The sequence below is a fragment of the Varroa destructor genome, unplaced genomic scaffold (genome assembly GCF_002443255.2).
Source record: "Varroa destructor unplaced genomic scaffold, Vdes_3.0 BEIS01000003.1, whole genome shotgun sequence".
In the NCBI taxonomy this organism is placed as follows: domain Eukaryota; kingdom Metazoa; phylum Arthropoda; class Arachnida; order Mesostigmata; family Varroidae; genus Varroa; species Varroa destructor.
In genome coordinates, this window is record NW_019211456.1 from 39950160 (window position 1) to 40022248 (window position 72089).

The 72089-nt window shown below is 44.6% G+C and overlaps 1 long non-coding RNA gene across 2 annotated transcripts; it reads right to left on the reverse strand.

Annotated features, from left to right (window-relative positions):
- Positions 1 to 15783: 15783 nt before the first annotated feature.
- Positions 15784 to 49623, reverse strand: LOC147756944 (uncharacterized). 2 transcript variants are annotated; one of them, XR_015323835.1, is made up of 3 exons: positions 49051 to 49623; positions 36770 to 40201; positions 15784 to 15901 (listed from the first exon to the last, which is right to left on the reverse strand). It is a non-coding gene; the product is annotated as an uncharacterized LOC147756944 (long non-coding RNA). The 2 variants fall into 2 exon arrangements; XR_015323836.1 differs by lacking the exon at positions 15784 to 15901 and adding an exon at positions 19271 to 21401.
- Between the last annotated feature and the right edge of the window lie 22466 nt (positions 49624 to 72089).

Genomic DNA, 72089 nt, shown 5'->3' on the forward strand with positions numbered 1-72089 from the left:
CATATATATATATGTAAGCGTACTCTTTCTTTATTTAAGCCCATATATAAACCTGGAAATAAAGCCTGTAGCTCGGCCCTGGATTTTTAAAATATGAATAATTAAGCGCCATCTTGGTATTTTGTCATTTTCTCCTGTTTAGATTTAAATGGTTTATGTTAAAGGTAAAATACGGTGATGGCTCCCGTCTGCGCTCTATGTAGAGCATATCAACGAGTTGAAATATGCATTCGACAGTGTTCTAGAGATGTCATTTCTAATAGCCTGAAGTGACTTCGGCATCGCCCTTGGCTGTGAGGCTCGAAGGTGTCTGAGATTGAGCGAAGCGTGCGCGCTTCGATGTTGCCATATTTATTTCGCTTAGCCCATGCCCATCCCGAACTTTTCCTCTTCACTTCGATCCATACGGAACCAATACCTCACCAACTTGCTGCAGCGATATCGTACGATCAAGTCCGAGATACATTTTCCGAGACTTTCTTGGCTTTTAGAGCAGTTTTTCTTATTTTTTTTGCTTCCGCTGGAGGCCAACACCTTGAAACAACGCGCGCCGAAGCGAACCGAGAATGTTTCGCTACGAGCAACGAGAAAAAAGAGCGAGCAAGAGTGAAAAGCCTTTCAAGCGCCTCGGCATTTGAGAAAACGGAGCGCATAGTTAAAGCTCTATTCTCGCTATTTTTTCCCATATTTGTAAGGCTCGTTTTGATATACAGTATCACATCGCCGTGTTCCTCTAGAAAGCGAAAAAAGCGAAGTGGTCCTTCGGTGGTTTTATAGATATGTCGAAGCTAACGACAGCTTAGCAGAGTTGTTAACACTTACCATGAATATTTCATTGAAGTACCATACTAATTAGGGAATGCGGTGTACAGCTCGGACGACCAATTAACTGGTCCGAAGGCAATTAAGCAAGGCCATATTTTGCCTTATCACAGACGAGGTCGAAAACCTTGCATGTCAGAGCCATTCAGCTTTTTGTTCAGCTCTAGCACAGAATCCAAATTGAAAAACAAAAATACTATTGTACAACAATCGTACCGTACATGACACTTATGAGATCGACGTGTTGTCAGCCTTTTCGCATCATTTTTGTCCGCGCTAGAATATCCCGTGAAGACAAACTGTGACTATAGTTTACACGACAGCAACGAACTAAGGTAAGTTCGAGTCTAGTATTGGTAGTCTCTGCTCCAACCAGATGCCTTTTGAATGAAACGGGACTTCACAATAGCTGACCCATTACGCGACAAGCTGATACAAAAGCTATTCGTTGAATAGAATGCAGTCCCCGTGTGCGTCATGTATGAAATAAAGCCATCGTTACCTAGGCCTGACATGAAATTTAGAGGCGATCGGTTTAGGAAATGTCATCACCGTCAGGCCCTCACCCGTTTGCCCGTGATGAATCCTGAACAGAGAAGGAGACTGACATCGATTGCAACGCGAACATATTCAGCCCTTCTGTAGTAGTTAGCGTGACCGAAGCAGACGTTTGAACTCTGCGTGAACGAACCGTATTGGCAAATACGTGTTTCGCTATGGCAACGACAATTAAAGATCAAGTTGTCGTGGCATGTATTAGCTCCTAGGCTAAATGTCCACGAATTAATGTTCTGTTTAATTCTGTGTTTATATTCGCCAGGCCATATCAGATTTAGTGAACAGCTTATTTCGAGTAACGTAAGAATTCAACATGTCAATGTCTTTCGGTTACTTAAAAGTTGAAAACAAAAAACAAACATGGCGGCGATAGACTAACTCTGTGTGCGGTCTTGTATGAAACGACAAATAATACCAATCGAAAGTACAGTATGAAACCAGCGAGCATATTGGAAGCTGAAACTTATCTTTGCGTGATGCTTACACGCAACCTTATACGAATTCATCGTACATTAAATCTTAGTGAGGCAATGGCGTTCTGTAATGTTGGCATTGAACACCATTCTTCACATCGAACTTTGGCCAATTAATGAGTTGTAGTTGCAGCCCTCGTCGTCTCCTTTGCTTTCGATGTTTCCCGTGTGAAGTAAAACCTGTCTGCATAACTGGCCAGAGATGCGCGCATCAGCCACCTCAGTTCCTTACTGTAGGCGATTTCCGATTGAAGCCGGGCGCCACAGCATCCCCGAGGTGCTTTCGATTAAATGCCATTATCGACGTACTTTCACTGGCATCGTTGAACATATCGTATAGTCTTCGAGTACGCTAAGGAGTGTGCAGTGATGAACTCAGACTAACTGATGATCCCATATTCGACTAGAATCGAGGTAAAATGGATTTAGGTTGTGCAGGAGAACTCATAATTTAAATTGTCAAACATTTCATATCCTTCCTAATAATAATAGATCATTGATACAGTGTAAATGGTCAAGACAGGCATATTGCGAGGTTACCACAAGTCTACTGTTAGAGAACAGATCCTGTAGCTGAGTCACTGCTGCACCTCTCGAGAACTTCACCCCACATTTCTCTTTTCTTTGCAGACTTATGTCTAACCAAAATGTAAGCCAATCTATATATCGGGATGGTATAGGAGGAAGCACCTTAAAACCTTCGGACTCACAGGTCCAACGAGGCAAGGTACATGCGAACTGTTGTTATTGATACTATTATAATCTAATAGAAATCCGTCTTATGGACATAATTACAGCGATCGCTACTCGTCTCCGGATCTTCTAGTCGCACAGGTGCAGCCTTTACCTTCGCAGGTTCTCTAAACGATACGGCACGCCGATCCTGAGCCGACCGTATTGCAAAAAAGAGATCGACATGAGAACTTCTTCGGTTCACAAGAGAACTAAAGTGAAAATTCAAATGCAATACAAACACTCGACTATATCTGTGTTTCTTAGTCAATCGCATCACTCTGAATCCCTCTTTCTCTTCCATGGCCGGGCCAGTGAATGGGTTAATCCGGAAACCTCGAAACAGGAAATGCATGATACTCTCTCTGTCAACAAAATTGTCAATGCTGTCAAGAAAAGCCATTGAGATCGTACGAACGAAGGCCACGAAGCGGTTTTCACATGAAGGGCTCCCTCTCCGGATCAGTGTACCTTTTACTACACGTGAATGAACAAAGTTCTTATAGTATTAGCAATAGCACTATTTCATTGTGCAACCAGAGGCAACAACAACAGTGATTAGTCCTTTCGTAACCGAACAGGTACGGTGTTAAAATGATAGTTGGTGCGCCGAGAATCGACTCAGCGTGCTGTCGACAATACCACTCTTCCTTCTTGAATAAGAACAGAAATAGTTCGAGCCTAGACAGAACGGCCTAGCCAGAGAGGAAGCGGCATTTAGCAGCAGATAACACAATGAGGGGTGAGGATAAATAGTTGATGGAGGCTAAGACTGACGCGACGCAGGATGAAGAGACAAAACGGGTTTCGGCCTTCGAGGTGGTTACTAACAGTTACGGTAGCGTTGTTCATTGTTTTGTCGGCCTGCCGCCGCAACCGCTGTTGATCCGACCCCTCCCTCCATCTTCGAATCCTTCCGTTAGGTGTAGATAGCTTTCACTAGCTAATTAAGTAGGCGCAAAATTCCCATAGAAGTGAATTAGGGCCAAGAGTAAGCTTGTGCGCGAACTGGAGGTGATAGCAGGTTCCACAATACATGAGTGTCTCAACAATATTTGTTGATAGGCGGGAAATGTTTGAGCGGACTGTCGCAGCGAATAAACCCAAGCAGGTGCATTTCAGAACAGAGAGAGAGAGAGAGAGAGAGAGAGAGAGAGAGAAAGCTAAATCAGATATCTTGTATTAAGTGTCTGTCGATAAGCAGTGTAACTGTAAAAGTCTTTATGCTTTCAAATGGTTGGCTCCCAGTGCGAAATGAAGTCTGTCTGTCTGTACATAGATTACAGATAGCCTAGACCACAACGTGTCTCTAACATTAGCAGACAAATACGTGACGCACTAGGCTGTCTATGAATACTTACAGGATTCTAACGAGGGTATAAGAAGGAGAGTAAAAAAAAAAATGAATAATAGTAACTATTTATATGTTTTTAAAAACTTGGCAGTAGTTGGCTACGTTAGAAGTGGTTATACCGCTTAATCGTGCCTGGTACACCTCTGTTCAGACATCAATTTATCTGTGTTGTTGAAGCAATCTTACCATCTACGCAATGTTAGTCCTGTGTTACAAGAAGTGGGTCGTAAATGTATCCGATTTCGGACTGATCTTATTGTATTATATTCGGGCCATCGAAATGCGGATACGGCATTGTTTGCACCTGAAATTTCTATTCGGGTGTCTCTTTAGCCAGGGGGTGTTTTGTTGTCTACCAGGGGGTCGTAAAATACATGTTACGCTCGTTGGCCTCGAAAACAAGGACTCGACCCCCACTCGATGTCTGCTATCAAATAGTGGACTCCAAAAACTACGGGCCATCTGATACACCGTGCTTGCTGTCGACCCGCTGATTTCTACCCGAACCGTTTGTCAAATCGTGCAGGCAAAATAAAATGCAAAAAAAGTAGAGTAAAGGGAAACAGAGCAACTTTTTTTTATATGTTTAAGTCAAGCATAGGCAATTATAGCTTCTATGGCAGATAGAGAGTATTTGATAGGTCGGAATATGCCATCGGGCATAGCTTTTGTTAAGAAATATTGTTGATGGCTAGTATAATTATTTACACATCGTTTTGGCATGGCCACTATCCGTAGGTGTTGGCTCTAGATCTGCAATACAGTCGGGTTTTCGATTGAATTGCCAGTAGAATATTTCTTCTATTTCAGTCTTGGCCAAGGATGCATGGTAAGGCAACTGAGCAAACAAACGGCTAGACAAATAAACAGACAGACCGACTCTTTCTGCAATAAAATAAACAGGGGCATCGCCCACGCAACCCGAAGTGACGTAAAATAGACCCGGTCGATATTCACACAGTCCCGGCAACATATACCTCGGCTGTTACCCCACAGTCGGGGGGGCGTGAACGCGGAGAGGGGTGAGGGTAAATGTGTACCCATGCTCATAGCAACCAAATAATAGATCAAACAAACACGGTCTTTAGACAACGTCCTCTCTTATGAAGCGTGTCTCATCAAACAGAAATCAAATAGCCGTTGGATCAAATCTACTTCTATTAAATTGCGATGATGTACACCATCCAGTCGCCTCACCAAGCTAATCGTGAATGAAAATGCCACCTGCTATTGAACGAAGCGAGAGCGCTCATGCTGACAATATATGAGCAACCAAGATGTAGCTCGGGACCATTCTGTCACTGTTACAACACTGCGCTATATGTGTGTAAAACGATGCTATTGGCGTTCACTTGTCGTAATTAATTCATTAGTTAATGACCGGCATGAAACGTATCATATGAGTTTCTCATGTTTGTCGAACCACGCTGGTGTGTATACCAGCAATTTCTATTTACATTACAGATAAGCCTTCATGTTTCGGGTTTTGCGGTCGGTTTCGTTATTAGATAGACGGCTGGCTTCTGCCAGCACGAAACGAAGTGTGTTTGCGCCCGGGTTTGAACCTAGACCACAACATGTCACTAAGATTAGGGGGGCAAACATGTTACCCACTAAGCTATTACGGGGTATGCGGTAGATTAGCCTACAGTGGCAAACCCTACCCCGCCACAACGCTTCGTCGAATCTTCCAAATTCTGACACATTGTGGATGCAAATAAAGAAGCAAGAAGGTTCGAATCGGCTACCTCCTACAAAGTAGCTTGGTGATTATAGTATTGTCTGTCGAATTAGCGAAATGTGTTCGAACGACTACCAATTAAACGTTTTGTTTTTCTACCATCATAATAGTATCCTGCACCATCCTTGTCGCAGTAACAAATCCTTTTATTCCTCGACACTGTAGTTATTTCTATTGCAGTTATCGTGCTAACCCTTGCTGTTGATGTTACTGCTGTTGCCTAATGGTTAAAGTCCAGATATCTGCTCCACGTTCTCTCTAAATTCCTGTTTTTCTTCCGCTCATTTTATCACTCGACGTGTCTCCCGCTATACTGAACTCGTTATGGTTGCATACTTTGTTTAGCATTGACGGGAAGCGACTTCGCTAGGAAATCTTGGGATCAACGACAACCAAGAAAATGACATAACGAGACAAATAAAGCTTTAACTAAAATAACGCTACTTTCACATAGCATCGGCCCTTCGTTGGTGCGTTTGTTCTTGTTCCGACTCGAGCCGTTCCCTTTCTTTACCGCCCGTCACTTTCCCGTGTAGACTTCCAGGTCCCATCTCCTTCCTATCCATGCTGTGTCAACCATCGTCGCATTGCTTTACGTCCCGCTTCTTTTACTTATACCGCTGTGGCACCAAGGAGATGAGTACTATTCCGCATGGTAACGACAGCATCAGCAGTATTAGTAATAGCGATACTGCAACAGTCAGCAGCGGAAAGCAGTGTTTCTTCGTCATCAGGGGAACTGCTTGCTCCTTTGGCGGCTCCCAAGGTCCTGAACGCTTGCCTGTGGTCTGCTGCACCACCTCTATCCTGTCGCCTTCCGGCAGCAGCGCTAGCGACGCAGAGAATGGCATCGCTTCCTCTCGATGGAGGCGAAACACCGTTGCCAGCGAACGAGGAACGGCAAACAGCTGAGCGGCAGGCGTGGCGGGCTTTTCAAATGGCCCATTGAGTTTTTACAGCCCTTGGAGGGGCGGCATATGCTCCCGCTGCTACTACTAGCCCCATGAGCCAGTTTGGCTTCGCTCGGTCGGTTGCTAGCAAGGACTTGCCTGCTTATGTCGAGAGGCTGAGCCGCCTTTACCAGCACTGCCTTCGTTTTCGACGGCTTTTCGTTCGCCATCGGCCGGTTGCGGTGTCGAAGTGGCCTTCTACTGACTGGCAGACAGGCTCGGTTTGGAGGACAACTGGGAGAAACCGACGGCAGCGGCGCTGGCAGCAGCAGGAAGAAACCGACGGTATGGGCGTCGTTTGAGTGAAAAAATAAGCCTTTTAGTTGAAAAACGCGCGAGCGATGGATGGGGTTTAACAAAAAAAGAGAGTACCGACGAATGAAAAAACGAAATGGAGGAAGTTAGCCATTGAGGAGTTGGCCCGGAAGGGCGCGGGAGGGGGTGACGGGGCTTCGGGGGCTTTATAAGGGCGAACGTTTGGGACGCAGCAGCGAATAAACGGAACGCATAAGGAAACGACACAGCGGGAATGGAGCGGGAATTCCTGGGTAGCCGAAGACGACGAGCACTGCTGTTACTGCTAGACCAAACTACCCCTCAGCTATAGTACTTTTTCCAAGTAGCTAAAGTAGGGCTTCGAACATTAAGGGGAATTTTTCTCTAGGTTCTTGTTCCGGATACCCTTCTACTAAGGCTGATAGAGGAAAGGCATTATCCGTTATTCCTTATGGCGTTCTTCGCATCGCGCTACCTTTTTGTCCATCTGTGAGGTCTTCGTTGCTGTTTGTATAGGTGTGCGGTAAAGAGTGAGTTGAGGCCAAGGTTAGATGTTGTTCCCTCCACCTTCAATAGCGCACTCGCTGAAGTGTGTGTAGAGACGCCAGGAACCTACTAAAACGTACACGAATGGGTAAAAAAAGCACGAGAAATAGAAGGTACTGATATGATATTGCATATATTCGAATGAATAGGCACGCACACGTATTACTTCGCCTCGAGAGTACTACATTTTTATGCACAGTCCATTGTCATACGTCCGCCTACTATGCAGATTTTGCTTGTTTGCAATAAATTATACGCCTGGCAGCCGTATCTGGACGTGCATGCATTATATCACCATTACACTATATAATTGCTATGTTTTTTCTCACGTGCCAAATAGAATAGTAGTGGTCAGCGTAACTGTAGACACATTATATAAACTTCATATAGCATTAGTTCACAGTCGACTTCAAGAGCTTTTTAATATAAAGTCGATAATAAGATGAAGTTGGCGCGGTGTTTACTTCAAGGCAGACGCATATACTTAGTACATAGGTCTAATTGCATGTTAAAGATAGACTTCCGACATTTCAGTCCGATACCGCTTCAACACAGTACCTATCACATATGTATTATATGATTGAAGAATAACAATAGAACCACAGAGAGCGATGTTAGCAACGTTTCCAACAATTACAATACTTTAAAGTGTACTTACTAAAATTGTATGTATCTGCAAAATATGAAATATATATTTATAAGCACGGGGCCAAACTGGTCTGTCTTTGGTAATTATAGCTCTACCCTGTTATATCGAAAATACCTACTCCTGTAATGTATACGAGAGTCTGCGATTGGGGTAACAAATAAAACTGTAAAGATCCTTATATCATTTCATTATTCGCAAATAAAAACGCCTGTCGATAAGGCGTCTAACTCGTGTCCGTCTTGTTTAGATGAATCAATGAATACGCTTTCCGTTGTACGGCTTGCCAAGCATATATATGTGTATATATATATATATATGATTATGTCAACATATGTGTTTTCGTCTGTAAGCGGTGATTGAGCGTGTTCGTGTGTACTGTCGGTCGGTCGGTCGGTCGGTCGCCGACCCTGTTTGCCTACCCTATTCTTGTAGTTCTTTTAGCTCGCCTCCGTCTCTCTACTAAACAGAATGACGACGTGCTCCCGATCTAACCCGCCATTGCCGGCCCGTCGCCGGTAATTTGGGTCCTCCAGCAAAGCATTACGTCGTTCGTGCCAGTGGCCTTTCTCGTCTGTTGGTTGCCGTGGGTCCTGTTCCCGGTTCGAGATGGCTGTTTGGATGCTTAGTTCTCCTGTAGCAGGGCAACAGCAGCAGTAACGGTGGTGGCTGGATGCAACGGTATTCGGGAACCCGCTTGGTGCCTGCCGATGCTCGAAGTAGTCGTGGCTGTGCTGTATGCACGTTTCTTTCGGTAGTATCCCTCTGCAGTCTGTGGGCTACCACTACCTTGTGACGGCAACACCGCCTACCTCGGTGACAATGATGGCAATAGCGCTTACTGTAACAGTGGCGATAGCGGGTTTCCTCAGGCCTTAGTCCTCCTCTCGCCCAGACGGCTAGTTCTCCCCTCTCTCCTGGTCGGCCGTCGCCGCCGTCGTTGTCCCCGTTCTCTTACCGCCAGAGGCTTCCATCTTCGTACTGCAACAGCATTGACGGCGGCATTGGCTGCAAGACAAGCTGACTGCAAGTGCTATTGCTGCTGCTGTCCGGTGTTACTAGCTGCTGCCTTTGCTTATGCTTGCGGCACTACTCCTGCTGCCCGGTCTCCATGTGCCAATCCTCGCCGTATTATCGGTCCCTTGCGCCTGCATCGGGTGGATGACCCCCGCAACTGTCCCCACTCGCTGCCAAAGCCACCCCAATCGCGGCAACTACTGCTGCTACTGCCTCTGTCGAACAGTGGAAACGCGACGAACGGGGTGAGTTCGGCATAAATCCCCTTCCTCCTCCGAGCTTCGTTCTCTACTGTTTCTGCTGGTCGTCGCTCGTCTTTGTCGTCGTTACTTCCCTATCTTTCCCCATGACCCCCACCATGGCGTTCCCAGCTTTTTCCCGTGCCTTCCCGTTCGATTCTTCCCTTCACCCCGTACCCTTCAGTCAACCCAGCTGCCTACCCCCTTACATACCCAACTAGCCCGACCTGACTCAGAACCCCTCTGAAAGGGTTGGCCTCGCTAGGCTTCTGCCTGTACGCGTCGCATGGGGGGCTTCCGCTCGTTCGTTCGTTCGTTGGTTCGTTCGTCGGTGGTCCGAGGAAGAGGAGAAGGAGGCTAAGAGGACTGAAGACCGGGGGCCAACGGAGCGACCGGCAAGCGGCAGACCACCGATCGCCGCAGATGTCTCCGTGTTGTTGCTGATGATGCTTACGAAACTGCCGCTACTGTTCACTGCTGGCTGGGGTGCGCGCGTAGTAGGATGTAGGCGGCGGTGCGTAGGAGACGCGGTGGCCGCGGATGGGGGAGTAGAGGGGGTAGTATTGGGCGAAAAGGTTTAGGAAAGCGGACGAAGGCTTTTGGGAAGGGGAATAGTATCGGGAGCAGGAAAACCAGGAGGAGCAGAGGAAGCAGCGGCAGCAGTAAGCGTCTGCTGCCATCGCAGCAGCAGCACCAGCAGGAGCCGGGGAAGGCAAGCGACCGGAGTGAGTGCAATGGTCTTCACCAGAAGCCGGACGAGACGAGGCGCTTGCTTCGTGCTCGCCTGCGAGGGAGATTGTTCCCAAAAAGAGTTGCCGCGTTGTCATGGCAACCCGTTGGTCCCCAGTGTCCTTTGGCTCGAATCAGCAGCAACGATAACAACAACGAGAAAAGCAGCAGTAGTAGAACAGAGGAAGCGAAGCCACAGCAGTATTGCGTGGCCCGCAACCAACGCGCTATGCATTGGCTGCCTGCCACGCTGTAATTCTACTGGTAACGTTGGCAAGAGCTAGTGAATGCACATAAAGAGTCGAACGACAAAGCATCATGCCCGCGCGTCCAAGCAACAAGAACGATGTAGAGCTGAAATTACATACGGACGCATAACAACGCGGAAATTGACGAGCATAAATGTACTGCATGGGACGGATGTATAATAATACGTGTAAAACGATTATTATTGAATTTGTAATTACGGTTGAAATACAGGGAAACGTTAGTCACAATAGTAACGATAATAATCAGTCTGATTGATGACGTCAATCAATGATTGAAGTGGACGGATGTTTGGCAAATTTCGATTGAGTGTCCAAAGTAAAAAAATGTTCTTATTTAATTGGGTTATTAACGTTCTACGCCTACTGTTATGTGGATGAATTTGCAAGGCCCACTTGGAAAAATGTAGATTGATTATGTGAAATCTGTGAGCCTTGCCCCGTGCCTAATTGGCCCAACAAATTTTAGTTTTATTCTCTTAACCCAGCCTGTTATCCCGTTACAGTTATTCAGTCTTATCACCTTTTTGTAGTTATTTAATTAATCTGTTGAAATATTTCCACGACGTAATTACGAAGTTCTTTTAGTGTTAGCAATTGACTTGCTTTCCGGGACGCCCACGAATAGGACTGGTCCTTGAGCAACCCTTAGGGGACTGACGTGAGTTATGTTCCGGTCGACAGGGATTATCCTATGGATTCTGTTTCTGGAACGCTATTGAGGTTTTAGAATTTTTCAAAATCTTTATTATCTTTTTATGAGAAACATTTACTCAAACCGTAGACTGGCTCTGTTTCCAGAACATCAGCAAAGTTAAAAAATTGCACATATAAAACTATATAAAGATATGACAACCAATTCGTGATAAATTAATCTGATGTACTGATGAAGGCTTAAAGATTTAAAAATTTTTTTTTGCTAACTAGAAGTTATATTGAATGAAGACATAGGTATTGGATATGGCTCGACTGGCCTATTGATTCTGTTTCTGGAATACCGCCGAAACATACATTTTTTGTTGCGTTGTTTTTACATTTCAGCATTTTTAAAAATTAACTAAGAAAAAAGTGAAATTACGTGTACGAACATGTATCGCGTTTCGATTCAGCTCATCACCACTGGTATTAAGAAATTCCCTAGGTAGACTTCTATGTAAAAAAGATCCCGTTTGAGTGTCACCCAAGCGAAGAACGTACCACATTTGGTTTTTGGGTTTTACAACTTCAGCTATAGAAAAATGCATTGTATCTTTATTTTATCTAGATTATTTTTAAGAATAGCCCTTTTGGAAAACAAATGTTAACTACGGATATTCATCTTATCAGCCGCTACAACCTGCCGTCAATACCAAAGCTTTCGATTGACTCCAGGAACGAGTCACAAGTTTCCAAGCAACATTTTGCCGGTGGCAAAAGAAATTCTATGAAAGAAAAAATATAGCCTATCTCAATTCCTACAACTCTTTCATAAATATATATCCAATATTCTTAAAACGTTAAAAAAGCCCCGAAAAAAAAAAAGCAAACGTTACAGCAAGCAACCAATTTGCCCAAAATTAATATTGCGTATGGAATGAAAAACAGGCTGCCCCTAGAAAAGCTATTCGTCTAATTGACTCCATCGTACGCGTAGCTTTTTCCCAGGATAAAACTATAGCGATGTGCCAAAGATCAGCCCAATCCCCTTTAAGAGGCCCATATATATGTATATGGGTCGGACAGATTGGTAAACAAGCGGACACATAGTTCCTCCAGTATATGGATCTAATTTGGACGGTCTGATTTTTAATTTATCTGCAATTTTCATTTACTCTTTATTTCGTCCCTGCACCGTTACTAGCCGCCACACATTACTGAATTTCAAGTGTTTCTTGAATACGTATGAGTGAGTCTTGTGCGCTTGCTATACCGACGAATGCCTTTCGAAGAGATCTAATATTTACCTAGGGAAGCTCCCTGCTATGAAGATAGTAGATCTTAGCCAACATGTAGAACATCAGGGATGATCAATGCAACATTTAAATACGCATTGCGTTCCGATTATGTGTGGGCTTCAATTTATCAAAGTCGATTACTCTGTCTTCTTTGCATACGTGTTACATATGTACGCGTGTAGTCGGGCTTGAATAATTAAGATTTAAGCAAGCTTAATCAGTGAACGTGCAACGAACGTAGAGTCGTGGCAGGGCAAGCCGTTACCATTGTGGGACTAGTCTGCAAGTCGAGCTAGTTTAGGATGACGGTTGGCTGTATGTCTGCCCACAGAACGGACAAGACCAGGGTGACGAAGCCCCGAGACGAAAGCTTACAGCACATAGATGTTAAAGAAGTCGTTTACCTCGTGCTAAATTCACATTCACGTTGACCTACCTTCCGCTGCAGCCATCTCCATATATCATATATATGATGTTGAAACACGTAAGGCACAGCCTGCTATACAGTGAGCTACAACTGACGTACTCCCATGCAATAGGAACATTTTCGTGTCGCGACACAGGCAAACGCAGAGCGATAATCGCACTTCGACAGCTCGTCGATTTTGGATAGTTACAATCCAACACAAATATTCGCTTGGACGCGTTCGTCGTATTGGACCGCCCCGTAGAGTGACCACCCCATGCGGTGGGGTAGTTGTTTAGCGGAGGCGGGACTTCAGGATCCCAGTGCGTCTGGTCGATGAGGCGATAATGGCTGAGCGATATGAATAAATGTACACATTGCACACCGAAGAACATAATACTGAAGCGCTAGATCTACGCTGTGCCCCAATCGGAACAAAGAACACATATAATAACAAATTCTGTTGTCTAGCGCCCGGATAACCATAGACATTCAACCCGCGTAACAGTGTGTCGTTCACAAAATAGTCTACTTTTAGCTGTTTTAAACGCCCCAGCGTAAACACTCGCATATCATTTTATCGCTCACCCCTCATACTTGGTGCTACTTAGTAGTAGACTGATGTTAGATTTAACAAAAAAGCCAAGATTACGAGAGAAACGATGAAATGTTTTTTATTCATTGGATCTCGACCGACAGTTGATTTATTTAACATCTCGCAATGGTCATATCTCGCATCACGTCAACCCGATCGATTGTAATAATTACATAATGACTCGGCACGGTTACGCTTTCTTCAGTTGTCGTAGACAAATCCACCGATTCGACCTAGATAATAAATGGGTACAACAAGCTCAAGACAATTAGTCGTCATACTGATGTACAGCTGTACCTTCCTGTCTATATGTATCGAGTACGTTCACCATGGCCATGGAACACAACACCGCCAGGCATAAAAATGTCTTAATTATTATTCTTTACATGTATTGAATACCAATCGCATCGCCTCTACTTGGGTAGGTATTGTACCGCCTTTGAAATTCTGCCTCTTACTCTGTATCGTGCATGAATTCTCGTGCATAGGCGTATCTACGGACCGGAACATCGGCGGGGCGAAAATGAATGAGGCGGCACACCGATACCGTGTCGATGGTGATTCCTTTATCCAGGCAGGTGCAGCTTCAGACGACAGCAACGTACGATACAGCGGTAGGTCGTAAGGCGCCAGCAGCAACGGCGATGGCTGCGGCTGGAGTCGCCGGTCGGTAGCGACAACTCCAGCTGTGCATGAGCTCAGACGAGTCGCCAGTCGGAGCTGGATCCCGCGCAACAGTTTCCTGATCCCGCTTAGCGCTCGCGCGGTATCGCTGCGGCTGGCTACCACGCTCTGTCTTCCACAGGTTGAGTGGCTGGCTCTCTTTTTGTTGCGTTATTCATTCGATCCCGCATGCAAGCAAGCGCAAAGACGAATGAAGAAAGAGGTCGAAGTACTCGACGGATTTGAAGAAGATGGAAAATTTGCAAAATCCCGTGAGATAGACTGCTGCCACAAAGACAGCATCGCTTGGAGAGGTGGATAGTGCGAGGAGCAAGTGCGAAAAGAAGTCGAAAAATTCGCAAATTTTCTCAAGATTCGAGAGTCGGACCATGTATCCACCAACCGTACGGCCTCGCCCGCATCTGCAATCTCAGCCTGCTCTGGGTTGCGATGGAAGAAGTTGTTCCGAACTCGTAGGCCCTTTCTTTTTTCTCGCATCCCAGTGTGAGCGATCCGATCGTCTGGAGGAAAGAGGACGGGACAAAACTCGGCTGCGACCGTTATAGTGGGTATGAGCGCACCAAAGATGTCGCTTTTGCGCGAATCGAACGAACTAAAGATGAATTCTTCGCTCTAAATCATCTTACAGGGAGTGTTATCTTCTCTGGTGTTCCTGATGGAGGCGATGGCGACCCCGTTCTTCGTAGTGGACATCGAATAAGATATTTAAGTAAAAGAGTTTCCGGGGAGTAACCGGTTTGTAGAAGGCCAGCGAGTCACCACCTCATTTGGATTTAAATATTCTATATTTCGAGTTTTACGAAACATAGAGGGTTTTGGCCTAAATGAAACGAAGCTTCAACTTCCGGTCAGAACAACTGAAGTGACGGAGCTGGCAAGCGGCGTTACGGGCACCCCGTGGAATTCTTTGTTCGTTGACAGCCTAACAGAATGCAAATTACCTGTAAAGGCTGCTAAACCTAATTCATATGTGAAACTTGTAGCAAGCAAGTTAAATTGGCTGAAAACCATAGTAGCATCCTAAGTACAACTTACGGGAGTCGCTCGTGCAAATCTCATATTTTAAAATTTCAATACTTCCTAGTACTTAGACACGTAACGGCTCAGCATTGCACAAATAAATATAAACGTTAATTTTATCACATTGGGTGCGAGGCGTCGAGCGCCAAACTTCTTAAAGTTACTGGGTCCATTGGCGGCTGGGAACTTGCTGGCAACTTCTAATGCACAGTTGGCAAAGTTCGCTACTTGTGCAGTCCGCATTGCAGAACGCGTGTTTTGTATTCATATTGCGGCCACGGATTTATTCGCAAACAAGTTGATCACAGTCGCCGAGTTTGTCGATAGCCGGTGAGTACTACCCCTGGGGACATAAAGATGACGAAACGACTCTACGCATAAGAGGGTTGTAAGGAACAAAGTATAACAGAGGACCGCAATACGAGTAAGGACTCTTGGGGAGTCTACACGGCCTGGTGGAACGGGGTGTAGTAGTCGGTAGACACGGAGAAAAATGGAAAATGCAGAAGAAAGCGTAGCTAGCTCAAATAAAAATGATTCGGTAGCGACGAGGGTCGGAAGCAAAGGGAAACGAGGTGATATGGACCGAACTATTGGACGTTGTAGCCACAAAGGCAATCGCACGCCATTCACTGCTGTGTAGACAATAAACCTGTATGGAATTTGATTTTCCTTTCGCGCGTCCGCCAGATCAATCAAACTACCTCAAAAAGACAACGATTGTGACATTACGAACTGGTCAAATAGAACGGTTTCTTTCTTAAAGTCAAATAATAAGCCAGATATTTGAAGAATTTGTAAATATATTTATTGAGCTTGCTGTGAAGATTTAAATAGTGATTCGGATGTCCATAATGTCACGTGTCAAAAACAAGGGACACACGAAGACAAGTGGCGTTGAAAACTGGTTGCTCTAAAAGAAAATAGAAGAGAAGCATTATTTATTAAAGATTATACCAACTGAACGGATAAAAGTGCTCACCAAATGCAAGGTAACATTAAAAAAAGCGAGGAAACTGCGGTAAATAGCGAAAATACTATATTAAATTTAGTCATCATTAATACTAGTCAGAGCTGGCGTTTGCTTTAAAAAAATCTTCGGACAAAGCGCATGTGCATAGGATAAACAGTTTTATTTAACTCTATAATCTATTTATTTATATTTTTTTTATTTTTTACTACTTACTATACGAGGCTGACATTTACAACAAAACAACCTTGCCTGCTAGCAAACGTTTATCAACCACTTCTGCAGTTTTTAATAAAATTGCAAAATATAACAACAGTATAAGATAACCTGAAATATTTACTAGGTCATGATTTATCTATAGCGAGAACTTCCTGGTTACAAACTTGTGATGTTAATTCAGACAAACCTCTTAAAGGCTGCTTTAAATGTTTTTGAAATAGGATGTTTGAAAGTAACTACTTGCTTATCCTTGTTGTTATTGTTGTTGATATCATCGCTACCTCCGGTTGCTGTTGGTATGTAGTGTACATCGTCGATCGTTTTCTCTAAGACTCACCTCAAATCCGGCCATTCAATCTTTTCAAAATTTCTAAACTACCCCCTGTGTATATATATATATATGTATATATATAGTATATAGTGCGATGCAAGACGGGTTGCAACATGCACCACCCATTAACTTCTCATTGTCCCGCCTGTAGTGTTCGCCTACCCAAAGCGCACGAGTGGTGAAGACAATCCCCGTCGCCCGTTTCTGTCTTGGGTTCAACAAGACCCAGGGAAGAGAGGTGTAGCTATAGGTAAGCTTTGCCAGTTTAGCGTCAATCCTCGCACAGCCTCTCATTGTATACTCGCTTCTTGTCGTCCACATAGGAACGCTGAGCCCGGACAAGGCCTTCGCAACACTTAAGATTTGGGCCTGCGATTTTTCTCGGTAAAGAGGCTACAGAAGTGTCTAGAAGAGTTGTATGGATGTGTCAATGCTGCCTGAGCCCCGATCGCTTGCTGAAGTACAACTTAACGGATTGGCCGGTATGCGTGGCTCAATAAGCGTCTGAATAGATGTGAGGGAGCGACGAATTTCGTTATCTATCTACATTATACCTCTCTAAAATGTGCGAACGTACGTAGAAGTTGGCGCAGTGGTAGTAACACTTTTTTTACCGCAAAACTTGAAAGTACAATTTTAAATTTTACTTGATCCATCAACGATATACTCCATGCATCAGACACCTTTATCGCTAAGTAAAAACTATTTAGACAAGTTATTTTAATGGAACCTATTCAAAACTTATTGTTGACAGCCAGTTAAAATCCAACAAACGGATGCCCCATCCAGTGGGAACACACAACATAGTATACATATTTATTCTTTACGGTTATTCGTACTTAACTGCAAAATAATTTCATGCGAATATAAGCACTTATGTGACAGCATACGGTTATATGGAAAAACAAAAGATACATGAAAGATCATCTCTCGCAGAGGTGAACCAGGTTAGGCACAGAAATGAGACCAGCATCGATGGTGATTTTAAAATCTTGAAAACTACGCGACTACTCCGTCGTACACCGTATCACACTCGAACATCTTTAAGGATCGCCCGTCCGCGATGCCTTGCTGTTGAAGGGGAATATGGGGCACACAGACAAAGAGTGGCATGTTCTCCCGTGCGCACCCGATGAACTGGCAGCCGCAAACTGGATGGTCCACTGACTGTCTGGGGAGTTGCAGCAAAAACGAGGGTTCGTTGCGACACTGTCGCTTACAAAACCGTCGTCCAAAGGAAAATACAATCTTCCCTTTCCTTCTCTCTGTTAGTGCACGCGTCATCGCCTTTCATCAATCATCGTCTGCCGTATACTTCGTCCGTCGGGTCCGTCGGGCACAACAGCGTCATCGCGCCGGCGACGACATCGTCGCTTGACTCTATCGAAACAGTCCCTTTCGTCTTAACCGCAGTAGCTGCAACCTTCAGCACTACCAATATTGAGTCGGCACACAATTCGACCTACAGTGAGCACACTGACGACAGCAGTAGGCTGACAAGATCGCGTCCAGTCAGGTCTGCGACGGCCGTAACGTTGGCGTGGCCAGGGCAGCGGCGACTGAAACCTACCAAGGCTGCATATTGCAAGGAAGTGTCTCCCCTGTACTCTTGCAACTCGTTCTCTACAAACGGCGACTTTTACGATACTTCTCTGCTGCAAGATGGTTGTAAGACAGCGATCTTGCTGATATCAGTATCAACCTCAGCACCATTATCACCACTACAAGAGTGATCGGCAGCATCACGCTAGAGATTATGCTGGCAGCGTGACGAGCGAGAGGACGTCCGCTCGCCCCGTATAACTCGCCCACGCCAATTCGCGCCATTTTTTAGCCCACCGATCGTTATAGTCGCTATCGCTATTGTGGCTGTTGTGAAGTGGACGGCCGCCGGCTCCACTCTGGGCCCGCCCGTTCTACACTTTGGCCACTATCGACAGCATTGCCGCAGCCATCTACATGATGAGATTGCCCGAAGCCACTACAACGGCAGCAATCACAGCATGCCGCTGCTGCGAGCATCGATGATTCGTTATCATCAATGAGACACCCAATGTGTCGTCCTCTTTGTGTGCATGCGTGTCCTACCCTGTCTGGCAGTGAAGAGTCTTCCCAGGTCCCACGAAGAACAACTAAGGGGGAGACCGGAACAGAAAGGGCTAGGATGTCATTCGGTCGCTGTTGTTGTACTAGCAGTCGCCAATGTTGCTAACACAGCCGTTACGATCGCACGCGTCCAGGACATCGCACTGTCCTTCATCTTTTGGGCGGAAGTTGATCATTAAGGGAAAAACGAGTTCATAAGACTCGACATGGACAAGTAGAAGAGGCAGCGGCCGTAGTAAGCTGATGGTCCATCCACAGCCATTATATAGAACATGGTCGAACGCAGATATGAAAGGCATGCACACAAAGATTGGTCCATACGTATAACCTCTATGCACCATGATCAATAAATACTATATAGGAATTATAAAGCTAGTTGAATTGTAAAGGAATGACGCTGCAAAAAAAGAGGACCGGCCTTGTAGGAGGCTGTTGTCCTATTGAGAACGTTGTTGGAAGTGTAACATTGGAAGCATGTGCGATTCAATATAAAACCTAAAAAACCTTGGTAAAGCATAACTTACGCGATCATGCATGACTTTCATTGGCTGTGAGCTCAACTCTTCCTTAAAGGTCCTTAGGGGGTACGTAGGAGAAATAAGAACTTTTAAATTTAGTCAATTCCTTAATATAAGCTCACAAAAAACAATTAACCGTAACATTTCTTATAACAAATACTTTATTTACTTATTTAAGGACAATCCTCGCTCAATGATCTAAGATTTTTGGCAATGTGTGGGTCAGGATCGTAGCTTATGAAGCTCAAGTACATATTTAAAAAAGAATTAGCCTGATATTACCCTGAAACTTATAATTTTGTGATACAACACTTTATGATATGGTAAGTGGATATTGCGATTTTATGCTTTCATTACGAAATAACATTTTGAACCGTTATTGGGTATTTAGCAATATATTCGGATCTTCGTCACCTTCGACAAGAGAACCGTTCTTCTTAGGTGTAGTTGGGCTGCAATATTTTGTATGAGACTTATACGAATGAAAGTGGAGGTTAGAAAAAACTCTTCAAGGTGCATTCTATGGCAGAGGTTTTCGTATCAAAATACAATTCTGAGCCGTAAAACACAGAAGGAAACGAGCACTGAATGGCTAAATAATTCACGTCTGAATCCTATCTATATTTCACACATTACTGGTAATATTACCAGTAATGTGTGAAATAGAGATCATATGGATCTGATCGAACTGAGGTTGTGCTTGAGACGTGTCGATCACCATTTCTGATTAATGAATACTGGACACCGTCGTTCGATCGTCATGAATCAGCGTCATGGTCCGGTTGAAGAATAACGAGAACACCAATACGTGTAGTAAGTATAAGCCATACAATAAGAGAACTGACTGTTCGTGTCATACGCTGCTAATGCACGAGGTCAATAAACGAAAATAACACTGCTTCCCGAACGTAATCTTGAAGAGATAACGAACGGTAAAGATTAGCAGAGCCGTAACCGCTTTAATTTTATCCGAAATTCTAGTGGGCGCAGGTAGAACTGTTGTATATATATATTCATGTTCATAAACATGAGGAACATTCAAAATATCTGCGCTAGCAAAAACGAATACGGAAATAGAGTTTATCCATTTGCTGACATAAGCAGTCATTTGGCAGATTGCATCGGTCGTTTAGGTTAACCAAGAAGGGACGAAAACGGTGCAGTTTATTGCTTCGTCTCTAATGGACAGATCTCATTTAAAGAGGTGTATAGGTGTGTATAGACTGATAGAACAATGGCACATCAATGCCCGTTATGAAGGGCCTGCGGTAGTGATCAGGCCTTGTTGGCTTCAATCGACGACTGCATTATTTTGCATCGTCACTGATGAATACAGGATAATTTTCGCACAAGGTCAAGTCAAAGTGCTTGACCTTTGCTTTAGCACACTTTCTGTTTGTGGCAAGCGGCATTTAATACCAGGTTGGAGTCTTTTCTGTGCCTATGTCCTCAACCCCCCCCCCCCCCTTAAGCATATCGCTCAAGGCAGAAATACACATTTCGCGTACCTTTGTGAGTTAAGAGATTGAAGGTCGTAGGTAAAAGAGGTTCAGGCCTTGGACTGAACTACTGTGTGTCGAGGTAAAAAATTGTTGCATGGACATGGACGAATCCTAGAAAAGTTCCTAATCAAAAGATGACTTTTGGCTTATATCATTATGATTACAAGCTTGCCGCAGGATAATTCTGTAAAGTTCGTTGATGGGAAGCGTGTCGATATATGGAAAATATATGGACTAAGTGAGGTATCGCGAATCAGCTTTGACAGGGCCTACATAGACCGTCATATTATTAGGTGCTAATGATAGTAAGATGGATTCTGATGAAAACTAGATGTACTGGCAAAGTGTTGCGAAGGTGTGGTGTACATTACAAACCTCATCGAATGTAAAGCTGACTGACCTTTCTCTACCACTTTGTCTGGTGTAGATGCTTTACCCGGATACTTTAGTAGGATGCGAGGATCAGAGAGGACGCTCTCCAAAGGTCTTGTGTTCATCGACGGGGCGTTCTATGTTTTGCTGAGATTTGGCCATATTCTCTTTGCAAAAAAATGGTCCTTCGTATTTCCGAAGCGCCAGTTGGGCGGTGTACGCGTTCGACGGCTATTTACGGGTCCGCTTTTTGGTCCTCTTCTCCCCAATGAGCATTTGATGCAAGGGACTTCCCACGCCAGCGGAGGGGCCTCCAGAGAGACATCAACATCTTGACCTCAGGGACGAGGAAGGACTTCTATGATCAGTTCATGGGACGCCATTCATAGCCTGGCCTAAAAGAGGGTAACGTGACAAACAAATAAGGATTTTTTCTATGTCGATGACGGTAACTTTTTTCCGTTGTTAAAATCAACTGCCATAATGCAGGTGTAAGGGGTACGAACAGCTGTCGTTATACGTTATACAAATCATCATGTGGTGGATTGCTACGTATCTATGGTATAATCACTTCTTCTTTACAGTAACGCTAATCGAGCTAAGATGGCGCGCTCTTAGCGGGAACATATCGAATGTAATCTGAGAAACAATACAATTATTCCAATTTGAGGGTTTGATATTAAGTTCCATCGTTGACTATCATGGCCCCCTCAATCGTGGCACCCTCTCCACGAACGTCAGATGTTACGAGATCTACGCCACTTTAGTGCTTTTATAGCGAGCGGCAATGGAATTTTATTTACTCGCTGCGGATCTGTCCGTCCTCTTCAACGAAGCGAAGTGGAGGTGCTTTTCTGTAGCCTCGACTTAGCGAGAGGGCAACTTGCGCAGGAACAACAAGCACTGGGCAGGAATGAAGAGACGTGTTGCAGGACGCTGTACAATGTTCAGGAAAGTAACATTACGCGGGGCAACCTGAGTGGCATTCCTTTGGCTAACACAACAAGAATTGACTGCTAAGAAAACGCCGTATACCAAATCTACTCACCTAAACGTTGCAGCTGTGACTTCGCTAATAATATATAGGTGTATGCACTTCAATGCTGGAAGCACGCTTTCAAGAACTTTTTTGAATATATGTACCTGTAGACATGTGATAATGTCGCCGAGATACTTCATTTAGCATCTGGTTTTCTGTTTTATAATAACATTTACGACAGGAGCTATTGAATCCAGAAACCGTATACACTAGGTGGGATTTATATGAGTGCAGGACAGAATTTGAATATGGAAAACCATGTTACCCAGTCTTAAACAGTTTTGTTTTAACAACGCTTGTTAGTTAGCTACATGAATCACTGTTATAATTTCTTTAATATAATAACTAATAATAAATAAAGAATAACATAATTTCTATATGAAGGCAAAATACCTAATTACGTATTTCTATGAGTATTAATAGCAGACCTTGCTGGGAGCGATGAAATTATAACTTACCGTTTTCTTTGTGTATCTTGTTTGATAATGTTCTGATAATGAGCGAAATTCTAAGTGAATAGTGCCCACTGAATCTATCATATGGAACATTTCTTATTTTCTTTTTACTTTTCACCAGCTTTTCAAGTGTTTTCCTTAGTCGAGCATTTTAAATCTTTGCGAACGTATAAAAAGAGACAGCTGAGAAAACTAGAAACATATTTATGTACGTTGTGTGTGTTAAAGGCAAACAGCTGAATCGAGAAAGAAGGTACGTGCTGAGGTGTTTCAGCAACGGCAGCCGGGGCTCAACCACCGTTGATTGTGACCACGGCACTAGCCTACAGAAAGTAGTTTTTATTCCTATTATTCCGCTCGGGGGCGCTGAAATAATGGAGACGTGGTCGCAGTTAGCCACTGGGCTCGTTGTCCCAGTGGGTCCGTCTTTCGTTTGTTCGTTACCCCAACTGAAAAGTCTGTCTAACTTTTTCTACCACGCCGCAGTGAAGTGAAGCAGCATTGAGAACAGCTCGGACTTTTGCGCTGGTTGAAGAAAAGCAAAAGATAGAGCGGCCACCAGCCATCGTTCGGAGAACCAAGCGCTTGTCAACTTCGACGCGCACCTTGAAGTGCTTTCTCGCAAAGAAAAAAAACAGAGGGCGAGAGATACCTACCGAAGGAAAGACTGAACGTTGAACGAATCCCCTTGTTTCGTAGGTGCATAGAGTTCCTGCTCGGTTAAACGAGAAGTAGAGACCTTCGTCGCTTAATCGCCACTGAGCCGCTTCACTCCTTTGAGGCTTGAACTCGTTACTCTGGACGGTCAAGCGTACAGAACGAGAGTCCAAGTCCAAGAATGTACCACCCGGAGCCACCCTTGGAAGGCAATACAAGAGCTATGGAACAATACGGGATACGGGCGAACTTTATTGACAACTGCTTATGACTTGGAGAAATATGTCGTATCGCTTGAGATCTATAAGATTCAGGCCGACGTATACGGGCACGCAGCACTGGTATCAGGGTCAGAAAATAGCCTGAAGGAAGCCGTGTCTGTACATGCATTATGATGCAGTAGGTCCGTATTTAGCCAATATCCTTAGTACGTAAAGTTTAAATTATAACTGGCACTGATGAAATTTTCTCATATTCGCCTTATAAATATCAATAAAAACAAAAAAGCCAACGCTTCAGAAATGCTCCGACATTGCCATCCAGCGTAGATTATAGTTATAGGGTAATAAGAAGCATATTTTGCGGTTAGCACTTGAGTTAGTAAGAAGCTTATTTACACTTCTGACTGATAGTTTATATCAACAAATTTTACGTACTTCTAAATTCACGATTTGAATTATAAATAGAAACGTATCAATGCTCTTAGCTATGGATGGATTTAAGCTACACAGGCTTCGTTTCCATCATCTCCGTATTTATCGAACGAATAAGGTGTTGAGCGGTTTTGGTCCCCCCGAAAAAATCTAGATAATTGAATGCGCTTAATTTGCCTTGGAAGAAAAATTTAAAGGATATTTCAAAAACACCGCGCTTAGCGAGCGGCAGCTTTGGCTAGACCCATTTGATGGACAACTTGAAAAAGAAGGTTATACTCCAGTATGATGTATTTTTTTAAAAGATCTTTAATTTTTTCCTGTCATAAACATTTTAGATAACCTAATACATATGTATATATAAACAAACGTCTTTACGAAACAAGATCATCATAAAACTCATTGCTCATTAATTATAAGGTCATGTAAGCTTAATTATCCGTTTCATCCCTTTTTATGAAGCTACTTATTCGATTTGCATATCAGTCGGTGAAAGCAGTACTTGTTTATGGGGGCTCAAATAGAACAGCTTATATAGGTATCTTCGAAGCTATAGTTGCTAAGCGGTCGAAATGTATCCTTGGAGCGTAATGGCCAAATCCAATAGGGGCGGGACGAAAGAGTACTCCAATTGAACTCTAGAATGGACAGCGGTCAATAGGCAGCTCACAGGCGGGGCTGGACGGCGAGAAATGTAGCGCCCTATCAGGCCTACGAAAGTGATACTGAGCGTTAGAAGCGAAGAAAATTGTGGGAGTGGCTAGCGTAACGGCAGCTCTACACACTCTTTCGACTCGCTGACCAACGCGACGGAGTGGTACCGATCGATAACATTGGCCAGGGCACTATAACGCATTGCGGCCACACGATCCGATTTATTTAGTTTTTATTTATGTAGAATACAAAGATCGTACTATGATCCTATATACTCGTACTATGACCTATATAATCGGTATACTAAGTCTTTTGCTTTTATATCTGCACTATATGTCTTTTGAAGATTAGCATATAGCAATCACTTGATTGGTCTTGCTATTTGTTGATTCCTTAAGGGACGAGATATATATATATATATATATATATATATATACTTTTTTTACATGTCCGTGTGTTTGTTCATGCCTAATAATGTATGACCCAGAGGCTCATTAAATGGAAACAGTCCAAGCGACCAGTGAACATACAGCTGTGGCCGTCAGTGCAGGTAGTTGCCGTGAAAGTTGACGTTGTGCTCTATTATGTTTATCTACCAGCTCGCTTTGGTCAGACACCCTTCGCTCACACCGTGCCCCTTGCACGAATCTCTTAAAGAAGGACGCGGCAAAGCATCATGTCTCACTTATCGTTCTACTATCTTTCTGATGCGGCCGCCGCCCTGAGCGCTCTTGTTTTCTTTCCTTCACAGCACCCTGCATTCATCTATTCTATATATCTATCTAAACCCCTATTTGCTTGCGTTGTGTATGAGACACGACTAGCCACCGCTCGTCAGCACTCTTGTTTGCCGCCACCATTCCCTATTTTGTCATTGCGTGTCATTCCAGCTCGCGTGGTGTTCGCTTTCTCCACTACGAAAGGACACTGTCCAGCCACGGTTGGTATCTATCTACCTGACTGGCTAACTGGCCCTAGCGCGCCGGCTCATTGCTTGGACCTACATATTATTCACGAGCGAAACTGAGACGAGAACGGGGAGTGGCGGATCTTCTGCGACCGCCGTCGTTGCTGGCCGCCTCGTGTTAGTGATAGTGCTGGTGACGGTCTTAGAAACCCCCCAGAGGGACCATCGTAGAAACAAGTATTTTAGTTGGGGGTAGGGCAGCGCGTACCTGACCTAAAGCTCTCTGCTCTTCGTTGTCTGGCGAAACAAAGCGTTTTAGTTGCTGCCTGTCTGCCTGCGGCCAGTAGCAGCAACAGCAGTCACAGGACCACGCTTCGGAGTAGCTGGGATCTTAATCTCGTCGCTTCTATTTGCATTGCTCTACTCTGGTGTCCTCATCGTCGACGTGGTCATTGCGGTCGTGGTTGTTCTGTGCTCATGTCTCCCCCGCGACTTACGGCGAAATGTACGGCTAGACATGTGGCTTCGTAGCTTGTGCTGTACCGCTGGCGCCACCGTGCGAAAGTTGAACCTAAGGCCCCATTGGGGTCTCTAAAGTACAGCAGCATAGGTACAAAGGTTTAAGGCAATGGGAGAACTTTGATTATGTATATTTTCAGCATAGTCCGTTTCATCTATAATACGTACATGGGTGCTCATGGTGAAATGCCGCACAAGCTATGATCATAGTCAGGTTTAGAGTAGTATGATGTTATTCATAAAATAAAATAGATTTTAATAGACATTTTTGGTAGACCTTCACTTTAAATTTTGCCCGTGCTTGTATTTTGAAAGGTTAGTATTTATCATAGCTACGCTGTGGTACGCTGAACATGACGAAACCTGAGGATAAAAACGACGTACATTAGCTCACCATTGAACCAATGGACAGATGATAGCGTGGCCACAACGAGTGAGCTGCCATTGTCGATCTTGTAGAGTAGCCGCGGAAATCAGCAGCGGAAAATGATGACCAGATGTGTAGGAGGTGCTTAGAAAGTGGCTAGAGGTTGGGGACTCTGGGGTTGAGGCTTCATTACCCGGTCATGAGCCCGAGGCCCCGAAGACCCGCGATCAGTGGTGAGTTGTGATGAAGGGAAAGGGCAGCTGAAACACGTTGAGGACAAGAAGGACACATTGAGCGCACGCGACGCCAGCACAGGCGGCGAAAGTGAACTCAGAGAGTCGTGCCAAGCTCTACTCGTTGTTTATAAGTGTGCCACCGTTTCATAGGAATTAAACCGAAAATGCGCTGATAAAATCAACATGTTACAGCGCTGGGACATGTTAATGTTGTAGTAACTTTTTGTATGTGAACATTATGATGTTTATCACGACGGGCGTTTGATTCGTTCTCGACGTTAGTGTTATGGACGACCAACGGGGAAGGCGGATAAAAGTGTTACTTCTCAACATTTTGAAAGCGAATGTAATATTCAACAAACGAACCCAACTCTCTGCGAGTGTGTACTACTTCGTAGGGGATCACCCACCAGAACCTTGACCTTTTCATCTGTTCATTATTGCATTTCAATGAACAAAGAAACAGGCCATTCAACAAAGTTTAGGTGCTTGGTTGACAAGCGACTGTGGTGGTCAAAAGTCGATTTTTTTTAAATAGTGCTTTGTGCGGTACTACACACTATATATTAGATTATACTTTTTCCTATAACAGCTCAAGGAAGGAAGTTTCTGCCATCACAAATTCCTCTCACACCAAATCAGTGAGTAGCTCGCCGAGGAAACCGAAATATGTTATGATCACACTGTTACTAATCGCCTACCTGTGGGCGTCGGAGGAGATATTCTACATATTGAAACAAATCGATGCGGTGAGTCTTGTAACAATCATTTGAGTAGTGACGGCGTAGTTCACTTACTACAGCCCTTTAAAAGGGAACCAGTCTGATACTTATGGAACTTAATGACGCACTGTCATATAAAGAGCTGTGACTTTCTAGTCAACGACGAAAAAATTGAGAACGATACTATGTCCAGCGCTGGAAAAACATGGGGAGACTGGTAGGCGGAAGGAATCATGTTAGGATCTTGGCACATATTGTGTACTTTGACGGTATCATTGACAGCTACATGATAGCCTACGCATGCCATGGATGACACAGGGTTTCGGGTATTGCAACGAGCTGTCCTCGACTGAACCGTTGCCTGAACAGACCGGCCACTTCGACGATCGTGGTAGGGATTCTGTAATGGCGCTATGGCATGACGATATCAAGCCACTTCCTTTTACTTTACAGAGGTGGAGACTGGCCAGTCTTTCTCAGCGTCTCAGCCGGACCGCCGTCGTGCGTGGCCGGAATAGACCATTCTGCCACTCAAAGGCCAGCATTCGCAGCAAGATTGAGAAGCAAAGAAGACCAGCTGTCCACGACTTTCTCTCACATTCCCTGCGTGTCTTTGACGGAGGTAAAAGCAGCACTAGCTAAGACCATAATCGATTGGTTGGACAAACTATAGAAAGCCCAGATACAAGGGGGTTTTGAGTGAAGCGAAGTCTCACCATCTGGGGCGCCTATGAATATCGGTGCTCAGACTCTTCACTTTCGCCACTGGACCTGCGACACGACATCGCGGCCGATGACCAGGTTCGACGCCATAGTAGTTGTGATGGTGGTTCACAGGATAGAATGCACGACAATAGGACGAAGGCTTAATCTCATAACAATTTCTACTAAACACGACCTGAGCGAATAATACTGAGATCCATAGAAAAAAAAATATGGTGGGAAGATTTAAAAGTAGATCAAGCTAACTAGGAGGACAGAAAAAAGTTTGGGAAAATAATACAGCTTCATTCAAAAAGTAATTTCTCTGATTGAGGTATAGCAGTTATTATCTGCGTGGTAAAATGGGTACGTGGGTAATTCGTTTGAATGTCAAGATTCGACAGTATGCAAAAACTGCTTGAAGCATTGAAGACCTATATGCGAAACGCGCAGTTAACTGGCTTTGTCCAATTCACTGTCACTGAAGTATATATGTTTTATGCCGTACATCATTTAAGGTTGCATATATCGATAGTTCTCTGTAGTTCGATTATTAAAAATGAATCTTATGCAGGTAGCATCTACATAAGCGAAATGTATTTTATCTACATAGATGTATGATGCTCTAGGGTACTTAGCCTATTGATGTTGGCCATTTTGCCTCGAATACTGACTGATCGAGCGAATGAGATGGCTTTATCAACTGTTTTGCTACTCCCTATTTGGGTGTGGACCTAGTCAACTTACCGAGTGGCGCCTATCCCTAGCCAAATCCTTTCCCTACAAAGACGTTTTGAAGAAACATCGAGCCCAGCCCAAGTCGGTGCGGTCACCGATGATGATGATGTCCGCCATTGGCTTTTACTCTTACTAATGGTGTGTACACGTAGCGATTCCTGTTTTCTGCGGCCATGTAACCAATCGGCGGTGGTCGGAGACAACTTTTCGTATTCAGCTCCTCCCAGTTGAGCGTCATTAGCCAATGAAGGCTGACTTACAAGAGCCAGAAAAGAAAGAAAAAACCAGAAGCTCCAAGGAAAGTATTTGATCATACATAATACGACGAAGCCACTAAAAATAAATTGTCTCGAATGCTGAAAGTACCTGTAACATGCAGAAATAGAAGAAGCTATGCGTAGCATAACACAGACGTAACAGACAGAGATCCAAGTCAAGGGCAAATCAACAAGGCACGCCCTTCATATTTCTTGTTTGTATTTATACCGTAATGTGTTTTTGATACGATATCTAATGTCAACATTGTCATAGCGGTACACTTTCAGAGCTAAAGATTGCGTTGCTTCACCAGAACTAATTTACGGTGTTACGTAGGTAGCGTACCCTATGTTGGTCCGCGGCAACCTTCATCGGCCATCTCACATATGTGCTACCCTGGTTTTCCAGCCTGCGTTTGATCAAGAGTCAATTTTGGGAATATTATATGTAGCTAATTATATAAACTCGAAGAACTAGGCTTCCTGCTTCGCTATGCAGTCCGCCTGGCCGATAGTTGGGACTGTGTCTAGAGTATACGAACGGGCACTCAATGAAATGCTCAGTCAGCTCTTGTATCATTTCTCATCACTAATTCGATCAGATATAAGGATATTCTGTGAATTTTGTAAAACATCATTACTCTAATAATTTGGATCGTAAATAGAGAGAAACATTCTGGTTGCTCTCTAGCAGACCAAATCGATCTGATACAAATCAGCAACTGCGTCCAGGTCACGCCAAAAAAAAGATGAAACAATACTAGTTTGGCCTTCAGACGCGGATAAACCTGTCCCCTGCCCTCAATTCCCAACTTCACTACGATCGTTGTTACATGGTATGTACATCTTTTCGATTTTTGTTTCCTTATAGCAATCATATTACAGACAATGTCGTATGATCAAGTCGACTCCAAGAGCGACGTGCGCGTGGTTCTTGCATGTGCACTTCAAAATTTAGCCGCGTATTTGAATGAACATCTTCCATTCTCATTTTGATGAGATCTCTTCTCGAGGTGCTGCTTATATTCGTTTTGCAAGTATGAACAGTGTCAGCGGCAGATTGGGTCGTTAGGCCCTTCTGTTTGCTCAGCCATTCCACTTTTTTTCCTTTTTGTACCCTTTTATTCTAGTTCTACTCTCATAGCGTTTGCTCTCTCCTTCTGCACCCCTGCCCCCCGCGCCCTGCCTCTCTCGCAATCTATCTTCCGTTGGCTTTTTGGAATTTCATTGAGTGCCATTTCATTTGTTAAACGTTAGCGGCAGACGGCAATAGACGATTCCCGGTTCGCCTGTATATGCTGGTCCACGCTTTGCTGCTATACGCATACTCGTTACTCTTATCAGCGTTGTTTTCGTTGAGAAACAGACTGAAAGTCGGGGTCAGTAAGAGAGCGGTGGAACAGTTAAGAGGCAAAATGGCCGGATGGAACAAGCGCGAGGCCCGACGGCTGCTGAGAAGACAGCAGCAACGGAACAAGAAGCAACGAAAGACGTACATGTGACAAACGCCTGCCGTTCCTGATATGGCAGATCACTCAGCGATTTTGTGGGCATCGAACTGCTTGGGGTCTATGTACCGGCAAGCGATGGGCTGCTCAGGAGGCGAGAGACTAGCTGTTTGCTAGTCGGAAGCTACGGCCGGCTTCTACAACGTACTCGACAAGGCTGCTTGTGCTTCAGCAGAAATTTCAATTTTGTTGTATCCTTTCCTCCTTAGTCATGTATCGGTCCGGCCGCCGCTCAATGTCACTACCGCGCCTGTCGTAGTCAATCCTCTCACCGAGGTCTCCAGCAGCACTGGCACCCTTCCCTAGAATCTACTGCTGATGCACCCAGTAAGCGCCTCGTAGAACTTGCGTTGTCCTGATACTCCCTCGCCCTGCCAACACCACAAGCCACCGCCCCCTGCAGTTCCTTGAGAAGCCAGCCAGCCAGCTAGCTGAACCGACTAGTTTGCCGTTCGTCGTCGACCCACCGACCCAACCCCATCGAAAGCCCCCAAAGTTATTCTTCCACAACGGTGCCGCGCGCGCATCCATCTCATCGTGCCCCTTCTCTTCTCGATCTCTCTATCCTCGTTTTTGCCTTCATTCTCCTGAGGCGTTGTTGTCGTCGTCGTCGTTATCGTCGTTATCGGGAGACCAGCATGGTCGACGACCAAGCAAGCGTGGGCACCAATACAAACAGGTCCAAAAAGCAGCATATTGATCCCCTGCCGAACGACATTCCTGCCGCTGCTACTTCCGTCGTTGCCAAAGCATCTTCGTCGTCATCTTTTTCCGCCACCTCCTCCCCTTCTTCCAGTTCTTCGTCGTTGTCGTTGCTGTTGTTGTGTGTCGGTGCCATATTCACCATCGTAGAGTATTTTCAATTTTTAAGCACGCACTTCGAGGTGGTGCAGGCTCCGTATACTAGGCAGACAGCCCAGCAGTGGTGTCCGCAAAAGGAGAGGAGTACGGACGAATTGTGAATTAGCTTCAAGCATTGGCAAGCTGCAAGTTGCTGGCCTCACCGAGTCAGTTACGGTGGCAACGGCCGCACGAGGAGTTGAACTGACTTGCCATGGCCTGCTTTGCTCGCAACACCGCTCACTGTTGTTATTTAGCGATGGAGGAGCTAAAGGCCAAATCCAGTGCTTGCCTACACACTCTCCGCCCTTGCATCGGATACACCCTGGCTACATAAGGGATTTTGTAAAGAGTAGGTGAGTAAGAAACAAGGTAGGGGAAAAGATCTAAAGAAAGAGCTCTCCCCTTCTCTCTCTTCGGTGCCGTTCGGCTGTTGTATCTTCTATCCATCATTGTCAAGATGGTGGCGGACGAAACGGGCCTTCAGTTGAGCCAGCAACAGTAGCGGGCCTGTGAGGACCCATCGACTAAGTTGGTGAGTGCCACAGCACGGTTGCGGCGATGCTTCAAGATCTAAAGCATTACCGACCGAGCGACAGCATCACCATTACTGCTTGAGCCTAGTATAGCTTGTCAATGTGGACGCTGTTCTAGCCAACTTAGCCACCGTAACACCGCCAATGCCAAGTTGAAATAGCGCGATGCTGTTGTTGCAAACGATGCCCGCAGTATTGTATCGTGCTATAGTAGGAGACTAACGGACCTACTACAAAGCACGAAGTGGCAATGAGAGCGTTTGAAGAAGTGGCAGGCCAGTCAGGCCGCAGATGCGGGCGAGCCTACTAGGCCCGCCGACCGAGTAAACAGTGTGAGAGCAGGGGGTTCCTGTGCTCTCAGGAGGCCTTAAAACCTCGCAATATTACCTGGTTGATTTACTCAGCGCGACACAACCATAGAACGAATGCCCGACCTATCGACCGCACACACTATCTGCCATCCGCTGTAAAAGGTGGTAGCACCTTTGTTATTCTTGGTTGTCGCAATCCTTCCCTTTGCCTCTCTGCTCCCCAGATTAGAGCAGGTAAAACAGCCTCCAAACGGTCCCACCGCCTCGTACATCCGCACATACGTACAGACCCGCACACACATAACGATGGTCTAAATGAAAGTTCAATTACAAATAGCTGAGCAACTCTCCGACGACTAGCTGACTTCCTAGCCAGCAATAATAGGTACTCTAGCAGCACGTACTGCTGACTTTCGTAGCAGCTGATTCTACGGAATGAATCCGCGTATCTGTGCATTAACTCTTCAACAGGCAGGAGGAAAGAGATACGATAGGTGGATGGCTGAATAAGTTTGGTGGCCAGGCAATTAGGCTGCAAGGACTAATAGTTGAACTGTGATAATGGTAAGGGTATTTATGTCATTCACAGATACACATACAAGCATAAATCAAACATACATGGCTTTTGCCACGTGTGCCTAAGTAAGGTGCGCACAAGGAGACGGAACCAAAGACGCCAGTGACGCAGTACTTTTACTGATATAATGATTCATATTATTTGGTGCAATATGTTTTCTGTTAGAGGACACTAACGCCGATGTATTCTATGTATAACGTATATGCCTTCATATTGATGCTCGTCTCATACTTTTTTGTAGCTTGCGTCGATGTCTATAGGTAACTCTTGCCGTTGGCCAATTACCAGAAGCTAAACGAGATCTTGATTCCAATGTTATTAAAATCATTTTCGTAGGACTAAGAAATTGGGTGAATCGATACCACATTATATTCATAAAATCGAATACTGAGTGATTCTACATTGTTACATCGGAGTGGTTTGGGCCAATGAAATATACTTACCAAACATGAGTTGACGCCAACCGCTTGAAACGACGAGTTTTTTTTTGTTTTTTTTTTTTTTATATTAGTAACAAGCAGGATGCAATCATGTAACAGAAAATAGCGGAAACGCACGTATGTATGCATCAAACATATCAAGTTGACTGCAATCCAATAACAATACACTATTTTTATAGTATAATGTTGTCATACAATGTCTATTGCCAGGGGTCCTCCTCGGTCGTTCTTTCTACCCGGAGCATGAGAGCACACTGTCTATGCTACGCTATTATCTTTTTTCGCTGTTCGATTCATTCCAGCTTATTCCTTGGTGCGGCGTTGAGCTTCGTCGTGCATCTTATGCTTCACCTGAGCCCCAATTACGCATCTATCCTGGACCCCTTCTCTCTGTCTGATGTTCGGGACTTGTGGGGCTTTCACAACTCCGCTTGCATCAGATGCTCTCTCCCCACACTCACCCGGTTTCACTCGTTCGCGACCCTCAGGGCATCCAAGCAGGGCGTCCAGCAGCGGAATAGCGGCGACAGGACGAGCAGCAACAGAAACGATGGGGATTGTAGAAGGGACTCGTAGATGTGACGGGAAGCGACGATGCAACGACGATGAGACACGCATTCTAACAAAAACCCGCATAGTCTACCACTTGCTTACTACCCTTTCCTACGGCGATGCCGCTACAGCCAGCGCCATAGTCACCTACGATATACCCTCCAGTGGGTTGCACGCGCCACACTGACGGGCTCATCCATAGCGTCCAGTCACCCCTGTCGCTCAATTGCAGCCCCGGCACGAACTTCCCCTTTGGAGATATTCTTCTGACCCATCAGTGCACCCTGTCCCCTATATCCCCAACCAGCCTGACCAACTAACCCCAACTTATTTGAACCCGAATCGAATCCCCTTCTATGCTAGTCCCTTATTTCTTCGACAAGCAGGGGTTTGCCTTCCTCGTTGCATGCCCTCCGTTCGTTTTGCCTGGTCGTCCAACGCCTCGGCGACCATACTCTATTACCGGTACTCGCGATGCCCGCTGCCACCTGCCTGCCGCGGCTCTGATCCGTCGCTCCCGTCGCTTGCGGCCTTTCGTTCGTCGAGCAGCAGCAAAAGCATCCGTTTGAACCCTTTGCCTGTCTCTCGATCCTGCCGGCCGGTCCATGCGCGTGTCCGTGTGTGTCAATGTGTGTAGAGCGGGCAAAGGGCGACCGAGCTCTCTAGGGGTAACTCCGCTGCTAGGTTAGGGGAAGGCTGCTCAGCAGACCCCCGAAGTAGGCCGATGGACAAACTGGCCTGTTCTATGCATGCATAAGGGCTTTTTTGCATATTACCTACCACGGCTACTAAAGTGCCGCTGTCGTAGGTGAAAATTCAGCTGCTGTTCGGGACTCAAGGCAGGAAAGCGGCTGAGAGTAGTAAACTACTCAGACGTCTATGCCCATTTAACATATAGATCACGGAAAAAGAAAGAGACCAAACCAGCAACCGTACGGTTCGCATATACTTATTCGCCTATAATTATAATATTTATTGGAACTGTAATCTCAGCAACGGATTAATAAAGTATTCAACAAATTTTATGTATGTGTATAGGTGCGTGACAAGGTGTGTAAACTGTATCCGATATGAACGCTGGTACAGAACTGTGATGTATAGGGTAAAAGATTTGGCAAACCGAGCGTCCTCATTTGATGTTTTCCGAAGTAGCAGGAGAACAAAAATGCTATAGACACGTAAATAGGAAAAAGTGAGGTGGTCTTTGTTTCTCCCCGCATGTATGCGTTTTACTTCGCTGAACGTTAAGCAAACGTTTTGCAGAAAATTTAAACTTCATCAATTTAAACGGTCATTACGTTTGAAAACATCATTCGTAATAATCATGATCTTTATAACGACAGAGTTCGACTAAAGTAAGGAGCTTCGCTTCGAATGGCGAGCTGAAGCTAACTCAGCTTATCTTTGAGGCTACCAATTGTTTACAGTGGAACCGTCTCAGAGCGTCTTCTCTGTGATGATGGTCATCTGCATTAATTGAATGGCAAATGCATTCAAAACCATTTCCATTAGGGCAAACTTCCTCAACAACTATCCACTAGAGGAGACACCAGATCCGAGAAGATGGCGACATTTTCATCTATTCTTTAGACGAGCACATCAGTTTACTCTGACTGCAGACGTTTGTTGCGCATGTCTTTTGAACTTGGTAGCTCAATTTTTTGGGCAGCGAAGATTTCGCCGTTCAACTGCCCACTGGATTGTCCCAAAAGAGCGGAAGTGACCGTCACGGCTTCCGGCTGCTCCGGGTCTCCGGGACGTCATGGTTGGACAAACATTTAGCACAAGTGCTCGGTTTCATGATTCTTCGCCGCGTCTCACAATGCGTTTAGATTTAATAACTGGTGACCGGTTAACAGAACTAAGACATCTCCTAGACAAGTAAGAGAAACAACGTATAGATTCAGACCGACATGGCGCGCATTTGGTGCACTGTTGTTTATTACATTCGTGTGTTGTTATAGGCTACGTTTGGATTCAGGCGGATGGTCACTCAGCGCACAAAAACGTGATGAATTAATTCTCAAAAACTTTTACTAATAATAGTTATAAATAAACAGAAGGCTACGCCCATCTCCGTGTTAGAATTAAATAAGGACCGCAAACTGTATATAGAAGGGAAATCGCTATGTGATATGTTGAAAAACTACGGTATTCACTCTGCTAATAGACGCTAGAAATGCAAAAAATTTGAACGACTTCTCGGTAAGCTCGGTCATAGGTTAACTTGCGCTTAACTAAAACGGTCGGTATAATCATTGCTGGCGTTCCTCCATACCATCACGTATTACCTTCTCTGGTAAACCTTTCACCCTGACCATTGACTGTTGAAAGTAATGCTGCCTAAAAATTTCCTCGCTCCACTCTACTTATAGTGATCTATACTAACAGGCCATTTTGCATACATCCTATCGACACACCGATAGGGGCATGGTGCGATATTGGTTCGAGAGTTTGTTAACTCAGGTCTGCCGTAGTCCAACCGACCGAACGCAACGCGTGCGCTCCCTCTTATACCCTGTTGGCTCCTGCACACGACTGGGACGCATGAGGAAAATGGTTGTGGCCGACCATTTTAAGACGGCTAGTCGGCGATCGTAAAATTTCACAATATCCCTTCGTTGCCGTTTGGGGGCCAGATAGGCTAGGGAAACCAAATAGGGAAGGTAATGGGGGCTACAAGCTTCTAGCAAGACCTACCTTTTTCATAGGGTGGTAGCCAGATTTAGCGCAATTTAGCCCCCTTGTAACACTACTGCTGCTGCTTATGCTGCTAGTGTTCGTGACTGACTCTGCTGGTCCGTTTAGTCGTTCGTAAAAGCCAGGACGAGGTGATTCCTGCTGCCGCTGGTGCTGCGGCTTCAACACAGTAACAGTAACTCTATAGAGTATCCAACTAGCTAACGGAGACCAGCCACCAAGCGCGCCTGGCCCATGACTCCTTCAATGCTTTCCAATGCCAGTAACCCTCAAGAGCAGTTCCCGCAAACTATAATAACTACCCCTTCTATCCCACGATCCTTTCCGTCTACCTCTGGCACACTTGCGCCTCTTACGGATTATACTATAGAGAGCGAGAAAGAGAACACTCACCTTATACGCTGTTCGGATTCGTCGGTTGCTCCGACAGCTCGGGCTGGCAGCGTCGTTGTAGAAGCCTCCGTAGTCGAAATAGTCCAAATAGTGCCGCCGCTCGTCCGTAGATGTTGCTGCTTCTGTTGTTGCTGTCGTGGCATTGAGTGAGCATGGGTAGTGGTGTTCGTGGCGGTGCAGGGGCAGCGGCTGAAGGTGGCTGAGGAACGAACGAAGGCCTGGGAAAACTACGGAAGGGACTACTGGCAGAGCGGGCGCGCAATCGGGCTGGTCTGTCGAACGAGTGAGTGAGCAAGGGATGGAATGGACGGGATGGAACGGCGGAAAGAACGACGGGAAGAGGCCTGTAAGCGACGACTTAGCCTACAAAGGTTGCTTGCTTATTTGGTTGGTTGAGCGACAGGCTGGCTGGCTGGCTGGCTGGCTAGCTAGCCAGCTAGGAGACGGCGATAGTGTAGCTGCTGCACATACTACGACAGCAGTGGCTGCAGTTGCTATGACGCTACTGCTGATGGTGGTGCGGCGAGCTTCGTCATTTTCGCTTTTCGTAAAATGACCCCTTTCGTCGCTCGTAAGCTATCGTTTCTACTAACAGCTATTCTAGCCCGTATTCCACTCGTTTTCCTTCCCTCTGGCGCCCATCACTCCTCGTCCCCCTATTCCGACGAAGACGCTTCTTTCACCGGCCAACAGACCCCAACGCGGCGCCAGTGGTGGTTGCCTCTCCACACGGGACCCAAAGCAGACCCATATACACACCAACACCCTTAAAAATTCCCCCAACACCCGCGTCCCGCTCGACCGATGCCGGCATCTCCGACATCCTCCCCCCGCCCTTTTGTCCTTATGATAGTAGCCAAATGTTGGCCATTGGTTGGTCCAGTGACGCCTACTTGGCATCGTCGTCCGCCTACTAACACTACTACTGCGACGATTACAATCGCCGCCGCTATGTACTCCGTGTATGTACTCGTGTGCAGTAGCGACACGAAGAAAGAGAGGAGATCGGGATGATATGAGGCGACGACGATGTTATAGCTGATCCGCCCCCAACAAAACTCTTTCGTTTATTCATTCCTTTGTGAGTTCATCTATAAATGCATGGATACGATACTAGGTCGTGATGATGTCATAGCGTTACCGATATAGCGAATTCAAGCAGCGATGAATACCAAATCGACTGCCATCATCGATCAGGGGTTGAACCAGGTACATTTAATTAAGTATCGCTACTAAATGAACGTGCACAGGCACACTGTTTATAGCGATAATTAACGTAAGATCAGATTCAGTGCGGGCTCAGAGTTAGAATGAACTTGTCAAGATTAGCTCTAAGAATGCATGTCGAAATAGGGCAAGAGGCTGTGTAGCAAACATGTATTTTCTTTTGAGATTTGATGCTGTGAGAAAATATGCACAGTGGGACATCTAAGCTGGAACGTACCGTATGTCATTTTGGCATGCGTTCGTTTTTAGTTCTCGGTGAATGAACAAGACCATACAATGAACCTATAAAACCTATGCAACATTTGAAGGTGTGAAAGAGTCGGACGATCGAAATTTAATCAAGAACAGATAGATGAAAAAAGCTTGTTTTTAAATGAATGATTCCAGCATTTTGATACAGGAACTCAACTGATATGTGTATCAATCGTCTGTAGGATCGCCCAGACGCGTTCCAGCTTCGAGAATCTTCCTTCCCCTTTAGAACTTTTCTCTCTCACTTGTTGTCCAGTAAGAAGCTTACCACGAATTTGAAGATGGAGTTCTTGAGAACCGATAATTATAAGCTTCAGGTACGAAAATGTCCGCCAGTGATTTCTCTAGTAGAATCTGTCATCCAGCAGACCCAGACTACGAACAGGTGACATTGTAAAAATGTTGATATGAACGCCCCAGTATGTATATTACTGCAACGCTATGTAACAAAACTCAACTTTTTGCTTATGAATTATATTGTTTTTGTGGAAAGGCCTTTATGTATCTAAACAGAACGTTCTGTTTTGGTTCCACATTGTCATTGCCCCCATAAAACATATTCAGTTCACCCCATATCCTTCCCCGTGCGATATAAAGCTATCAGGCTTTGTATTGTGTCTACATAGATACCACGATATTAGCGTTAAAAGGCTCTTTAAAAATCGACGTAAAATCACACAGTCCTAGAGTTTGAACATGGGACTAAGTGAAATCGTTGAACAAGGCCCTCTTTCAGAGAAACCTAGGATTGTTTACAACCAAATTAAAATAAAGTTCATGCATATACTAGCTGTTTAGTACTAAACAGTAATTTCCCAATGTTTTATATATCACCTCTAACTTTCTAATTACTACGTTCTTTAGCTCTTGTTATTCTGTAATACAATGGATCATTTGTGCATATTATGGGGCTACTTATAAACTCGTGTTCTTGAACTCGCACAAGAACAAGTGACTTACCAGCGCCACTTTTGTGCAAACAGTTCGGGTATAGCTTTTCGTCTATAAGAAGAGGGTAATATATAACGCGAATAATTTTGCAAACAAAGAAGGAAGTACATAGTATTGTCCTACAGAAATTAGTCTTACAAAGGTCTGGAATGCAAGCTAAATTAGGTACCACATCTCCACACAAACTATGCTTATTCAGCACGTATATGCTATACGGTAACTTGTTCTACTAGATAATATATGAACATGTATATATATATATATATATATATGCACGCTCAGCCACTTGCTAGCCCCGACTTCTTTCACATGATCCATTGTACCGTTAAGTGAAAAATATTTCTACGTTTCTTTAGTTTTGTCCGCTCTTGTCAATTTTTCGATCATCGATGTTTAATGTTGATGTTACAGTTGGCTCCCGTCTATATATCTTTTTGGTGTCGCCTCTCACAACGGCCTGCGGACATCGGATTTCTTCAACGCTGGCTAGGTGCTAGCGTCCCTGTCTCGCACCGACCACTTCCCTGCAGTTTCGTCACTTCCTCTTTAGCGTCCCTCCCCTTCATTTTCCCGCTTTTGAGCCTTTTAGGGGCAGATGTCTCCGATTTTGAATCAATCAGCCGATCCACTGCTTCCACGACTACCGCCACTCCTTTGGCCCCTTTTTCTACTTTTCTGCCTTCGTCGAAAGAGGCATGCGTTGCCTTACATGGCATAGCCTCACCAGACTTCATCCATCCGTTCAATTCCTCTGCTGCTGTCGCCGCCGATCTTCTCGAACCTCTTCGTTGGTTATGCACCACGCGGACGCGCGCGGTGCCTACGACGGCTTGGCTGAAGCGCACAGGCGGTTGGTCGGTCGGTCGACCGGACGGATGCAGCACACTGACACGATGATGTTGGTCATGATGACGGCGTTGTTGTTGTTGTTGATGATTGTGCGGATGCGGCCCCTGCTCTCCTACGAGTCCTGCGAGTCATGTAGCTTCTGTGCTGCTCTTCCTGTAAGTTACAGCTATGCTTATCCTAAGTAGAGGCTGTTTGGATTCTTGTGGGTGCTTGGCCGCCGGCAGCGGTAAGAGCCTACTGCTGCTACTAGCCAACAACAGTGAACGCTGGCGAACGACGCCACGCTAGGGATAGCTAGCAAAAGCAGCTTAGAGCAGTGACTCATCGAAATCTCTAAACAACAACAACTAACTACCCTTATACTGGAGGCCTATACGACGAGCAGCAGCGCGTTGTCTGCCACCTACCCGTCCGCCCCTACACCTTTCCCCCTCGGCGTCGCAGTGTGGACTAGCGCAACCCTTACTGCTTCTGCTGCTCTGGATGCTCATCCAGTTTAGGCCTATACCCCATCGCAAAACTCGCGTCGCTCGACTACCCTGAACGACCCCCTCCACAGCTTTCTACTCTATTGGTAGCCTCCAGCATCTACTGCGCATACCGCGCGCTCTTCTCGCTCGCTTGCCCGCTGCTGTGTCGACGCCAGTTGCACTCCCAATACAGTCCTATTACTATTCCTTCTATGCTGGCCCTGTGCTGCGGCTGCTGTTGCTGTTATCCTTCAAGACAGCATCAAGAACAGCATAGTCTATGCTATCCCTCCGTTTGGATCGCCCTCGTCCCCCTTTCGATGCCTACTTTCACTTTCACGCCGTCCGTCCTCCACTGCTTACACAGACCCTACGATAGCCACACAGCGACTTGCCTATCGTCCGACGGCGACCTAACCTTCTAGCGAATCAGTATTTCTTCTCTGCTCCTGGACCCATGGCGACATCGATACAGAGGGAAACAGACAGCCAAAGAAAGCTCGCAATGGCGGCGCCGTCCTACGGAACGCCGCTTGTAGCTCGTAGAAGCCACCGCTGCTGCTGCTGCAGCTGACCGAATAGCTCGCGCGGTCCGCAGCGGCCAGTATGCGGGTACAAGAATGGGTAAGGCACTTCGGCCAATTGTCCGCCATAGTAGTCGTGGTGATAGTCATAGTTGTGTTAGTGGTCTGTCGCTTTTAGCTGTTTCTTTCTTACCGCCTTTCCTCTCGCGCACCTCCCATCACTCTTTCGTACGCTACATCGCTAGCATCAGCATCACCAGCAGCAGGAGGGTCAGTGACAGCATCAGCAATATCGCCAATAGCAGTGACGGCGGCGGCGGTGGCGGCAGCAGCAGCAGCAGCAGCAAATGCAACTCAGAAGGCTTGCAAAATTCGAAACCCTTCCCGGCGCGTGTCCCTTGGCTCCTCGATGCTCGTCGGCGGCGGAAACGCTTTTAGTAGGGAAGATCTTTCGAGCACTCCATGAGACAGCCAGCGACCCAGCGACGAATCGTCCTACTCGGACGATAGACATGAGCGGAGCAAGCATGAAGCGCGCCATCGCTGCTCCTTCACCAACTGACGATCCTGCATCATGCGACGAATTTTAACTTCCCAAAAAGAGTAGTGCACGAACAGTGAGCAGCTTGGTAGAGACTTTCAAGAGACTGACTAGGCAAGCGAGATGTTAGCTGGCAGCGCAAAGAGCCCTAGCTTCCCTGTTCGCCCTGAAAGTCCCCCGTCACCCGCCTCTACCCCATTCTCTGCCCCCGCTCAACTCGCGCTGCCTGGCGAAAATGAGACAGATTCAGCGAACGAACGAACGAATCAACGAACGGAGGCTGTGTCGTCGCTGTCGCAGTGCTGTGTCCGCGCTTGACGCAGGCTTCGCTACTGCCCAACAGAAAGGATACTGCAGCGACGGCAAAAGACTAGGCGCAAGCCGCTGGCCCTGTTGAACAGTGGATGGTGAGTGCCATAGTAGCATTGAAACAGTGCTCCCAGAGGCTCAAAACACGGCCAGTACAGGATGGCTTATCTACAATGCAATTTATTGACGCCACGACGGCAATGACATCTACGAGTCCACCGGAATGGGGATAGGCACTGTTCAGCTAAAGGGCGACAACGGGAAAGCCGGCAACGGCAGTGACGTTGAGTGTCCCTAGAAAAAAAAGTCAGATACTCCAGGAAAGTTCTCCTTACGAGGATGCTAACAGGAGGACTCTCAGGTCGAATATTTGCATCTTTGTCTGTATTGTATGATAGGCCTAGAACTCTATGATTTCATCATAATCAAAATATTACTAATATTGCTCACGCAGGGAAAGTACCCGAGAAGAACAGGTTTTGGGGATAAAAAAAACCTAGGCTGCGCCGAGGTAATTCCAGTAGGCAAGCATTCGTTGGGAGGCGCATATTTTATGATAATAGCCAAACACTGGACAGGGGTCAGTGGGCCGTCGGAGAGAGACAAGAAGGCTCTGAGAGAGCAGAGGTGGACCCAGACGAGGGTTGGATTCGGGTCATGCGTGGGCGGAGGGTTACTACTGTTAGAACTAGGATTTAATTATGGGCGCCTACATTGTTTAATCTATATCGAAGAATTTAATTTGGTTTCCAGTTCGTGCAGGCAATTTCATGCATTCTGGTTGGTAATCGACATGTTCCTCTGGTGTAACAGAAACAAAGTAAATAAAATAAAACCAAGTAAATAAAATAGGATAAACCAAGAAGGCTGGTTCATTTAATCAACGCGCCTGCCAACCCGTACAAGGTTGGGGTCTTCACAAAAAGTAGAACTCCGTACCTAAAAAAATATTTAGGCTGACAGTGGATCAGTATACGGCATTAATACTACAGACTTACTCGAAAGTCTGCAGAAATAGCGTTAGAGTGTTTGATTGTATTTGAATTAGTACACGCTTGTTTTCTATAATTTACTTGAGCGCCTTACTTGGCTTAGTTTCTATCATTATACTGCAACGCATACATCTTAATTTAATAATACAGACGTGTAGTAGCGTACTGTTTATTGTTGGTGTGATAAGCCGCACTGTTAAAAGTGACCCACTATATTTATCGGTCTAAAGTTCACAACAAATCTATTCTTGGTCAAGCCTTGCCATAATGGATTCCTATAATTTATATATGTCATACTAATATTAATGGAAGTTTGTTATGATGAAGTGAAGAACGTTAATGGAACGGTAGAAAGAAAAAGTTCACGTTAAAACGTCATTATCGGTTTAATATTTGAGAAATTTTTCAGTGAAGATCACCAGGCCACTTGCGAGATGATTTTAACTCATTACCCAGTGTATATTTATGCTAAAAACAGCTGATCCTAAAGCTGTTAGTACACTCTAATGTACTTACTAGAATCATTAAAGAATGGCGAATCCTCCTTTTGTAGAAGATTTGGTTAAAGTACTCACTTTGTATGCATTCGTGCATGTGAATTGTGCAGGGTCTGATCGGTTAAATGGATCGCAACTGTTCGGTGAGTGATTCGATGCGCGATTGTGTGTATGTGCGTGCGTGCGTGCGTGCGTCTGGGTGTTCAAGTTCCTTTCGGAATAAAGGATGCCACGCAACGCGACGGGAATCATGCTCTTGGGCTTTCCGTAGCTCTCCTTCAGGGACAACGACCGGCAGGCTGAACTCCACTTCAGTTCTTTCTCTTAGTCTATCTCACATCTCTCATCAAGAGCCGGGATCGCAATGGGCATAGAAAGGACTAGTAGTCGGCTAGCCAGGCAAAGATGCTTGCCAACAGCAATTACCCTCGCCACAGCTCCAGTCCACACTGCAGTGTCGATTCTGCCCCCCTGTCGCTTCCGACGCCTTTTACCCTGGACCACCATTGCCACCATCTACGCTCTGCTACCATCACCATCACCCAGTAGAACACTGCCACCACTTATTTTCTTCCATAAGCTTTCTTTTTCTGCCTCTCTCCTACTGTTTGCCCCCGATGTTGCACCCCTAGCACATGACTGCCGTACCCCGTACAGCGGCGTCCCTTAGCGCCCCATTCCAGTAACTGCAATGGCGGCGGTAGCAGCGGATTGGTGGTGGCGGTGGCAACTTCGGCCCCGAAGGAGGCGGCAGCTTTTGCAGCGCCACTACCTAATCTACCCCACCACAAGCCCCGTGCCTACTGCGTAGTACGTATGTATATCAGCAGCTACGACAGAGGCGGCGGTGGCAAACTGATGTGAGGTGCTATGGAAGTGAAATTAGGAGCAGAAATGCTTTATCGGTGCGTTCATAGACGAGGGAGAGAAACCAGCAGTAGAGAGACGGACAAAGGAGGAGAGCATGAGAGGCGGCTCCGTCCATGCAGGCTGCATTGGCCTTACTGCCTGCTATTTCCCCTCACCTCCGCCACTTCATAGGTGAAGGAAGGCTGGCCGCCAGAGTGCTCTCATATACACCGTGGCCACACTTCACTCGGGATACCTTGAGGGCGGTCTTGGTGGCTGGCTCACTCTGTCGAACGGTAAAGGGGAGACAAACTAGCGCGTAACTGTGCTATGGGAGTGGCGTACCTGACAACGAGTGCAGCAAGCGACATATAGGGGAAAGACTGACGGGGGATTGTATAGATCGCCCTTGTTTACCAAAAGGGTTGCTGTGCTCCCTTCAAGCAATCTTTCTGTAGCTCTCTCTTTCTTTTGCTCTGTGCCCACGACGATCTTCGCTGGCCTAAATAATAATAATAAGTAGATGCTACCGCCCCGGCAAGCTTGCAAGGCTGCTTTACAGAGGGGTGTCGTTCATACCCTGGATAGATAGTTGCTCCGCAGGCTTCTGATCCAAGTTGCGTCTACCGCCTCAATTTTCTGATGTGGGGGCTATGTGCACCCATTCGATACTGGCCAGATGGGTTCGTTTAAACGTAGACCAACATATCGGAATTAGCACTGGGCCCATTTCAGACCATTGACGCCTACGTGGAAGCGGAGCCGATTACTGATGCAGATCAGCATTGAGGGGGAAAAATCAGGGAATCGCTTTCAACTCCTATCAGTGAGGTCGTCATTTATTCGTTTATTTCTAACGCCGCAAATCGAAGAAAGCCTGGAGTAAAACATGTTAAGTGTATGTAAACCACAGGATTCTAGCTTTTCCTATAGCCCAGCTATGATGCTACGGTGGGGGTGTGTTTAACCATAGCGACGATCAACCGTCCTGACCAACGTGAAAAGGTTGAAAACAGAGGTGGAGGAAAACGGGACAGCTTTGTAAGTGTAAGCGTACAGCCTTGCAGCGCCCCGTCGTTCTGCCGTTTGACAGGAAGCGAAAGTAGTTTGTTTACTGTAGATCATCGCAGTGCAGTCCAAGCGGGATAGAGCGCCGACAAAACGCTCTCACTGCTCAAGGGTGGTACTAGAAGTTACTCCATATCCGCCTACCTGCCTACAGACCTACCTTACTAGCAGTCCATAGCCGCTAGCGAGAGAGGTAAACACTTTAGAATAAACTGTTTGTCCTTTAGCAAGTGTAGAATGTGTACATTTGTATTTGTTTGTTGGGTAGACATAGGCGGGCAGTGATAAGCGCCTGAGGCAATGGGCTATACTGACCGCTTAGATCAACCTATGTTAAAGAGAAGCCTTTTTCGTACCAGCCAATGCATACATATTTTTACATTTTAGCCGCAAAAATTAAGAGTTTAATATTTGTATAGTTTCTTGTAAGAATTCTAGAAATGAAACCGATATCAATGACTTCTTTTTTTTTTTAAATTAAAAGATGCTTTAACAAGTCTAAAGATTGGCAGTCCACGTTTTCTCTCTTTTATTGATCACACCTCAATCCATAAATACGGCAACGTTTAGCTAGAGGTGCGATTTTTCGCGGATCGGTAAAAATTAGACTTTCCTAAATTACCTTTGCTCATACAGGTAAATCCTGTTGCAATTTTTCGAAAAGAAGCTGTATTTTTCTTGCGGATAGCAGGATTCCGGCGCAGATATGAAAGCAATCCGCTTTCCTCACAAGAAGAACGTCCATCATCAGCTCACACGGACTATTTGGCTATAATCACACCCACTGCTTCTTATCTCATTATAATCTTTTGAGCCTCCGCCTCAGCTCTTTGTCCACCATTGCTTCGACCTCCTTCCTTTCTCTGTGAGCTGTCTTAGCGCTGACACTACTGCCGGTCGTTTTTGCTCATTGTTTTGTACTGCGTTTGTACTGCTTCGGGCTATTTAGCGGTCGACTTTTACCAGCTGGTCAGGGAGAAGAAAAAACCACTGGACGACCCGATTGACTGACTTTAAACTTGGGTTATGTTCAGCTCAGTTTTCCTGGGGCATTCACTGCAATTCGCCGGACAAACAAACAGACGCCCACAAGAGGTTAAGCCGTTCGGTTACTTCATACCCTCGAGTAAAGCTACCACCGGTACGGTTACTGCTGTTGCAACAAATTACTTATCATGTGCACTCGCATGTAAACAGGACAAGACTATCGACAACTTGGCCAACTGCCGAAGCGCCCCCATCAGGCTTTCCGCATACGGCTCTATGTACGAAACGGAATCACAGAAAACTACCTGTGACCCTAAGAGCCTGCTATATAGTACCTACATAAGATTTATTGTAGCATCATTCTAAAGGACGAGTCAGCTCCCGGAGTGAAAATATCATTCGCCTAAATAGAGATACTATCTGTGTATGACCTGATTGCAGTTCTGATAATCAGCACATTGAACGTCGAGCAGGTAGTCCTTAGCGTACAGTGATGTCAAGGCACTTTGGCAGGCGTTTACAATCCTTTTCGTTTGATCACTTAATCGTCTGATTAATATAACATTCATTTCTAGAATGTGACTTTATGCAGACCGCTAGGATAATATTGAATCGATCCTGATTGTAAGGTCATAACAGGACATATAGTTGTGGGTAAGCGCATTTGTGGGTCTGTACACGTACGGTCAATGAATCAATTTAAAAAAAATGGTTAAATCTGATCTTTTTTGTAAACCGCATTGTTACTTATGACACCATATTCATACTGTGTCCGTAGGTAGCGATTATTGATAACGGATAACTGGAAATCGAAATTTGTGCATCTCTCAATGCACACGTTCTTATCAATGATTGGCGTACACAATAGCGATTTGGTCGATGTAGTCAACTTTGTCATAGCAGATGCTGCCTTTAAAATTTCTCCTGCCAACCCATTGAAATCAGCGGACGCCAACCACAGGATCTGGCTGTTATTCTTCGTCCTCATTTCTCGCTTGGGTACATCATCTGCTCTACACCTCCTGTTCAACTGTTCGAGTCACATCCCTGAATTTCCCATAGTGACACTATGGAAACACTCAAAATCCCACACGTACAACGTTTAAGTACCAGGACAACGGTCAAGGGACTTATTGCCCCTGTGTGTGGTAGTCTTCTTTCAGTATCGCACTATAGGCAGCCGCAGACATTGCTCCCCTACCGCTCCATGCACTACTGAGCTGTGAGGTCGTTCATTGTCACCCTTTGTGACTTGCCGGATGACGGTTTGAACAACCCGGTCAAGCCAAGTTACCAACTGGTCCCCTAGGTGCAGCATTTCTTGTTTTTTCTTATAGAACTACTATAATACTACCATGGGCAAGCACCACCACACGATTACGGACTTTCGCCCGGCAGAGTCCATAGGTTGCTCCACCTGAACGTCCATCAACTTAACATGACCAGCGGCGGCGTAGTTGTCGCACTTGACAGCGCGGCAGTGTTTCGGCCGGTATCCGTAGAGGTTTCCTTTCATTCGAACGAATGTTTCAGGGACGATGTGAAGGGGACGATAGAGTCAGCCGAGCTAGAGATGGACATCTGCGGTCTGGTTCACCCGTAATGCATTCAGAGGTCCAGCTTGGCTTTCGAGGGGAAGCGAAGTTTGCTCTGTATATGGTCTACCACACCCCTTTCTTGGCAGCTCAAAACCAGCTTCCAGCCATATACCTTTACGGCTGTGGCCACTATTGCTGGTGAGCGACCTAATCTAATCATACAAGTGTAGCTCTCCAAATACGGCTTTACCTGTCTGCATAATTATGCCCATTTGTCGTTTCTGAAACCTATGAAGACAAGTTTATGCTATCCTGTAGTGGAAATATGCATGTACAAGCAATCAGGAGAGATCGACTCGGCCATTTTTGGTGGCTCAGTCAAATATGAATGTAGCTGCACACAGAGTGACTGTTCAATTCATGACAGGTTCAATATGTACACCGGTACACGGTGCCGTTTAAACCACGTTTTTGTAAATTTTATTTGTTAACAAGCAAGAACAGATAAACCAGTTTGGGTCGCTTTTATGTGAGATATATTCGAACACGTGAGCCAAACCTGAAGTACGCCTTATATTAGATTTATGTATAAGTGTTCCTTGCGAACGAATAGCAGAGGATTAAGTCTCTGAGGTCATGTCGATTTTCGATTTATACTTCTGAAGTGTGATATTATTTTAAATGTTCATATACATACAGTCCGTGTTTCTTTGAGATAAAGCAAAATTATATTGGATGACACATTGAAACAATAACGTGAACATAGGAATAGACTCAATGAAACAGAACTTAGTTGTACCGACCTACGGACTGTAAACAACAAGCTATCAAGCGGATATCCTCAGTAGGAAGTCAAGCAATCGGTGCGTCCTTTGCGTCAATGGTGTGCTTCATACTAAGCAACATGAAATGTATTCCCATGATAGCTCCACAAAGTGGAATGAAACTGATCTCCTAATTACAGTATTACAACAGTAACAAATACAAGCTCCGTCAAATATAAGCCAGACCTAAGGCGACATCAGGATAGGTCGGGTCCAGCTGATCACTTCTGTAGCTGCGTCCGTCTCGATATATATATATATATATATATATCTCGTTACACATATAGACCCCTTTGGCAAGCGGCCACTTACCAACATCATCGAATTCACGACAGTGGTCGCCTACGAAACAATGGACCAGCCGAATAAATATATTTATGTGAAATCTCGCATTTTTTCTCACCGTTCCTTTCTGCTTGCTTTTCGTTTGAACGTCAACCGACAGTCAAGTCGGCTGCCGTAAATCGCCGCGGTTGTTTCACTATGTCGCCATAAAAAGCTCACGAAGTCCGTCGCAGTCGCTCGTCGACCATCCAGCCAACGAAGAATCGAACCAAAGAAGACACCGAAAAAAACAGTTTTCTGTATTTGATTTGCGTGTCACTAGTAGTCTGGTCGATGGCTGACTGGAATATACGACCGGCTACCTTTCGGCAGTCGTGAATGGCAGCGTCTTCAAGATATCCTGATTGCGGCTCCCTGTCAAGGAGCAGCTAGCATAAATTCAATAGCGTACCTGCTCTAATCTGGCTTAGTCCTTTTTATGTCTTACAAATTGACACTACTGTCACAACTTTGACTATTACACTTTGGTCTTAACCGAGCAGCTTGACTATTTAATATACTATCATTCTTCTAACAATATTACTCAAACGAAAGCTTCGTTATATTTGTGGTTCGAGACGATAGCTGGAGACGGTAAGGTCCTCGCATCCGCTACGATAGTTACGGACGTAAGAAGATTTGCGACAAGCAATATTCCTTGACTGGCTGACATCTCTGCATAGCTATCGATATGGCCATCATTGTCAAACGGGCCAATGTTGGGTCGTCGTTGATCTGTCGTCATGTGATGGGTGTTCCACCGCAATCAATAATAACATAGAACCTAACCGACTTGCGGTCGTCCAAGCCGCCAGACGATTATCAGCAAGACGCATGTTCATAACCAACAGCTAGGAGATCTTCTTCAAGTCATCAAAACGTCGATAGTAATAGTACGACTAAGCGATAATCGATCTATTCAGGGAGAAAACAACGGCTTGTAGACAATGGGCTCTTGTTACGCTAAGAAAACGTTTAAACCGTATATTAGTACCCAGTGAAATTTAGCGCTACCATTACTCTATCGACGTAAGTGTATCGCTTTATTCAAAACCTAAACGGACCATATCTAAATTTTATACAAATTGAGCATGGCCGCGTGACGATCGATACTGGCCTGCACGATAGCGGTCTGCTAAGCAGTGTCAACTAGTGAAATAGCGTGTCTAGTTGTAACGATTTATCTATATAACGACAATATTTTTCTACCCGCTGACAGCGTTCACCTTGACGCTGATCATTGCGAAACTCGAACCAAGTACTCGATATACAGGGAAGCGCTCGAGCAGCATCCAATGGTTTGCGATCAAAGTACGTGCCGTATTGATTGCGTCATGGCCGAAACTGTTGTCGGCTTCAAATCGTGATTACCTAACTGTGAGCGGGAACCTTGCTCTCACGGAAGATCGCTCAATGGAAAACGTATAGCAAAATTCTTTGAGACAGCTGTCGTATGGCCTCTCCGCAAGAAACGGCTTAAAAGAGGTTCGTCCAATAAGCGACCGCCATTGTTAATTTCTATAGCATGCAAGATAGAATAGCTCGGCCCATATGGACAACTGCCGGCGCACAGGGCCTTATATCGGACGCACAATTACAGATCATGAAAACATTCCAGCTAGCTATTGGGTACTCAGTCTGACTGGGCCGTCAAGTGCAAAAAGGCTCAACGCCACATACATTGACTTAAAATTTACTTTTGGACGCGTTACATTCTCGAAACTGCTGGCCCTTCTCCCACAATCGGAATAGGGATCTTTCTGATAACTTGGCTTGAAACCTTTGTTAGTAATTGGATTTTGCCGATTCGTGCAAATAATCAATATTCCCAACGAGTGCCAGTGTTGCGTCCCCAAGTACCCTAATACAGGGCCCTTTGATATGTATATTGTTTATTGGCTTTTTAATGTACAGAACGCTCCATCGCTGTTTGTAATGACCTGGCGTTTACCAGGACGGTAGTGCATATTGTTGTCTTGTGTTATCGAGACCAGAATCAGAGCTAAAAGGAACATTTTAGTAAAATCTATGGTATCAGACTAATGCGTAAACGATCTTTTTCTTATCGCGTATACATAGAGAATGAGTGCTCCGCGTATGTCTCGTTTCGTAAAACTATACCAGAGCTTTTCTAAGAAGTGCGAATATGTATTTGTTGTGACTAGTGGTTTAATAGCTTGTAAGATAGTATGACCGACATAAACCCGTCAAAACTATTACATTTTTTATCTTTGTAAAATTTTGTTTTTTAACGATGTGCGATATATCTCCTTAGGTCACATCATACAATGTGACACAATTTTCTTAAAATGATTGAAAGCAATTGGTCGACGTCGAAAGGCAAAGGAAGCTATGAGACACCGAGAAGTCATGTAGCGTTTAGTGCCCTGTTCCTAATTAAGCAAATTTCAAACAATCAGCCGTACATTTTGCATAACGGAGACAAATGTGATCCAGAGCCTTGTTGAATTGTTTGCACTCGCCATTCGCGGAAGGGCCTAAAGGATGGCCAGTGCTGTCAACAGCAATGGCATGCTTGTTCTCGAATATGATTAGAATGCAGGCACGTGAGACAAAAACAACATCAGTGGCACAATCGGAGGCGCTAGAAAAAGTAAGGGGTCAGCGTAGATTGTCAGAGCAAGAGGATCGTATAAAAACAATGTCTTATCACAATGAAGCCAAAGGCTAGACGTAGAAATCAAGCGAAACAGCTCCGTGAACCGCTGCAGGGCACAAAAACCCGATGGCTGAAGTTCCGAGGCTTGGCCCTCAAACACGCTTTTCTTTTACCCTTTATTCCTCACCAGCAGTCACTCTCCCAGTGTACACAGGCGGCGCGAGACAAATTAAGCGGAAAATCATAAGAGACGTTTTTACTCAGCGTTATCACTTAGAAACCTTGAATGTCGAAAGACCGCCAAACTTCGAAATTCAAACCTCTGAACGTAGCGTTAAAACATGAAAATACTGGCAGAATGCAGTTTTCAAAAATAATGGTCACCACTGAGGTAATAAGCGGTAACCCCTAATTCTTAGGCGTAAGTCCACCATCCATACTATTGGTCACATATCTAACTCGACGATTCAGTTACAGACGAAAGACAACTTTAGAAACACTTTGCTATAAATCAATGAAGTCAGTTGAAGTTTACAAAGGCATTTCGTTTAATGCCCGCCGTTCCAAGATTACTGCTTATGGAGGGCGCGATTCGATATCTATAAAAAAAAAAATTATAATAACATATTCAATTTTACCAAACAATTGTCCTTGAAATTTGAAAAAATGTTCAGCAACATGGCTACGGTGGAAAGCCAAAATGCGTATGGTGCTTGCGCATTACAGCGCGGATACTTGCCCTTTTTCTCCCTTTCAGATTTTTCTCTTCCGGAAAATACCCTCAACGATAACAAGTAGTTATGTCTAAGTCTGTGTTCTTCCTGCAATATACTGTAACCACGGATTTAGTTCAAGATCATTGCAGCAATAGCATTGCAGATATCATCAGTAAATATGCGCTATTCTCTACATTGAACATTTTGACTGCCTGGCGTTGCGCTTCGCTACCGTACGGGCCGCAAACGGAGGGGACATCTCTGTCCTTGCAGGACAAAGCCTCGGTCCTTGCAGGTAGGCCACTATTCCACGAACCTCAGCTGGCTCTAAGCACCTCTGCCGCCGCCCCCCGTAATGTGCCGCCTGTGTTGACTCCGGCTGGGTAGGTTCTGATTCATACTGAACCGCCATTCCATTTGCTTGTCGCGATGTGTTTCCCATGCTAGCCGTTGGGTCCCTTGGTTCGGCCTGACGGTCGGTCGGAAAGAAGGAGGATCTGCGGATGCGTTTGGCCGTCACTGTTCCAATGCGATACTATTTCTGCATCTCGCACTTTGTGGCTGTGACAATTAAGTGCAAAGTGCGTTCTTGAAAGCCTAGCTTCGGAGCGGATACCATTGATCCAGGGGGGCGGCATCCTAAACAGACAAAGCCTAGGCTGCTTCTCTAAGACGGACTAAGACTCGCACTATTCGAGTCAACCATCCACCGCTCAACGGTTCAGAATGGAAGCCCGATTTGCTGCGGCAGCGAAAAGGGCTGCATTCGACAAGAAGACAACGTGGAATCGAAGCGAAATGCTGTTTATTCTAATGTGCCTGTTTTTTAATGACATTTGCACCTAGAATCGGCATTTGGTAAATAGTAAATTTAGTAGCTCTAATGGTATTTTTCACTGTAAAAAATAAAAATTAATGAGTACATGTCGTTGTGCACGGATTATATGTTGGTTGCCTAACAGCAGTTTCCAAGTTAATTGTTGTACTTATCCGAATCGTTAAGTTTACCGTAGGCCGTTATAAAAATTTGTATAAGTAATGCTTATAGCAATAATAATAGTAATCAAATCAATGATCTCTTTATTAGAAAAGTGTCGATAGGAAACCTGGATGGAGGATAGTATTTTAGAGCCTGAGTTAGCCTGTACGTATGGGAGTCGATGCGTAATTTGCTAGATTTTTTAAATTTGTATCCCACGTCAATTAGAAAACCTACAGTTTTTTTTTCACAGGCGATCTATTTGAGCTTGGCAGCAATACTAAGATACATCGATTCACTAAAACATGTCTACTTATTGCCTAAGATGCTGATGTCTTCCTTCTACCTTATCATATCTTATCATTCTGTCAACTTTATCAATTGTAAACACAATTATTCAGTAGATATGCTCGTATTTGCTGCTTCTATTTCGACTAACATTACGTGACGTTCCTCCCTCTTTCTCCATGGTTTCCTGGTTTCGCCACAGATGGCGCCACCGTATCCACATTATTAAAACCTGTCTGTTTCCAGTTGTTCCAGCAAGCACAAAGACAAATAACATGAATGAAGGGATGAACGGATGAGGCATTTCGATTAGAAGAAAAAAAGCTGAAATAAATGGAAAAAATCGTTAATGCCTTTTGCTTTTTCTAACACTTGCATTGCCCAAGTAGGCATTCGCTAGTGGTTGGGTAATACATGTAGGTAATTTTGGGTTGATCATAAAACAGTTGGCGTGTCTCCACTAATTGTCAGTCAGTGAAGTGGAATTTACAAGCAGATGATGCTTCTAATAGTTAGCCGGCTGTACACTATATGTTATATTCCTCTGCGGGAATCCAATACAAGCTCAGTCAGTTCATATTTCGATATTACTTGGGGCAAACCAGTGTGACCGAGGCTGATACAGTGTGTAATAATGAGATGCGAGTTTAAGTAATAACTAGTTGTACCGTGTATGTCTGAACGTACTGCAAAACATAAACCGGTTACTTTGAAGTTCCATAATTACGTAATATGTTTTCGTTATTGCTTGTGGTATATTTGCCACTACATCGGAATACTAAGTGTATCACTTATAACTAGATATTTCGTTGAGGACAGATGTATCGTCTCTAGATCGATGTAGGAAACCAAAGATTGTTGAGGAAAATTATTTTCTAGCTAATGTCCCTGTGAAAGTAAAGGTGAGACAAGGGCAGACTAGGTACAGGTACTATGAGCTGCCTGCAAGCGACGCCGAAATTCAGAATCGTCGTTTTGATAGTTGGCTTTCTCACAGCCCTGAAGCTTCATAAATCATACTATAATACATATGCATGAAAATAGTAACAGACCCTGTAGGACAAAGAATACTTTTAATTAAACAATGTTGTTCTATGATTTCAAATGTGCGTGGATCACGTCTTCATACTTCTGCACGTTGGCTCGCTAGATTAATATAGAGATTATGTGTAGATGTTGTGATACCAAACTCGAAATAGGCTTTACGTATTGTGGAAACGCATCTCATATACATTTTACGTTATTATACACATATAATTAAATATCTTTGCTTCACTAGAATGCATGGTTGTGCCACTCGAGATTAGGGCTGAATTATTTTGGCTAATAATAAAGTATAATCAAATGTTTTTTCTTTTTGATACAAACTTATTTCGAGTCAATTGCATGTACCATCGAAGCGTACCTTCTGCATTTGGACTGCTTAACCAAATAGCTAAGGTCGTTCCGGTTATAATGAATAACTCGTTATTGTGTATACTGTAGATGTGCTATGTATCTCCTACACACTATCCGTACAATCCATATTTATAGAATACCATTAAATCATGTCAAGTACAAATATTGCCCCTACCATAATAATTTTCGAAGCCATATTTTCCACACTCGGCTCTTTTCTCCTTCGTATCTTTCGTTCTGTCTATCTATATTCTTTCTTTAAAGGATGACGGTAGCACAGATAGGATAACGAGAAGACACCGCCAACTAATGCTATCGAAGTCTCACCAGCGTCTCCTTTTTGCTTTGAGTGCTACTGCTACTGGCTAAAAGAAGAGAGTGTGTGCACGCGGTCGTGCCTTCTCCAGCAGCTCTACCGCAGCCGTTGTCCATGGCTGTTCGCAGAAAATCGTTCGCTCCGGCGAGGGGGGGGAGGTAAAGGTGCTGCTCGTTGTAGTAGCCGTCGTGTGGATATATCTTGCAGACCAATAGTAGTAGCGGGGGCGGTGGCGGCGGCGGCACCCGCCTGTATGTGCAACTCTCTGTGCAGCCGTTCAAGCCGTTTGCCTGTACCGCCGGACCGACAGGCATCTAGTCAGCCATCTAGCCAGCCATCCAGCCCGCCAAACCTCCAGTTGCCCCCCCCCCACGACAAGAGAGCATCGCGCTATGGCTGCCTGCTCGCCCACTACAGTCGCTTCGGCCTGCACTTCTGTGCCCCTGGGGAACACACTCACTTGGTCTGCTAGCCATCCAGCCTGCCTGCCTGCCTGCCTGCCTGCCTGCCTGCTGATGGGGCTGTTTCATTATTAAAAAATATCAAAAATATGAACGATGAAGAAACGAAAGACAGGCGAGAAAAATCAAGAAAGCTTCCGTGGCAGTTCGCCGTGGTGCCTCGTCTGCGTCCGCTGCTCGAGGCTAGACTAGACGCTCTTTCTCTCTCTCTCTCTCTCTGTATACCCCAGTTGGTCGCGCAAAACGAAGCGGACACAAGGGATGAAGGGAACTCTTCCTTCAGCGCCTAAGCAATGGCTAAAGCAGGGCCAAAGGCAATGGCAGTGTACTGACGACGGTAGCTGTGTGAATGTCTGCCTAGCACAACCGTGCGTGGACACACAGACAGACTCGCACCACAGCTTCGGTGCAAATCGAGATAAGCTGGCTGGCTTCGCCAGCACTACCGCTGGCGCTGCCTCGCGCAGAAAGAGCAACGACAGAGAAAGAAAACGTTGAGTGGATAGTTGATGGGGCATACGGGGAGCTTGGTGAACAGAGGGATAGCAGAAGCACTGCTGCTTCGATTCTGAAAAACGAATGCTCCCAATGGAAAGCAAAAGAAACAGAAGAAGGAAAGGCAGTCTGGACGATTGGGAAGAAGGCTGTCCACGAAAGGACGAGTGGATAGGATAACCGATTGGGAAAGTCAAGAAATGCCCTGCATCGAAGATGGCCACCGTGGCTGGCGTTTGAGGTGGCGGCCGTAATGGCTGCGCTTCCGAATGGATGGAAAGTCTCTCGAGACGTAGCGTCAGCCATTCTAAAACTTTGTGAACGTGTTTGCCGTTATTGCGGCTGCCGCCAGCGTCGATGATGTGACACCACTTTTACTCAAATTCTACTAACTATGGTGAAATGGAAGAAGATAAGCCGTTTTGTTGAGGCTCTAGTAGGCGTTAGTATTTACACAGGATACGAAAAAAATTGCGGAAAATTCTGTACAGAGCTAATTATGTCTTTTTTCTTAAACGTTAATGCTTCAGACGCTACGGTGATGTGGTGGCGCTTCTGTTGGCATCTGCCTTAGCTTATGTTCAGGTACGTGATCGTTAGGTATATGAGCTTTGATAGATACGCCTAGTAGTCTGATGTCTATGCTAGGAGCCAGCCGTCTGATGGAATGTCTAACAGCGGTACCGAACGTAGAGCTCGAAACGTAAAGGAATGGTGGTCGAGGGCTACTCGAAAACTAGGTTTTCTTCACCTGGCTTCATGTCTACTGTTTGGTTGCATTGTACAGTACAATGTGATAAGCTCAATACGTCGCTGTAGAGGTAATGGAATACAATCATAACTTAGGCAACTCGAATGTCGGTCGTGCTGATACTCATTGTTTTAATGCGACGTCATGCAGCTAGTCGAAGATGCCACAAAGACAACTAGTGGGTTGCGTTCGATCTAAGCTTCAAGTAGAAAAAAGACAGAAAAATTAATTTTCCATTATAGCAATGTTTAATGTAGGCCAAACCGTTAGAGCGAATATAAATGTTCCTTGCATGCTGCTTGTAATCCAATAATAGTGTTAAAAAAAAAAAAGAGATAATAACGTAAAAAAATCTAGTAGAACCTTTTAAAAATATATTATGTTGCTCCTATGGATTTATGCGTTCCCATGTGTAGAAGACCACTGTGCAGATAGCAGTAGTGGACACGATGCTTCTAAACATGTATGACCCGTGGACGTCCTACCTCTTGTTCCGGTTTCCTTTTGCACAGCAGTCGAAGTCTCGATTTCCTTTTTTCCGGCCATTTACTAAACGACTCCTGCTGTCCCCATATCGAGGCAAAGAATCCCCACGAAGTCCCTCCCTCTGTCTCAATGTTCTTCCGTTTGTCTGCTGGGTTAGGATTGCTGGCCCGGGTTTCCGATGCTCACGGAAAGCCTCCAGGTTACCATAGGCCTTTGCCGTACGATTTAATGTTTAAGGACAATCACAACAACGGCAATGAACCAAATACTCGGATCGTTTTCGCGACCTCGAATCGGTGGCATTAGCTTTCATTCTAATAATAATAATAATAATAATAATAACAGTGAAACTGCCTATGCAGTATCCCAGTATCAGTGACTGCGCGATCCCGTCTGACTGGCTCTTGGGAAGTCTTTTTAGAAGGGAGGCTTGCCGTGGGGGGGGGGGTGTCCTTCCGCCTGGCATGTGACCGGGGTCATACAGATGGCAAAAAGACAAGCCCTATTAAACTCATTGAAGCAGCGATCGAGCTCCACCCCGAAATGTCATAAACAAGAAATAGGAGCAGAAATTATCTCCTCGCTTTCCTGGAGCTCCGCATAATAATACTCGGCTAGTCTACGTGATTAAGCTATGCTTCTTGCAAGAGAAAAAAAACCGGTTGTAAAGACTACTTACTTGAGAAGATCGTAGCTCATATTTAAAAAGACTAGTACTTTAAAAAAGGCAGGTAGCAAACTGAAGAGGACTTAACAATTGCGTGTAACGAACGAGTAGTGGGTAACCCGGAATACCTCAACCTACGGTCGACACTTCTGTTCTTACTGCGGAAAGTTGAAGCGTGATGTGATTATTCGTATGAAGGTTTCGATTTTAAACATAACTGAATAGGCTGTGACGTGTTGTGCGTGACCGACCTGGGATAGTAAATTAGCGTGTAAGAAATTACTTTCAATTAGCAACAGTTTTAAGTCGAGTCCAGGAGCTGTGCCCAAAAATAATACAATACTTGACAGACCTTAAACTATTCAGATCGTAACAGAGCTCGATTACGTCGATGCATATATGAATGTATCCGATTCCCGTAGGTTTTGCTAGCTGTTTGCAAAAATAAGAAAAACTTTGTTTTTTCGATATAACTCTATTAGTGCTAACTTAGAAGCAGGAACAATAACGCCAGACAATGCACTCTTTACCTAGTTTACCACCTAAAAGTGTGCGCAAGAACGAACGCAAGCTAAGACATCCATCAAACAGAACAGCTGACTATAAACTTTGATAGAGTAGTGATGGAATTACGTCATTACTTATATACGAATTCATACAACAACCCTCCTTCCGTACCAGTATTATTGTTTAGCTGCCTCGAGTGTCTACAACTATATAATAAAATAGTTGCCGTAAGGGATATATATATCTATATATAGGCTGGTGTACATGCCTTCGATTCGTCGAGCGAAAACCCCGGTATGTTTTCACTCGCCGTTGCGGGGCACACTTAGATTGTTGGTCCGTTGAGCAGAGGAGGGCTTGAAGAGTTATCGTAGACTCCTTTCGCCCGTTCTCCCGTTTTGAAAGAATAGAAATAGTTGGCATTGCAATTTGACTTTATTTGAGACCTGCCAGCTGCTAACAACAGCAGTGAACGGTGTTGACAATGAACGCCACGCTGCGTCGCAACCGCCACCTCCGCCCACCATAACACCACACCGCAGTAGCCTCCATTGCACCAGCTGCATTCGTTGTGCGGGCAGAGTGGCCAGCTGTACAGAGCAGAATGAACCAGGAGACCTACGCTGGATAGGGAGAGAAGAAACTGTATAAACGCGGTCAGTAGAAGACCCTAGCGACCGAACTGCTTTAGGCTTTGAGCCTCGAGATAGAGAGAGCGAGGGAGACAGAAAGAAGAGAAGGGCGGGGGGGGGGGGGGGCTAGAGAATGCGAGAACGATTGAAATGCGAAGTTTCAGACGGGGAGTGAGTGTCAATGGGAAAACAACAAAACAATGCTAATGTTTCGTGCTGTTACTCCTGCTTTTGCTCTAGGTAAGCACTTCCGTTTGTTCTACCGGAGTAGAGCGGTGATATTGTCTAGCGAGCTTTAATATTGGCTAACAATAGTCGCTAGATAGGTGCTGTAAATGTACGTATGTGGGCACGGGGCGACATGATGGAACGGCGAAAAATTGCTACCATTGCTGTTCTTACCCCATTATTACTCTTAATGATGGCCATCCTAATCTCAACGCAATTAATATGCATTACATACAAATATGTAACTTGTTTATTGAGTATTCCCTGTGTAGCAGAGGCTACACGAGCGTTTGCGGATTCCAACCAAAAAATTAGGTTTATGCGTAGCTAACACTGGACGTGGAATTCGGTCGCGTTTTTATGACAGTTGAAAAGTGACAATTCATGCGTTCCAGGTTAATGTGACAAAAATCCCGTGCCCGTTTCGCCGCCGTAAATAAGTGTGTGGATTGCGTGGAATAATATAGGGACGCTAGGATTAAACAAAAAAGGAGAAGAACAAACTTTTTTATAATGGTACGGCCGTTCGTGTAGCACAGGGCCATGCACAGGACAAATAGTCTCAAGCATACAAACGAAGATGGAAGAATTGACCGCGTAAAATGAAGCGTATACGTTTAGCGGGTTTGCTCGAGCATCTAGATGCAGACTGTCTTTCAGTGACATTATGCGTACAAAAGTGTCACAGAATTTAAAAGTTGATTCGAGATCAGAAACGTAAATGCGGTAAGTTCGTGAATATATATATATATATATATATTTAGATACGATGTCGGACATTTCAAACTTGGATGAATTTTGGCACGCTTTTTGGCGTAATGGGCAGTGACTCCAAAGAGGGATCAGCCATTATTCGATCTCTGGACGCGCTGGACGAACTCCTCCCAAGATTAAAAATTTTCTATCGAAAAATCTGTTTTTATGCGACACTTGAAAAGTTCGAGAAAGACTATCATCATGAAGCGAGCCTAAAGATCCCCAATACGATTCAGTTAAATTTGTCAAAACTGGACGAAAAAATTTCAACATACCTTTTAATGCAGATATGATACATTTAATGCAGATATGAACAGCAACTTCAGGACCAGGATTCAACTTGTCAAATAAAGCGTACTTAAGCCACATTTCAACGAGGTCATGCCAATATTGCGTGACTGCCTATTATTTGTGGGCTAAAGATGGTATATTTTAAGGTGACTGACTTATGTTGGTAATCGACAACCTAGTTACGGCGAATGGTGGTTATGTTGTATAAAAACGACCGATATAATTCGGTCTAAGGGGAACGTACGAATTTAGATGCTACGCCTTCCTTATACGTATATTAATATTAGACTGTCGAAAAAGTATTGACTGTTTTTAAGTTGAAACAGAAGCATTTCTTTTTTACAATTGTATTACTAAACCTAATATGCACCAATTCGATAAATGACTTTTTACCATTTCTTCGATAAAATTCCGACCCCATTCTGTGAAGAAGTTGTGTAGTTTCTGAGTAAAAAATTATGACAAGTAATTTGTTTATTGTTCCATTAAAACTAAATTAGGAACGTTAAGGTAGTTCTGCAGAGACCGAAACAGATGACTACATTTTGATGATGCAAGATACGTCCAATTTCTATTAAAGGTCCGTTGTCAAGCAATAGCAGTTCCTTCCCTATCATGGCAAGATTATACTACATCATTTTTTTGGCGTCTGTTTGGACTACGGCACAGGTTGTGCCAAATATATTCCTGTTTGATTTTGGCATGATTGTCGTATGTGATACGCTTCTCATCACCCTTGCTCGACAGCTATAAAAACGGCTCGATTTCGTTGTTTTTTTTTTTTGTAAAATTTCGCAGATGGACATATAATAAAACTAGATAGATAGATGGTAGATGTTTATGTCATTGGCGATGTCATAGCTGCTCCCGTGTTGGTCTTACTCAACTTTTGCAATATGTTGATCAACGTTTCCGTAAACGGTTGACAACTTCGAGGAGCATCTCTCACAAGGAAATTTTCAGAACAAAAGCGTCCTTAAGCCATCTTTTTGGATACTGCAACTATACCACATATCTGTCATGGATCTGGGCTGTATTTATGTTTTTTATCATAAAAAAGTTGTAGAATAAGGCAATTTTTTTTTGAAAATTTTACCTATTTTCCGGGCACTCTAATTTGAGCTCAAATGGAGCCATCCCGATAATTTTGTCACTGCAAATCAGCTTTCAAACGGCACCAACTCCAAACCGATGCGACTTATATTATTTGACATATATGGCCTCAAGACCACCTAGCTATATATGTTATATAGCCCGATTGCCTTAATCGGTACTTTGTACAGTGGATAGAACTCCTTCCATTTAATTTAATTTAGTCGTCCCAAGAAGATCCCTGCATTTCAGGGGCCCCAGTTAATGGTCTGTCAGCTTGCTTATACAACATCATATACTTGATAGGTAGGCCCCCTATGGATTTACTATTTACAAGGGGCAACGTTTGCCGAACCAGCTTGTGGAACGGGCTACAATAATCGGGTTTATCCGCGAAACATGGCTAATATATGGGTTACGTTACTCTCGATTATTATACTGTCCAGGGGAGACGATGTAAGTCACTACGCGCCGACGGACCCCTTCTACGAGCAGATCAACTAAATAGTCCTATACTTTTAATTAAAAATCGTTTCTTCTATACCTACATTTACTTTGTCTGGATAAAAGTACAGGAACACAGCGTTTTGATCCTTAAAAAATCAACTGTATGTTCGTCATTAACGCACACGGGTATACTAGGCACCGCGATACAGCCTTCTTAGGCGTTTTCAAAGACACAAAGGTAAGAAATATTGGACGATTAATAAGCTAAACTACTAGAAATCAAATAGCCAACGCTTGGAGTCAACTTTAATGCAAGCAATACATAGCGAAAAGTTTCTCAATTATGTTTTAGACAGCGAGCCTAGGACAGGGGGCAAAACACAGCAGATTTCGGAATTAGCTACCTTCTAGAAACGCCATTGAGCTCTCTGTTAGTCTAACATTTTTCTTTATTATACGTCAGTAAACGCTCAGAATAGCTTAGATTATTTATCCCAGTATAGCCTTGTTCCGTCAAAGCAAAAGCTAACATGTACAAAATCAAATGCATGCGACATCATACATCGGCCTGCTTTTTTTGAAGTAACATATTGATATTATTTAGTTTACAGGGAAAACGGTAATCATCTACGTTTTGTAGTAGTAAAAATGGTAGCACGTTTGACATTTATCAGACTCGATTGTAATGTAAATTATATGGGCATTAGAATGATTCGATGGCCATAGGTAGACGGTAGTGGCCATCTATGTAGAAAAATACCATATGTCCTTACATCTGGCGTTACTCTGCTATCACGCAACGATGCTAGTTGTCAGCGTTAGGGGTAGGCGGCGACAACCACCACGCTTGTGACGTTCTTTGCTTGTTAGCAATCTCTGTTGGGAAATAATACGAAGGATCACCGGACAACTAATAACAGGGGCGAGATTCTGCGTCAATGGAATTAAACGAGTTTGTCCTAGCGCCCAAGTCTGAATCGAAACAGGCTTGCTACGACTGAGCGTCAGCGAAGACAAGCGGCGTATATGAGATTGCGTCCGAACGTTCCAATATCGTGCTGCGACAAGCCGGGCAATAGCCTAATAATAGCAGCAAGAGCAGTAGTAGGGTCCAAAAGTGAACCACCAAAGTGAAACAAACCTATAGCCGATCCGTTTCAGGGAATGGCACAGCAGCTGCAGAAATAGGCTAGGTGCCGAGATCGGAAAACGCGCTAACTACCTGATAGGCAAACGGCCAGACAAATAGATAGACAAGTGCGGAAGTAACGTAAAGAACAGAGACTATGATATGTCAATGTAACTAGTCTGCAGTCAAGCGGAGCGCGCATTCAATTTGTTCCTATTTGAAAAGTTGACACTTATGCTGACTGCTATAGCAAATACTTGTTATATCGTACGTTTTTAACTAACTGACAACAATCTATAGGAGATCTTCATTAATTTTTTTTTCGTCCAGTAAGGAGCAATTACAACCAGTAGTATAATGCATACATTTTTATGTAACGTAAAAGCCTAAACGAAATTTTTGTCGACTTTGGATTATATCTTAGATGTTTTGTAAACTTTAAATCGAAAATTCCAACGGCATTATTTAGAGAAGTTCGGCTGATGAAAGAAGTTATCATAGGCTTGAATTGGGTTATCCGCGCCAGTGGACATGTCTCAATTTCTTGTGGGTTTTAGGTAACGGGTCATACGTTTCTTTAACTGAAATATTGTAAATGCTCCTTACATGATGACAAACTGCTCCATAGAAGTTCAAATTATAATTACTTGAGAAGTTGACTGAAAGGAGAGCTATCGAAGGCGAGGCCAGTCGGCGTCGGAATGAAACTTTTCTCTATTTTCAGTTATAGAAATTTTCTATATTCTCTTAATGTCCTTTGATAGTCCAACGGCATGTCTGACAAAATCCGCAACATGAGCACTTCTAGAGTTGATTGAAAATATAGCCAACGTAAGCAAATTTCGGGGTTCCCGTGGAAAAGGGCAGAAGTTCATTTCAGCACATACGCTGCTACTACGGAAACTCCAAAAGTACGATTTGCCAGCTCAGCTTATAGCCCCAGTTTGAGTCATTTAATGATCATAGCATAAATAGAAGCAGTTAATCGTATGATCTTCTTTTTTTTTTATTGGAAAAATCCTTTTGCCAAACCGGACTTACGTTTTCTTACACGAAAACGTTACTCATATACTTATGCTGAACTGATCATTGGTACACGTTGGATCAGTAACGCACAGGTTTCAGTAGATGATGAATGCCGACGGCCGAACGGTGGAAGGCACGTATATATTTCCTTCGATTACACGAAAACTATCGACCGATTGGCTTACGGCGGCGACGCGGACGATGCTGACTACTGATGATGATGATAATAATGATGAGAGGCGCAGAAAATTTGAATTTTCGCTTTCTGCATGACCGCCTCTTGGCTAGCCAAGTGCGAGGACGGTTGATTTCCAGCATAAATACATGGTTTTTATTTTTGGAAACGAAAAGAAGAAATACATAAGCAGGCAGGTATTCTCGATTCTAGATGAAGAAGAAAAAGCATTTCATGGCGACCACTGACAGACGTTCTATTACGTTGTTTATCGCGATGGGAAGACGGATGGTTGAGCCAAGTGCAGGATTGACGGGAATACAGCGTTCACGTTCGCGGTGCATAAAATCAGCAAAATTGAAAACAAATAACCGTGTGTCGAATGAGACGAAAGATGACCGAGCTGTGCCAGGACTAAAACGGAGAGGTGCTTTCCTGCACCCTCTAGCTGGTTTGCTCTCGTCGAGATATGGTATCGTTTTTCTTTGTTTCATTAATAATATAGTGGAATAATAATAATAACATCACTGAAACCATATTTGGTAGAAAATTGCTCGAAAACTGTTGCACCATTCACTTCAACGGAATCGACCCAAACATCAGCACCAGATAGAGCACTATTATGAAGAACACATGTTACTTTAGCATTTTATTATTATTGTCAAATAGCGATGCATCTGGCTTAAATTAATATGGGCAACGTGTAACAAAGGCATGCTCTTCTCGTAACATCACTTCAGTAATTGGTGGAGAGACATGTGAGCTCCAAAAATTTTCTTCATGAAGTGTCGCAGACAGCAGCGCAACCGAGTTTTCACAAGAAAAAACCAACCTACCAAATGATAGGAATTCAAAGACTACGTATTTAGATCTGAAAATCGGTTATGTCTGATTGTATAGTGCATCGAAATAAGGAGACGAGGACGACCAAAATGGGTCGTTTCGCGCCGATTTCTGTCCAGCGCGCCTCAAATGGTCTCAACTCTATTGCGAAAGAGCTTTTCGCAGTATAAATGATCGGTCTAAAAAACAGCCCGCCATTAACAACCATGTGCATGGCAATGTGCGGTGTCTCCTAGCAGGCGAAGTACAGTCTCACATGTACACACTGTGAACCGCATTCGAACGACTTTCACATTTCGAATAGTTGAGCCTAGATTTGCACTGGCCTTTATCGGGTCATTTTTTGTTTTAGAGTCAAACATTCTAACAGCAAAACGATCCAGCATTTTTTAGGCAACAGCCAGAAAACGAGGACGCGCCTGTGTGAGACCATGGCAAAACGGACTATTTTTAGGGCAAATTTGGGACTGGGATCCGCTTGCTGCCGCTAAGACTTTGGCGCAAAGTTTCCAGCCGCTGTGCACGGCGGGAGCGCGTGTGAAAATCGACATCGCGTTTCGGTTGGTCTAGTTAAAGCGGGGAAAGCACACTGTTCAATGCGCACATGAATGCACATGATTGCCAGCAAAACCCAGATACACTACTTGTAGTAATCCTGCCACAGCTTGGCAGGGCCTTTAGCGTATCCCTGGTTTGCAGTATATTCCGAAGATGGCACTCGAGTATTACTATTCAATCGAAGTATCTCTTATTATTAAATCAAAGACAGAACATTACGAAGCCATAGGAAGAATGTCAAGTTAGACTTTGTATTTATTTGAAGGGAGTTTTCGCTTCTTCGACCTGTTGAAAATGCTCTTGGGCAAATCTAAGTGAAATTTTTGTGAATCGATTCGTTTGTCAGCTGTGATACCGCTATTAGGGCATTATAGGTAATGTATAATTGTCCCTTAATTTAATAGTAGAACGTTTCGAGGACATCTAGGCAATTTCGTGTTATCGAAGTAATTTTTATAGTAAAGTAACGGCAAAAACTGTGTTGCGCATGCGTACGAATCAAAGTCGTATGACTAGACTTTCATGAACGTGAAACCAATGTGTATTCCTTTTTAAATTTCATGTGTCGTATATGTTTAATGATCACCCGCATAACTGTTGTGTAAAAAATGTCCATTGTTCAATCTGCTTTCGATAAGTAAAATCTCTGTTATACCCGTTTTCTGTTAGATTACGTAAACAACAAGCGAAACAGTCACGATCCAATGTGAGTTCAGCGTTTTACATAAACAGACGTCCAGAAGATACTAGGGTGCCCTAACGTTGAGGCAAAGGACACGTGTCCACAAACAGGCCGGTAAAGCTTTGCCCAGCATCGGCTTTGTTCGTGGATTCAGGAAGCGATGGTCAACCCGAACGGCCGAATATGTTACCTTCAACGTTCAGACTGAAAAGTGTTGACTAATCATCGATCAGAAACAGATTAGCTGGGAATCAACGCGGCCAGGAGCTTCAACGCACTCGCACACATAGAGTCGCATACATACACAGACACGCATTCACAAACGACGCTGACCACTACAAGATCCAAACGTGCTCTGGGCCATCTTGTTAGTAAACGCGGTTTTGTATTCTGTACATATGCGCATGTTGGTTTGGTGCTCGCTAGACGGTAACGGCCAAAACTCCGTAACGAAAACAGCCACAGTGCAGCTAAGGTTAGGCAACGGTGGTAGGACTTGTACGGCGGGTAAACGAATCCTAGTCGGGTGAAATGAAGTAAATCTTATAATATTAGATCTGGCGGTAGCGGCCCCCAGACGTGTCCAGTCATAACACTATCCCATCAGATGTGGTCGATTGGCCGGACGGTTGGTCGGCCGGCCGTTGCCGCACTCCGTTCGCCTATGTTTCACAATTGTCGACAGCGGCAATGCGACGCAATACTCTCACGCTTTCATTTCTCCCTCATGCTTTTTCACTGTCTGAATAATATCTGAGCTGACCTGAATCACTGTCGTCTTATATAGTCAGTTGTAGAGTAGTGCTTGCTAAAGCAGCGGCCATTCGTTCGTACTGCCATCGCCGATACGAACGTGCCCTTGCAACGGACCTAAGCATATACATTGATCGAATCCTGTTTGTCACCGCGAACTGAAGATGGGAAGGAAAACGGACGGGTCCCGTTTTGTTCGGTGTGGGAACAGCAACAGCAGCAATAGCAGGAAAGCTCAAGTCTCTACGCGGAGAGAATAGGACCATCTCTCATCAGAGCGATCAGTGGAGAACAAAGACGTTGGAGAGGAAGCAGCAACAAGTTGACTATGGCGAGGGGCCGGTAACAGTCGCGGCATTAGACCTAGGCTGAACTGTTCGTAACGGCAATATATGACGGTTAGCGTGACCCAACGTTCCCTGCGAGAAACCGGACGAATAACGAACAGAACGTTTTCGCTGTGGTTGTAGTTGGGGAAAAGACGTTCGATTTTCGTTAGTGGAAATCCTGCGAAAAAAGCTCCGCATAGGGTGTCATCGTTGAACCGGATTACTTTATACGAGCAGCTAGATTGAGCGAAAAGGAAGACATCCGAACATTTTCACCGAATATAGCGTACATATGGCGGGTGATGTTGGGTCAACGCATAAGGTGTGTCAAAAAACAGAGATTATATTTAAAATGTTTACAGAATGATCCGTAGGATAGAAATCTCTGCCGTTGTATTGTTTCACGTGATCGGTGCCACGTATATACTATGACGGCTCGTAATGTACGTACTAGGTCAACTATGACAAGCTGAATTTGATTTTCGCTATTTCTGCTGTCAGATGCTTGAAATTAGAGAATCCTTGAGAGTGATAGGTGGGATATATTTAGGCAGTTAGAGCACCTGAGGTGAGTTTGGGGCATGTCAAATAAGACGCCCTTGTCCAGTTTCGACATACTCGATTAAATAAGGATCTAACAGAAGAAAAATTAAAAAATCGAGTTAAAATAATTGTCTACCAAAAGTACTACTTGGCAAAGAAATGGGACTAATTGTTCTTGGCGCTTGCTCTAGAATCGACTGAATACTAGAGTCCTATGAATCGTTATATAGACAACCCGAAATTGTCTCCAAATTTCATACGGAATCGTTTCGGAAGCGTCATAGCACTGGTAGGTTTTGGGCCATTACAAACAATCATCAACCCAGTTAATGCTTCAAAACAGTCTATAATACAAGGTGGGGGTAAAAGTATGGACGGTTTGATAGTCGTTACGTAGTTTTTTTTTTGAATTCTCGTTTTTACTATGTTTAATCATTTTGCTGCAGATGTGAAATACTTTTACAAGCTATGCGGTATATATTTGTTGGCCACAGTTTCTAGGATGACAGAACCCGTAAACATAGCCATAAGGTGAAAATTCATAATTTGTTTGTTAATAGACACCCGAAATCATCTTCGAGCAGCATTGAGCCTCTCTCATTAGTAAGCTAAATGCTAACTATATAATCGGAAATATTTTATGATAAATATTGTAAGTTTAGCTTATTTTGGGAAGAACTTAGCTTAACTTTGTATCGGATATAATAACATAATTACTAAGGACATGCATTCGACAAGCAAATATGGAGCTCACTATGCTTGGTTACATGACATATCTTTGTCGTTATTATTTCAGCTCTATGGGCACACCCCATAGACAAATATTTCATTGTAGTCAAAGCACGTTCCTTCTTGAGCCTTTGACCGCCGGTGCCAAAAGAGGACCTGCAGGTCTCGCAGAACGTCAAGTCATGCACAGTAAAAAGGAGCGAATGAACGGACGACCGATAGTACACTGAACCAACAGGTTTGTTAAGATTCTCGATGCGACGTTTGCTGGCCTTCACTAAAAAGCACGGATTGAGTAGCCAGAAATTTTGAGCAGCGACTGCGTCTATATCCGTTCGCATTTGTACCCAATCAATTCGGCGATGTCTTTGAACTGCTTGACAACTCCTCGCTGTTTGCCTAGGCCAACTAGGCGGTGAAAGCGCAAATGACCCCCGACGCTAAAATCTTTTCTTTACACCTAGTGACACCGGTTAGATGAGGCCCGCCACGGAGATCAGTTTTGCAAGGATTTCCCGGCTTTCGGTAATCGTTGATCCCTAAATCAGTGTATGTAGTCATACTGATGCTTGGTAAAATATGTCTGACATATATTTATCGACTCCATAGTGATGAAACACTTCAACAGAGTTAAGAAAATTCATCGATTCCATATAATAAATAAGTACACAACGCGTGACAGGAAGAACAAGCAACGAGATTAGATAATTTAGCTGTATGAAATTGAAAGCTTTATTGAGTTAAACAGGCTCTCGTGTATATAGGAAAATCATTTTTTTATAGACAAATCCCGATCGAGAATCCAACAATACTCAGCTTCTCTCCGGTAATCAATGCTAGCTAGACCACTTTCGAATTTCAATAGATACTGCTACATTATTGTTATAAAGTCGATGCCTACCACTGTTCTGCTATTGGTATCCATCGCTGATCTCATTGCTTGCCATAAAGAAATAAGTTGGGGTCGTTCTCAACGCTGTTCGAGCCAAACTGTTCTCGTCCGCCATTTGTTTGTCATTACAGTGTATGAATATATACATGTGGGAGGACCTGTGGTCGAAACCACGCCCGGCTCTTTCACTAGCCCGCTGGACTTGATATTACTACAACCTGTGGAGCTGTTGCCAATGTGCAAGTCCCCTGCCATCTTTCCCTTCATCAGCCAGCAGACAGAAGCTAGTCTAAGCAATCTTTCGCTGGCGTCCCTTCTTGCGTTATCTTTCATCTTCGTGCCCTGGCCCTGAAAAAGTTTCCTTCTTCTGACCATACTACCTACGCTCCGCGTCTCCGTATCGTTCACCAGCGGCCTCGTGCCTCAGAACCTACTAGGTATATTAGTTGTACGAAGCAACTGTAGCTGGTTACAACGCGAGTGGTGGCAACGGTTGTCGAAACTGGACGACAGGGGGTTTGGCAACAGGCGCTCAGCCTCCGTAGGCAAACGTTGTCAATATGCACTATTGTTACTACCCGAGTCGGTGTGCAAGTTCAGACCTCGGTACTGAGAGATATTACATTGTATGGTCGCACTCAAGTGTTCAAAATTCGTGTAGAAAGAGAAGAGTCTCCCAAAAGCTGTAGAGAGCAGCATGTAGAAACTAACGAAAAAATAAAATGATATACTGGGTCGGCGATTCATGCCTCTGACGTGCTGTATTAAAATAAAATACAACCGCTTTAGATAGAGGCTCCGCGTGCTACATTTGCGTGACTTGGTCATCCGTCTAAGGCAGCTAAAGTGTTAGCGATGAGGTGCCCTTAACCTGTTGCCTGCTGATGATGATTGTTGTCTACGCAAACGCTAGCATTCGTAACAACTTGACAGGGGCAAAACAACAGGCAGAAGCGCGTGCAGGAACGGTTGTGGCGGAACTATGGCTCCTGTTTTACATCTCCATTCTTGTTTCTTTTCAACGACAACAAGCAATACTGATGGCCATCCTCTCCGATGGTCCGAAGGCTGGACCAAGCCCTTTACTGCCGGATTACCTAGTACAAACAATCATATTGGTTGTCAGCCATTGTTGTCTCGGGGGTGTGCGGGGGTTTCGCCTGCGCTTGTTGCCAGTTGGCGCCGGCCTCAAGACCGCCGGCGGTCGTACGCTCGCCAGGATGCATCCGAATATCCTTCGATGCGATTGGTGCTGCCACGATGCTGGACCCAACAACAGCTTCTCTGTGGCAAACACAAACGCAGGCTAACGCAATGAGACGCAGCTACGGCAGAAGCACTAGTTCGAATAAAAGTTACAGAGGCGGCTACAGGACTAGTAAGTACATATGGCTAGTAAGATGGGGCCATGACGGAGATGGGGTGAGCTCCAGGGGGATTTTTGTTTTTATTTAGAACGACGACGGGCACATGAGCGCCCGATGCACTCGGACGCACTCCTGATGCCGATGCTTTGCCTTTACCGCATAGGCTTCTCTTTTCTACTTCACCACCATCGCTGCGGCCGGCCGCTGCCGACTGCTGATCGCAACCATAAAAAGGGCGTTTAGTGGCACCATGGATGGCATCTATTTCTATGCCACCCTTCTGCTGCGTTGTAGTCTACTGAGTGCGCTCTGTTCGCTTTTTGAAGCTTCCGCTGGTTAAGAATGAGAGGCGGGGAAAGGGTGCAAACGATAATAAGAACTTCTACAACAACGTCCGCTGTAACGAATATACCCATCCACTAGCCATTGAGGATAAAGTACGCATGTTTGCCATTGGTTGTTCTCCTATAGAACTCTATATATATATATATCCAATTGTATTATAGACCAAAATATTACAAAATTTCACTGATAATGCTGCCTAACCTACTGTTCACGCTTCTCTCTTTGTTTTATTGTTGTACGTCAATAGTCTAACGTAAGGAAAGACACATATATTCTTTATATACTCCGTCTTCTTTGGATAATTGTATAATGACTTAGACAGTAGCAAGTTGAATTTCTTAAAAAATGGTGATGAATGGAAATTTTCATGATTTATGTAACTCAAACTCTTGCCTGCTTGGCATCGATACCGCGGCTTCAATAGTGGGAGAAATATTATTTACTGTAATTGTAATAGTATTAGGGGCTGTAATTGCGACAGTCCGCTATCCGTTGCCAGTGGTAGCCTTGCTAACAGGGTTTATACGACGCCTATGGGCGTCCTGCTACCGCTTCTACGGGGGTGCGTTCTTTCTTCAGGCGTTAAAAACAGGGTAGTTATGGGGGCGATGGAGACC